Source organism: Tasmannia lanceolata, unplaced genomic scaffold, assembly GCF_043159265.1.
Source record: "Tasmannia lanceolata isolate RefF3 unplaced genomic scaffold, GAP_Taslan_0.1 ptg000003l, whole genome shotgun sequence".
Taxonomy (NCBI): domain Eukaryota; kingdom Viridiplantae; phylum Streptophyta; class Magnoliopsida; order Canellales; family Winteraceae; genus Tasmannia; species Tasmannia lanceolata.
Window position 1 is genome coordinate 56,020,616 of NW_027518680.1, and position 71,787 is coordinate 56,092,402.

At 39.1% G+C, this 71,787-nt stretch overlaps 2 protein-coding genes and 1 pseudogene across 3 annotated transcripts; all 3 read right to left on the reverse strand.

Moving 5' to 3' along the window:
- Window positions 1-8,970: 8,970 nt before the first annotated feature.
- LOC143856210 (agamous-like MADS-box protein MADS2) lies at window positions 8,971-32,376 on the reverse strand (annotated as a pseudogene). The gene is made up of 10 exons (XR_013238131.1): window positions 31,994-32,376; window positions 26,329-26,407; window positions 21,805-21,866; window positions 21,577-21,676; window positions 14,767-14,808; window positions 14,640-14,681; window positions 13,128-13,169; window positions 13,001-13,042; window positions 9,473-9,609; window positions 8,971-9,388 (listed from the first exon to the last, which is right to left on the reverse strand). The product of XR_013238131.1 is annotated as an agamous-like MADS-box protein MADS2 (transcript).
- A 6,138-nt stretch (window positions 32,377-38,514) lies between these two features.
- LOC143856217 (putative receptor protein kinase ZmPK1) lies at window positions 38,515-41,475 on the reverse strand. The gene has a single exon (XM_077366366.1). The coding sequence runs from the start codon at window positions 41,310-41,312 to the stop codon at window positions 38,817-38,819; it is 2,496 nt and encodes an 831-aa protein (XP_077222481.1). The 5' UTR covers window positions 41,313-41,475; the 3' UTR covers window positions 38,515-38,816.
- Window positions 41,476-45,959: 4,484 nt separating this feature from the next.
- On the reverse strand, window positions 45,960-46,490 carry LOC143869955 (secreted RxLR effector protein 161-like). The gene has a single exon (XM_077376495.1). The coding sequence runs from the start codon at window positions 46,488-46,490 to the stop codon at window positions 45,960-45,962; it is 531 nt and encodes a 176-aa protein (XP_077232610.1).
- Between the last annotated feature and the right edge of the window lie 25,297 nt (window positions 46,491-71,787).

Genomic DNA, 71,787 nt, shown 5'->3' on the forward strand with positions numbered 1-71,787 from the left:
CTATTTTGTTTTGTTTTAAATCGGAATGCCAGGCCACATCAATCCTGAGGCGTTGTGGTGATCCTTTGCGTGGGTACCTTGTATCTCTTCAACCCTGGTTTTTCGCTCTCAATACTGGTGCAAGGACTATTAGACTTAGAGTCTACGATATCCCTCTTCATGCCTGGTCAGTCTTCACTGTGGAGGCCTTGGGTATGCATTTTGGTTAGGTCCTGAAGACCCAGCTCTCTAGCAACCATGGTGGTCATTGTTTGGTTTTTGCATCCGCCAAGGTCCTCACATCGATGTGAAAATCTTTGCCCCCATTTATCAATCGTAAGGTAGATTCCAATATCTATCTTGTGGGAGTTAAGGCGGTAGCTGAGGAGTTTATTGATAATGTGGACTTGTCGGTGGTAGGGGATTCCAGTGCCACGAATAATTCAATTTCGCATGAGGGGCTTGAAATTCATGTCTTCGATGAAAAGTTGCCAGGGAAATATATTTCCCTGGAAAAGATAGGAAATCCACTTGAATCCTGAGGGCAAAATTCTCAATGCCATGGAACCATTAGAGGGGCCCTCCAAGTTTTTTGAATCGTCTTTTGCTTTGGATGTTGATAATCCGTCAGGGAAATCAGATAGAAAGAAATCATCATTGCGAGGGATGATAGATAGACATGGAAAAGGAGCGAAACAGAAATCCTTAAATTCTGAGACTAGTGGTTTCATAGGGAAGGCCATCGCTGACAATTTCAATCTGCAGATGGTGGTAAATGAAAAGGCTGTCAGATTAAAAAATAGATTCTTTACGGGGAACAAAAAGAATAAAGGAGAGGTCGAAATCTAATAAATGTCAGGACCATGGGCTCCATGTCAATCTTACTCGGATAAGGAAGCGTCCCCGTGTTGGAAAGGATGGTCACGTGTGTCGAGGCTCGCGCGTTGAGACGCATCTATTGGCCACTAAAGGCGGTCTTTCTCTATTTAAAAGGAAGCTTCAAGGCCATCTTATAAAAGAAGACAATAGTAAGAAAGTTTTTGTCTCTAAAGTAAACCATTTCTTGAAAGACTTTGACAAACCATCCTCTCCCACCATGTCCGAAGAGGAAGGACCCCATATCAGGAAAAGGAAGGGTAACTAGGAATGTTCTTTCAAAGTTGGGGATCTTGAGGTACTAAAGGAGTTGGAGTATGACGAGCAAATGGCTTTGGAGGAGTTTCCCACTCCGAGGGAAATATCAATGGGGCTTTTAAAAAGGCAGTGGAAACAATTCAAAAAAGATGCAAGGGATAAAGTGGAAGAGTTTTTTAGTTTAACTGGGAAAATAAATGTCAAGAATTCATGCATTCCTGTTTATAAGCTCCCACATTTCAAGGACACTTTAGATGAGGAAAGAAAGATCCGTCATTAGCGCTAGGAGGGGGAGAAGGCGGCAGAGATAGAAAGGCTGGAAAAACTAGTGGTAAGTCCGGTAGTGGAATCTAAGGAGTTTCATGATTCGTTGGATATGGAAGTAAGCCAAGAAGTTTGAAACCGCTTAGAAAAGGGAGAAGAAGTTAAAGATAAGGGAAAAATGATCGAGGAAAGTTTAGGGGGTGCAGAGGAAAGCGGTTATTTCTCGGATGAATTTGACGAAATGATGGCAATAGGAGATGTATTTGGGATAGGCTATGACGATGACTTCGAGGCTACAAAAAAGATGTTTGTCGATATGGCGATAAGGGATTTGAAGGAAAAAAAAGGAAAATCAGAATGATAAGGATACCACGAAGCGGGTTGAGGAAAGGGGGGCCGAGGGTCGAGAACCCTGAAGAAACTGTTGTCTGGCCCTCTCTTGTAAATAGTTAGTTTTTAGATTGTTTGTGTGACTGTATTAGGTTTTTTTTTTTGTTTTGTGTTCTCCAGAATAGGTAGGTTTTGGCATGCTTGGATACAGATAGTTTGCGAAGTGGCTGAGGCCGAGGTGTTAAGACTTTATTACTATTGGTGATTAGAGGTTCGTTCTCAGATCAAGTGGGGTAGTAGTTGTGGAAGTGCTATCTTTTTGTATGAAGGTTAGCTTCAATAGATGGTTGTATCTTTAGGGTGTTTTTTGTGAGGAGGACGTGATGGTTGTAGTTGGTGAGAGGGTGGTTGCTTAATTTACAGGGTGTTTCGTTTCTTAAGAGGATGGATTTCATTACTCTTGAGGAAGTACGTGAGCGAATAAAAAGATGAAGATCTTCACCATGCTTCAATATCTTTGGCCTTTTTTTAAGCTCTGATCTCTCCTTGGAAGCTGTGATGCATACGCTTGGAAGTTGATTCCCTTTAGCTTCATAGAATTTTTGGTCATTCGCTTCGGGTGATATACTTCCTTGGAGCCTGTACTTGTCCTCAGGAAGATTGGGCGTTGAGAAAAATCTATTGTTGGATTCGAAAGTTGGCTGGGTTATAGATCCGTGTGTTCAAAATTGTTGTGTTAGATCTGGCTGGATGAACTAGTGCTCCTTATCATGTTGTAATTAAGAGTAGTTTCTATTTTGTTTCACTTTTATGATCAGGAGTATGCTCTTGACCAATGCTATGTAAATGCAAGTTGGGACCTCTGGTCCCCAATGTAATTCTCATAGTATAAATATACATATTTTGTCAACATTTAAAAAAAAAAAAAAAAAAAAACAGGAACACGACCAGGTTAAAAGGGAGTTGACTCAGGGATTCCACGATAGCACGGGGGACTTTTGAAACTATGGTCCTAAAAATATATTTCCTCAAATACATGGGGACACGGGACTAGTCTACCTCTGATAAAATGACTATACAAACTATCGATCAAGGGATGCATCCATGCTCAATAGCAAGCCATCATGTGATGACTAAGGCAAAATACAACTAATGGAAGAAAAAATCTGATTTCTAAATACCATAGAAATAAAAGAAAAATGTGTATCTCTCTTTCTAACTTCTCTCATTCATGCAAGTAACATGGTATCAGAGCAAGTAATATGAACTGGTCTTATTTTTTCTATTTTCTCTTATCCTTCCTTTTTTTCTCTTTTTCTTTTCTTTTTCTTTTTCCAAATCATCGCAAGTTGAGATCTACATGAAACCCTAATCAAAGTTGTACAGATGGGATGGGTTGCGTGTTACGCACCCAAATCGGTTCGCAATGTAATTAATCTTCTTAGCAGGAAGATCAGCCTCTTGACCCACTTCGAGTGAAGGGTCAGTCCTCCTTTGTGTGCAAAAACACTGCATTAATTTGAAAAGACTTCTTACATGTTATTTAGAAAACCCACTTGACCACTTCCTCTAAAACTCCTACCCTAGCGAATCTAGAAACCCTATCCCTTATCTCTAAGGATCCTACTTAAACCAAACAACTAAGAAAGCAAATCTTACAACCACCTTGAAATCAACCTTGTCCTCAAGGTTGGAGATTAAGTGTTGGCCAATTGGTGAAAAATGAGATCTTGTGAAAAATTGTCATCATTTTGCTTGTCGCCATAAAGGGTCCCAGCAACTCCTTCAAACGGATCTCATCGTGACGTTCATCGAAGCTCCTTCGTTGTGTCCTTTAGGAATGATTAAGAAGTTGATGAACGAATGGTTGTGGGCAACGATCTTCTTGATGGCGTTGGATAGGTTGAGAGGAAGGTGGATTTTTCGGTGACGACCTTGTCTAACTTGACAACACTAAAAATCATCGATGTCTTTTTTTTTCTGTGGCCTTTTCTCTTACTCACCTGTCTGATTTCTTTCGCTCTTCTTTTCTCCCCTTTTTCAGTTTCTGTTTTTCCTTTTTCGTCATATAAGTCTTCACAACAGTTCTCTCGTTGAACTTTTCATTCAGCTTCTTCAAGGATGGGGGTCTTCTATCCTCACGCCAAGCGACTGTGCCATCTTGTTAAACATAGCATTCATAGAAGCTAAATGCCTTTTTATCTCCCTCATTGTCTCATCCCACGGATCCATTGGTTCTTCGATTTTCTTCTATCCGAGGTCGAAGGATTGTGCTGCTCCTTATCCCAATTGTTGTGAACCCAAATCGGTTGGCTCCGTGATTGATCTTCATAGAGGGAAGATCAGCTTCTTAACTGACTTCGAGGGATGGGCCAGGAGGTGCAAAAACACAATTTCTAGGATAAATTTCTTCATTAATTTGAGAAAGACAACTTACATGTTATTTATAGAGAAGTCACTTGACCTCTTCCTCTAAAACTCCAACCCTAACGAATCTAGAAACTCTAACCCTCATCTCTAAGAATCCTACTCATACCAAACAACTAAGAAAGCAAATCTCACAAACTACAAAATCTAATCTAATTTATTCCACTAAAAGAGGGACCAATCTAGGCATGTAACAACAATGGAGTAAAAACCATGGTAGATCAGTTATTGTCTATCAATGTGATTTTTCTTGGGAATCAGATGACTTCTATCAAGTTAAAAGAATCCAACTGCCTACAATGGTCCAAATTTTGTCCAAATCTTTCATATGTGTAACAACTGGAAAATTTTGGGTTTTTATTTTAAACATTTTTACCCTAAAAGTTTAAGATTCGGAGTGTATTAAATTAACCTAGTTAATATGTTTCATAAAAAGGGTTTCAAGGGGTATTTTGGCTCTTTATAAATTAAAAAAAAAATAATATATATATATATATATATATATATAGAATAAAAAAAGTTTTCAATGGTTTTGGTAGCGACCTCGGGCAATGGAAGCCGGGTCGTTACAATATGGCAAAGGAAAAACTAAAAGTATCTAACTGAAGTTATCCATTCCTCACTTTTGGTAGTATTCTACTTTTATGGACAGAAATGCAGAGCTGTTCTCTACTGATTGAAATCAATCTCATTGCCAGAGTTTTTTAATTGAAAATCTAGATTCATATAATGCCCTCATATTTTTACACATTTTATCATTTCATCTCAATAAAATTCATACTATCAATTATGAAAACAAAAGATTAATGCTTATAGAGGACGGGAATCTCTCATGTATCCCTCTTTATTATGAAATGAAATCTGATACCTTTAAAAAAATAGAGGATGGGAATCAAAATCCTCCCCCCACCCAACACACACACACACACACGGACTAATGTTTCCTATCAGAAGCAGCTTTCCATAACTTCAGCCACAATCAAGGCAGCCACGATCCTTGCCACAAGTATATCCATTTGGCCAAGCATCAGAAGTATTGGGGTGCCAAAAGTGCTATCACTGGGCAGCACAGCTCTCTTCTATGATAAATTTGGGTACCCATCCCTTTCCCTCCAAAAGTAAGTACACAGAGGACATCTCTAGAGACACAGAAAAGTAGCCCCTTCTTTTGGACAAAGGAAGACCCTTCCCTCTCTCGGAAAAAAAGGAGGAAGTGGACAAACTAGATGAAAGGGAAGAGATATGAGTGAGTGGAAAGGAAAAACTTATAAGAGGAATTCCCTTGAGACTTCTAATCAACCGACATTCTCACATCAACTTCAACCTCTTGGTTTAAACAATCCAAACTTTTTTTTTAAAGTTGACAAATTTCATTAATATTTGAAACACAATCAGGACCAGTGGTCCCAGCCTGCTAGTACAAATATTAGTACTACACCGGACATATCCAGTGTTTCACAAAAGATAGATAGCATCCTTCCAAAGGAAAGGATAGTGCTATCCCTGCGTAATGAAGTACGCTCGTTACAAATATGAAACTATTTCAAACTACTCCCGTTCTGCTCCCGCTTTGGCCAGAGTATCAGCCATCTCATTTGCCGATCGCCTTCGATGTTCAAGCCTCGAATTGAGTACTCGCATGAGATCCAGTATTTCTGCTACAATATCCTGCAGTCTCCAAGGACCCTTTGATGCTTCCGAAGCCCAGGCCACTACATTTGAGGAATCCCCTTCCACTATAATAGGACATTGGTCATGTTCTAACGCCCAACGGAGCCCAATGAGTAATGCTCTAACCTCAGGCTCGTTAGAGTCGCATATTCCACAAGGTCCCGAATATGACATAACCACTGATCCAGAAGAGTTCCCAATGACTCCTCCGACTCCTGCTCATCCTGGGTTACCCTTAGAGCTGCCATCGAAGTTCAATTTCAACCACCCCGTGGGTGGACGTGACCATTTTGGTTTAGGCTTAGAACAAATAGTTCTGTCCCATATTATTGACCACTAGTTCCTGATGAGGTCTCCCATACCATAAGGAGTTTTTTTTTTTTTTTTGGCCCTTGTCTAGGAAAGCATTTCAATTTTGATATCCGAGGCAACGCGAGTCACGGTTCTACTTTTTTCCTGGAAGATGCGTCTATTGCGATCTTTCCAGACATTCCATACTGTGGCATATGGAACTTTTTCCCAGAGATATTTACCCATTTCTCCAAAAGGTCATGTATGCCACCCAGAGAGAAGGGAGCTGATAGGCTGGAGATCCCAAATGCTCCGATTGCTTTAGTCCATATGTGATAAGCAAAAGGGCAATGCAGCATTAGATGATCCATAGTTTCTTCATTTTGATGACAAAGAACACACATACTTGCCATACTGAAGTGTCTTCCCTGTAGTCGATCACATGTGTTAATCCTCCTGTGTATCAGTGTCCATCCAAAAGCTACTACCCTTGGTGGAGCCAAGGATTTCCAAATGCGCCTCATCTGAGAAACGTGACCTTCATTTAACAACACGAAAAAAGACATGGCAGAGAATTCCCCAGTAGAGGACGGGATCCAGACTCTTTCATCCTCCTTATATTGCAAGCAATATGCCGGTTCGAGGGAAAGACGTAATCTCTTGAACTCTTGAATTTCATCATCTTTGAGGTCTCAACGCAAGCGAACATCTCAAAATCCTCTGCCCCCTTGGCCCACTCTCACAAAGTAATTATCAACAGTTGCTTTAGGGTTCGAGGCAATTATAAAGAGCACTAGAAATTCGAGGCACAATTTAGATTCACCGCACCAGAGATCCAGCCAGAATCTTACCTTGGTACCCTTTCCTACTTTTTAGCGGATTGAGCAATCGAACTCCTCTTTAACAGAACAAATGGATTTCCATGCACCTGAGCCCTTTCGTCCCGTGGGTTTTTTGAGATTCCATTCCCCCCATTCAGAGCCATATTTTAGCCCTGTTATCCAATGCCATAAGGCAGATTTCTCCTTACCGTATCTCCACAGCCATTTGCCAAGCAAGGATTTGTTACGTAGTCGGATCCTACCAATGCCCAGACCCCCGTTCGCCTTTGACTGTGTGACTTTGTCCTAGCTAATTAGGTGCCTTACCTTCTTCAATGTCCCATCTCCATCCCATAAGAAATTTCTTTGCAATCTGTCGATTCTCAAGGCCACCTTAACTAGGATTTTGTACAAGGACATGAAATATACAGGTAAGTTGGAGAGAGCTGTTCTGATTAGAGTGATCCTCCTCCCGAGGGAGATATACTTTTTCTTCCAGGTGGCCAGTTTCTTTTCAATTCTTTCAAATACCGGATCCCATTGGGACGCCGATGGAATACCGAATCCTAAGGGCAATCCCAAATAGGAAATCGGAAAAGACTCTACAGAGCACCCAATATACACTGCCAATGTTTGGACCTCTAGGTGATCCAAATTTATGACCAGGAGCATGCTTTTACCGAAATTAATTTTAAGGCCAGATGCGACCTCAAACCACTTGAGGATTGCCATGACATTGGAGATAGCCTGAGGGGTATACTGGATAAAGACGAGTGTATCATCTGCAAATTCGAGATGGGTTATCTCTTCAGCTAGCCGTCCTGCTCGAAATCCCCCAATCAACCCCATTCTATTTGCTTTTGTCAACAACAAACTAAGTGCCTCCACTGCCATGATAAACGAATAAGGTGCCAATGGGTCCCCTTGTCGGATCCCCCTTGATGCTTTAAAGAAACCTTTTGCCTAGCCATTAATGATTACTGAGAAAGAGTTGGCTGATATCAGTGCTCTAACCCAATTCCTCTAGGATCGTCCAAAACCCATTCTTTCTTGAATGAACTCAAGGACTTCCCAATCAACATGATCATAGGCCTTTTCTATATCAATTTTGAAAATAAGGCCCGAACGCCCACTTCTCTTTTCTAAATCAATAAGTTCATTAGCTATTAAGACACCATCAGGAATTTGCCATGAGTCAACAAAGGCTCCTTGGAATTTTGATATGATATCCCCCATGTAGCTTTTCACTCTTCGGGCTACTATCTTGGCAACGATTTTGGGGATACTGTTCATGACTAATTGGGCGGAAGTCTCTTATCCTAATAACACCTTCCTTTTTTGGAATTAATGCAATGAAGGTCGCTTTCGCTACTTCGCTAATGATTCCTCTCTGGGCGAATTCCACAAAGAAAGCCATAATGTCATTTATCAAGATCCTCCAAAAGGACTGGAAGAAAGCCATAGGATAACCATCCGGACCTGGGGCTTTGTCCCCAGCCATTGAGAAGATAGCTTGTTCAACCTTCTCTGTGAAATTGGGATCGAGGTTAGCTCTCTGATCAGATAACAAGTATCTTATCAGAGAACCAAACTTTTTAGAAAAAAATCTATTGGTACACACTGATCAGATAACAAGTATCTTGTTTGCCACAACAACCGGGAAAAAAAAAATCAACAGATCATGTGTCAAAAAACTCACAACCACCCAACAATACGGATATAAAGGGATTTGACACAAACTTTTAAGAGGTTCTTTCCAAACTAAAACTGAGAAGAAAACAGTTTTTTTCTTGAATTCAGCAACCTTCCATATTGATTCCAAACCATCACCTTCGTTCAGATTGCCTTATAAGAACATCTTCATAAGGAAACGACAGGAAGAAGCTTCGGTCATCCACAGTTATATAAAGAAAACATAATCTGAAACGGGTTCCTTAGTTCTTTGGTCCATCAAATAAATTACACAGGCCTTTGGGCTAACCGCATTACAAGATGAGAGCTACTAAAATTTCAATGAAGCAGGTATGGAATATAACAGTTTTGGACACAAAAATCATTCCAAATGGTCAGAGTGATCTTTATATAGAAGTAATCAAGGATCTCAACATGCATCATTATTTGATTACATATGATTACATGTCCTCTATCTCTTGTTATATGTTCGGTTTCCCTCTCAGAATTCAAAGGATTTCCCTCACAGAATTCGAAGGTTACTTGGTACTTTTCTTGTCAGTATATATTGCAGGAACTAATATCATCACTTTTATTGATTTTTATTTTCATTGATAGGTACAAGGTGGAAAAACCGTGATAAAATAAACATCAAATAAGTCATTTACAAGGTAAAATTTTTACATGCACCGACAGAGAGCTTCGTAAGGTCAAAATCATGCCATCCACCCAGGAATGAACCCTTTGACATTTTGCGCTGGGGTGCAATGGTTATCGCATCTGTAATGACTGGACGGTATCTGGGGTTAAAAAACGAAGCATTAGCTAAGATGAAAAACTAACATTTGAATACAAGTAGTTGATTTTTGGACAGTAAATTTTACCCAATTTGCAATGTGGGGCTGCATTCTAAGGGTTGAAAGAATTCCTCTGAATGAACGGGTTGACGGCTGTAGGCGATGTTCTGTCCAGCAGTTTCCCATGACAGATGACGGGGATTTGCTGTACCACTTTCATCCAACTGTGACAAATGGAAGACACGGGGTTATCAATGATTCAAACTCCTAAAGCAAGCCCTCCAAAGTATGGTCAAGGGATACTGAAACTTTGAAAAAAAAAAAAGACAATTACGAAAAGCTCATGCGCGAAAAGTCCATGCAAGGTAACATGTGGAAAAAAAAATGCTAAAGAGGATATTTTAAACATTTAGTACCACATAGAATGGAAGGAAGAAGTAAATAAAAAAAAGTTAATTAAAGGTGAACTGGTGGAAATTTCATTTACGTGAATCAACCAGGTATCACAAAGTTTCACCCTTGTGGAGGGAGTTTATTACAAGGATAGGGGATTTCACTTCCAGTTGCTACGAAACAACTGCTATAGTTTATATCCTATTCGGAACACCGTCGTTTATCCACCAAAAACTTTTGTCTAGGAATGTGCTCTAAGCCATGCCTAGGCTTGATCGATGTGTCAAGAACACAAGATTTGTATGGTGAAGAGATTATAAAAATTGATAAATGAGTTAGACCACTTGCAGTTTTTGTGAAAGGCAATAATTAGCTTCGGAATGACATTATCAGATTTTTGAAAGGTAAAAGGAAGTTCATCTGATCACCAACTTTTGAATGGGTTCAACCCACATATATTGGAGACTTGGAGCTCACTAGGGAGTGTTATTTATATTCAAGATAATGAAATGTGACATGGAAGTCAATCCGAGTGTCATCAATCCAATGGATCAAATTGGAGTAGATACTCTTATAATTAGAACTAATTGAAAACCCTTAACTAAGGGTATTCTGGTTTGTGAATAGTTATCAGTTTGTACCAGTTTTGTGGCAAATGGAATGGAATTTTACCTCCTACAACAGCTCCATATTCTCTCTTCTTCACTTTCAATCACATTATCAAATCTAATATGGTATTTACATGGTACCACAATCATTCGATCAAGAGGCATGGGCAAGGATTCGCTCTTCAAGACAACGTACTTCACCCCGTTCTTTCTCCATCTCATATTCTCCTTTTCTCTTATTCATAGATCCTCTTCCTCAAAACCTAAATCTTTATTATTTCCCATTGAGGAAGGAGCTCACGACAGGTACGAGGGTAGCCCACTGAAGAACTGCTAAGGCCCTATGTTTGAACACTCACTGGATTTGGGGAGGAGCCTTAAGACTTTGAGAGTGTGGACTCTCGGTAGTGGATGATGAACCATGTAGGTAGTGGAGTGGCCACACATAAAGTTTATAGACTCTAGACCATTCGATAGGAGCAGTCCCATGGATGCTGGCACGTGGAGAGTGTATGCATTCAATGTAATATGTTGGCCTCCTCGTAGTTCTACGGCAGTGTGAACTCTTTACATAGATTCTCTTCGGGACAGATTTATCCCTGTCTACTCGAATTCAACTGTGAAAGTCCTCATTAGGCAATCATCTTGCATAGGAATTCAGACTATGGTGATGAAATTTCAAACAATGACCAATTGACCTTCTATTTGCAGAATTTAGGGGCTATGCTAATATCGGTAAATACCCAGGGAGAAATTTTTGCTGTGTCATCACAGGATTACATGGAGCAATATATTGACTGGAACTAACTATAACAGGAAATCCACATAATCAGTGGGTGTTATCCAATGCGTTGAGGGAGAAATCACTCTTTCTGTCAGTAATTGTTGGGCATGAACCGCAATCAGTAGAAACTCTCCACTGCATGATGGGCAGCACAAACAAATGCACTAAACACATCGAGCAAAGAAATAACATTCACACCATAAACCTCAAAATTTCAAACTGAACACAACAATCAAAATCTAATTAGATTTCCAAATTGACATACAGATGATCCAATGCACTCAAGCCACCATTGTATTCTTTCACATGGCTAGTTAGATATATTAAGGGCATTTGGGACATAAGCAGGTGAATGCAATGATAAAGAATCCTCCCAAGTTTTAGGATATTTTCACTGTTACTGTTACATGCATAGATGGGTCCACTGCATGATGGGCAGCACAAACAAATGCACTAAACACATCGAGCAAAGAAATAACATTCACACCATAAACCTCAAAATTTCAAACTGAACACAACAATCAAAATCTAATTAGATTTCCAAATTGACATACAGATGATCCAATGCACTCAAGCCACCATTGTATTCTTTCACATGGCTAGTTAGATATATTAAGGGCATTTGGGACATAAGCAGGTGAATGCAATGATAAAGAATCCTCCCAAGTTTTAGGATATTTTCACTGTTACTGTTACATGCATAGATGGGTCCACGTAGGAAGAATAAATTAATTTATATTTGATGTTATTTAATCTCTAGTTGGTTGGTATGGATAAGAGTATTAGAGATCTAGGTTGGATAAGAATCTTAGAGATTAGGGTTATCTACATTGGATAGAAGTTTTAGAGGATGTGGTCTGTAGTTTTTCCATAAATAACATGTACATGGCATTTTTCAAAGGAGTGAAGAAAATTATTCCAGGGAACTGTGTCTTGTGCACAAAGGAGGAGGACCCTTCCCTCGAAGCGGGTCAAGAGGCTGATCTTCCCTCTAAGAAGATCAAATCAGTTGAGAACCGATTCCACTTACATGTTGTTTATGGAAAAACTACAGACCACATCCTCTAAAACTTCTACCCAATTTAGATAACCCATGATGCAGGTGCAATTCCCGCTACAGGCTTCTGGACAGTTTTTCAGCCACGTTTTTGGGCTATTAAATGACAGAATTATGGGAAATGCTAAACTGCAAAGTTTTAGGTAGTTTTGAGATATTTCCAACAATTATTCATAGTCAAAATTTGGAGCAGTGGTTAAAAAGTTATAGCGGTTTTAGTAGACTGTGTCTGTTTGTCCTAGGCTAGTTAATGCATTTGTGAGTTACTAAGTTATTTATGAGTTTGCAAGTTCCTAAACTAGTTATTGGACTAGCTTGAACGTTTTTACTCTTGTATTCATCTATTTAAAGTGTAGCAAAGATATGTAATAGGAGTTTAGTTGAACAAGAAAAGCTTTTCTAAGCATTTTGCAAGAATTTCACTTCTTGTTTCCCTCCACAACTCAAAGGATTGCATTTCACTGATCCGAACGGTATCAACCCTAGTCTCTAAGATTCCTATCCAATCTAGATCTTTAAGACTCTTATCCATAGCAACGAATTAGAGATTAAATAACATCAAATATTGCATGAGGAAACCTCACAACTATTGAGCTATTTTCACCATTGACTCAATTTCAAGTTTCAGGTGTGGTTTTGTAGAAGAAGTGTTTCCAAGAATTTTCTCTAATTTCAAAATACACATTAAGCTAAAATAAACTGTACGTTTTCTATTTCGAAAAAAAAAAGTATGAGCAGGAGTATATTGATAAGCAATAAGTTGTTCTCCTTACCTTTCTTTTTAATGCTCGGTTGGCCTCTATTAGCATTTGTTCCTACAATAACATCGCTACTGGTTCATCAGAAACATAGAAAATGAAAAGAAGGAAAGCATAAAATTTTAAGCGAAGCTTTCATTACCTTCCTTTTAAGATCAAAAAGCTGATCGAGCATAAATTGGGTCTGCAAAAAATGTTGAGACAGCAAACTCAGAAACATTTCCACATTCATTCTGAGAATACTATAGTTTAGTGTTCTTCCTAATAATGTGCTCAGTAGGGAAGCCACCCATTTGTTTCAAAACTGGGTTACAACATTCAAACAACACATCTCACGATCCACTGCATCAAAGTATCCTTCCGAATATCTTTCTTTTCTTTTTTTGGGAAGAACCCGGACGTTTGGACAAACCTCAAGTTGATATCTATAAGGATGAGTGATATTCAAAAGGGTGAGCAAAAGAAAGCTATGGGCAAGAAATTCGCCTATGAAATAGTAGAATTACCGAAAGGTAGGAAAAGACCATAAAATAAAGGGGTCTTCCGAACGAAGAATGAAGATGGCAGGAGACAAGTGAAACAGGGTTAGGCTTTTGGTCAGAAAAAGGGTTGATGAGTTTGATGAGAATTGTTTCACACGCGTATTAGATGAATTTGTCACATATTAGGTCATGTTTCTACTTTGAACCGGTGCTGGAAAACTAGAACCACGACAATAGTCACACAATATAACTCAGACCAATCAATTTTTTGTCGAATCCGGCAAGTGTCAGAATCTAGTTTCCTCAGGGGCTAAATGCCCTGAAATAAGGTTTACCCACTTATATCAGTTGGTCGAGCTCAGCCAAAGTAGACAGAGACACTGGTCGGCAATACCTGCATGTAATTTTATAGTGAAGGAATGCATTTTTATCATTTTGCATAATATAAGGTTGTAAATATCCTTTTTTCAGTCATTTCTCTCCCCCAAATGAAGATTTAACTGTTAAATTTACAGTGTATTTTTTGCGTAGCTTTATTTTATTTTTATTTTGGGAGATGTAGTGAGGACAAAATTGTATCCCTTACTTGGAACTCCAAACCCACCACTTCCCTAAGCATTAAAGACTCCACTTTCCCATACCCATACCCACTACCACTTACCTAAGCTATTTTTCTTTCTACTTTCCTTAGACCAAGCCTATTCTCATTTACTTCATTTTTGTAGAGATTCTCCACTATCTTTTGAAGACCTCCATGGTAAACCTCCATTGAAGCTCTCTTGTGTGAAAGCTAGTGTTTGAAGAAAAGACCAACTTTTCCATAATTTCTCTAAGTTTTGAAGCTTTCTTTTCTCTTTTGTTCTTGTCTTGTATGTTGTGTTCTTCTCTCATATATAATGAAGCTCATCTTTTAGGTGATTGCTCTTCTTCTACTTTGGTTGTTAATCTTGGGCTAATGTAACTCTGGTTTCACTATTTGAGAAGAGGATTTTCTGGTGTTGCGAAGGCCGTCTTTCTCTATATTAACTGGGTGGTTTTGTAGAAGAAGTGTTTCCAAGAATTTTCTAATTTCAAAATACACATTAAGCTAAAAAAAACTGTACCTTTTCTATTTCGAAAAAAAAAAAGTATGTCCAGCAGTATATTGATAAGCAATAAGTTGTTCTCCTTACCTTTCTTTTTAATGCTCGGTTGGCCTCTATTAGCATTTGTTCCTACAATAACATCGTTACTGGTTCATCAGAAACATAGAAAATGAAAAGAAGGAAAGCATAAAATTTTAAGTGAAGCTTTCATTACCTTCCTTTTAAGATCAAAAAGCTGATCGAGCATAAATTGGGTCTGCAAAAAATGTTGAGACAGCAAACTCAGAAACATTTCCACATTCATTCTGAGAATACTATAGTTTAGCGTTCTTCCTAATAATGTGCTCAGTAGGGAAGCCACCCATTTGTTTCAAAACTGGGTTACAACATTCAAACAACACATCTCACGATCCACTGCATCAAAGTATCCTTCCGAATATCTTTTCTTTCTTTTTTTTGGGAAGAACCCGGACGTTTGGACAAACCTCAAGTTGAAGTCTATAAGGATGAGTGATATTCAAAAGGGTGAGCAAAAGAAAGCTATGGGCAAGAAATTCGCCTATGAAATAGTAGAATTACCGAAAGGTAGGAAAAGACCATAAAATAAAGGGGTCTTCCGAATGAAGAATGAAGATGGCAGGAAACAAGTGAAACAGGGTTAGGCTTTTGGTCAGAAAAAGGGTTGATGAGTTTGATGAGAATTGTTTCACACGCTATTAGATGAATTTGTCACATATTAGGTCATGTTTCTACTTTGAACCGGTGCTGGAAAACTAGAACCACGACAATAGTCACACAATATAACTCAGACCAATCAATTTTTTGTCGAATCCGGCAAGTGTCAGAATCTAGTTTCCTCTTAAGAAACATAAAGATGCTTTCACAGGGGCTAAATGCCCTGAAATAAGGTTGACTCACTTATATCAGTTGGTCGAGCTCAGCCAAGATAGACAGAGACATTGGTCGGCAATACCTGCATGTAATTCTATAGTGAAGGAAGGGCATTTTTATCATTTTGCATAATATAAGGTTGTAAATATCCTTTTTTCAGTCATTTCTCTCCCCCAAACGAAGATTTAACTGTTAAATTTAAAGTGTATTTTTTGCAGCTTTATTTTATTTTTGTTTTGAGAGATGTAGTGAGGACAAAATTGTATCCCTTACTTGGAACCCCAAACCCACCACTTCCCTAAGCATTAAAGACTCCACTTTCCCATACCCATACCCACTACCACTTACCTAAGCTATTTTTCTCTCTACTTTCCTTATAGACCAAGCCTATTCTCATTTACTTCATTTTTGTAGAGATTCTCCACTATCTTTTGAAGACCTCCATTGTAAACCTCCATTGAAGCTCTCTTGTGTGAAAGCTAGTGTTTGAAGAAAATACCAACTTTTCCATATTTTCTCTAAGTTTTGAAGCTTCCTTGTTGAAGCTTTCTTTTCTCTTTTGTTCTTGTCTTGTATGTTGTGTTCTTCTCTCATATATAATGAAGCACATCTTTTTGGTGATTGCTTTTCTTCTACTTTGGTTGTTAATCTTGGGCTTGTGTAACTCTGGTTTCACTATTTGAGAAGAGGATTTTCTAGTGTTGCGAAGGCCGTCTTTCTCTATATTAACTGGAAGAAAGGAGAGAGAACTTGCCGGAGAATGCTTTGACAAGTTAGCTGGAGGTAAGGAATTCGATGAAAATTATTTGTTTTCCATTGATTACATTTTGAACCCGATAGACTTGTGATTAGCGTTTGAGATAAATAGTAGGTACATTTTCAGTATTTAGTAACCTCAAACTTACCGTGGCAATTTATAAAATTTGTGAAACTTGTTTTTGAGAAAAGTATTTGGTTGTTCATGAAATTCTGGAAAATTTTGCTAGCTTTATACTATGTCCTTCTCATTGAAATTGGATCTAGCATGTTTTGTCGAGAATTTATCGCTCGTTGTTTAATATATGTCTTGAGCATGAGTTTTCTAATCTGATGCATTATCAGGATTTCTGAAGCACCATCTTTGGAATCTTGCCATGATGTTTATGAGAGATTCCAAGAATATTTCAAATACTTGAAAGATCTTATATGCGAATTGGATGGGCTATTATTATGCCTTGCTAGGCATGCATTTTCTGTTAAGATCTAGGAAGCCATTGTGTCTGAATTTTATGGGGTATCTCCTAATGATTGTGATCTCCTCGTGCAAATGCGAAGTGAAACGTTGGCACCCTAGTTTTGCAAGGGGTTATAAGTACTTGGCCCTCTGCCAATGGAAAGTAGTACGTTGGCCATGTTGACATGTATCCTGAGAAACCGATTGTGATCTGTGCTAACTGTGCAGTGGCGTTTGTTTCTGATGAGATCCTCCAGTCTACCCACATGAGATTTTGAGCTTCTAATATGTTGCACACATTATGTTCTGGTTTTACCCTTTTTGTTGCCATTGAAAGATTACTGATATCATGCTTTATGCCATCCCATCTCCTGATTATGTATTGTTTAATCGTGTTCGATGTGACCTAATCTCCATGGAAGAAAGAGAATGAAGAGAAGCGAAAGAGAGAGGGAGAAAGTGAGAGTCTGTTAAGTCGACTTCTCACATTATATATATATATATATATATATATATATATATATATATATATATAGAGAGAGAGAGAGAGAGAGAGAGAGGAAAGTGTTGGTGAGCTTAAGCTCACCAAACTTATGGTGAGCTTAAGCGCCCAATCACATTGGGGCCTACTTTGTTAGGATGATCCAAAGAATTCATTTGAAAGGCCCTTACATAGATGGGGTGTGTACCAAAACTCAGCTCCATAGGATCATCCTAACCCATCCATTTGTGGAGGTCAAAATGGACAGACATTATTTGCCCACAAATCTGCCCATTTTTGTCCTCCACAAATGGAGGGGTTAGGATGATCCTATGGAGCTGATTTTTGGTACACACCCTATCTATGATAGGGCCGTGCAAATGAATGGTTTGGATCACTACAGAAAATGTGGGACCCATGTGATTGGGGCGCTTAAACTCACCATAAGTTTGGTTAAGCTCACCAACACTTTCCTCATATATATATATATATATATATATATATATATATATATATATATATATATATATATATATGAGAAAACGGTTCCTACACATATGTGTAGATAAGTTATCTACACACTAGCTTAAAATACAGTGGGGGTCACATTATTTGGGTGATCCAAACCATTCATTTTTAAGGCCCTCACATAGATAGGGTGTTCACAAAAAATCAGATCCATAGGATCATCATAACCATTCGAACTGTGGAGACAAAAAATGGACTAATTTGTGAAGGTTTAAAGACATCCATTTTACCTCCACAAATCGTAGGGTTGGGATGATCCTATGGATCTGATTTTTTGTAGACACCCTATCTATGTGAGGGCCTTTAAAATGGATGGCTGGGATCACCCAAACAATGTGGGCCCCCACTGTATTTTAAGCTAGTGTGTAGAGAACTCTCTACACATATGTGTAGGAACCATTCTCTCTCTCTCTCTCTCTCTCTCTCTCTCTCTCTCTCTCTCTCTCTCTCTCTCCACACACACACACACACGCACGCACGCACGCACGCACACACACATAGGGTAGGAGGCCCAGTGCAGGAGGCTCCCGCCATTACGGGGTCTGGGGAGGGCTAGATGTACGTTGCCTTATCCCTGCTTTGCAGAGAGGCTGTTTCTATGACGTACAAGGGTTACATACAAACACTAAAATACCCTTCTAACACTCCACCTCAACCTGAAGTGTATTTGTCATACAACCCTAGCTTGTTGCAAATATCTGTCAATTTGGACTTCCCCAATGGTTTAGTAAATACATCGGCCAGCTGATCTCCAGATCGAGTGAAGATAGTGCTAATCTCTTCTCTTTGGAGCTTCTCACGAAGGAAGTGACAATCTACTTCAACATGCTTCCTCCTCTCATGGAATACTGGATTTGAACCTATATGAAGTGCTGCTCTGTTGTCACAATACAATGATGCTTGAGATGAATAAAGAATACCAACCTAAGAAAGAAGAGACCTCAACGAGGTCAACTCTGTTGCCATAGATCGATACATTGCCTTTGCACTCGATCACGCCACGACATTTTGCTTCTTATTTCGATATGACACTAGATTCCCTCCAACAAGGGTGAAGTATCCTGTAGTCGACCTCCTAATTGCTGCAAATCCTGCCCAATCTGCATCTATGAACCCTTCCAATCTCACATGATTGTGCTTCCTGTGGATAAGCCTTTTTCAAGGAGCATTTTTCAAGTATTTAACTATTTGTAGGGCTGATCACCAATGTGAAGTACGAGAGGAACTCGTAAATTGACTAACCACTCCTACTACATAAGATATATTAGGACGAGTCATAGTCAAATAAATCAGCTTACCAACAAGCTTCCTATATCTGACAGGGTCTTCCAACAACTCCCCTGATTTGGAGAAAGCTTCAGATTAGGGTCCACTCTCCACTATACATATCCAAAGATTCCATGGCCAAAACCAATTTCCCTCATTCACTTTCCAAGTTAAAAGAAATTAGCAATTAAGACCAATTATAAAATCTTCTCCAAATTTCCCATTGGTTAATTTCAAGGAAAAAGAATACTCCAACTGGGCTACAATTATAGAAACTTATTTTCAAATTTTTCAATATACACTTGGAGCCATTATTGGTAACAAGACTCCACCATATGCTTAATTAGCTACAAGCCAGAAACATCGTACTCCCGTTTGATAAATACACCCCTTCCAAGTTTCTAAAAAAACTTAAGCTGTATTTAATAATGGGAACCCCAACAACCTCAAGAATATCAAGCCCAACTTTTTATAATAACACCCATTGTAAAAAAAATTAACTACCTAGCTTGGGGCCGCGTATTAACCCAAACCTCATAAAATTTGTGTATGCATCCCGTAGTTTGTTCCTTTTTATTTGCCCCGATCAGTTCCGTTTTTGCTCGTCCCATTTTTCTACATGTCGATTAGCTTAGTTGATTGGGTCATTTTGGTTGTAAATGACAAAGAATAAAGCTAGGTTTTTTAATACTCCTCAATTCAAATAAAGTGTTTTCCCATTGGACTATGATTTTTGAAGATATTTTTGAAACCTTAGGGTTTATTTGTACGAATAGATTGCGCGCATCAAGAAACTTTAATCATCAAGAAACTTTAATCCTTAAGTCTACATTAGGGTTTATAAGAATAGATTGCATCAAGAAAAGTTGATCCTTTCTGTCTCCAATTTACTGAGAGGAACAATCTCACAGCATCTCACTCTCATCATTGGAACACAACGTCGGGGATTCGACGAGGTCAAGAAGAAACCAAATGAGGTGTTTACAGTGCCACTCACCGTCTTGGTTGTGGAAAGGAAGAGATAATGATCGATTGAAGGACAATACATAGAACAATTAGAGGGTTTGCCTTGCCATTGTCCTACCAATAGCAACAGCCGCCATTTCAATTTCTCATTCCATTTCCTATGAGTGGGTTGAGCTTTTGATAAAAAAAATGAAAAGGAATCAACCTGAACCTGACCCGATTTTAAGGTAAAACCTCAACCTGAATTCCCAAAAATCAACCTGAGTTGCACCCAATGAAGCACGGATACGGGTACGGGGTGCGGGTACGACACGATACGGGTATGTGGATACATGATTTAAAAAAAAATAGGATACGGGTACGTTGGGGGTACGCTAAATATAATATATTTTTATATTTTATTAAATATTTATAAAAGTAAAAAATAAATATTTTGTTAAAGAATTCAAACAATTTAATTGGAGAACAATCAAATAACAGTAACATCACCAAAATCTAATATTACTTCACCAAAATCTAATATTACTTCTAAGTTGTTAGGTTTTTAATTACGGGATATATATATATATATATATATATATATATATATATATATATATATATATAGAGAGAGAGAGAGAGAGAGAGAGAGAGAGAGGAAAGTGTTGGTGAGGTTAAGCTCACCAAACTTATGGTGAGCTTAAGCGCCCCAATCACATGGGTCCCACATTTTCTGTGGTGATCCAAACCATTCATTTGCAAGGCTCTATCATAGATAGGGTGTGTACCAAAAATCAGCTCCATAGGATCATCCTAACCCCTCCATTTGTGGAAGACAAAAATGGGCAGATTTGTGGACAAATAATGTCTGTCCATTTTGACCTCCACAAATGGATGAGTTAGGATGATCCTATGGAGCTGATTTTTAGTACACACCCCATCTATGTAAGGGCATTTCAAATGAATGCTTTGGATCATCCTAACAAAGGAGGGCCCAATGTGATTGGGCGCTTAAGCTCACCATAAGTTTGGTGAGCTTAAGCTCACCAACATTTTCCTCATATATATATATATATATTTTGATATATTCAACCCCTTTTTTTGTTAATTGGGACAGCCCCTACATTGTTAATCTGTAATTTTCGATTTAATTTGAACCGGGTGCGTACTGGGTACACACCCAAAGAGCACCCGCACACGATACGCACCCGACACAGGTACGTGGGCCTCCGGAGAGTACCCGTGCTGCTTAGGTTGCACCCCTAAGAGAAAGTTTGTGTGCGAGCGCGCGCGTGTTGGGGAGTTGTTCTCTTTTTTTCAAATAAAAGAGTAGGTTTTCATTGCATATTATGGTTCTTTAGTTTCCCTACCGATTTTGAAAACCCTGTACTTATTTGCTGGCAGTCTCAAAGTATATAACCCAGCAGCATCAACCAAACTCAACAACCCATGGACCCTTAGTACTGAAGAATGAAGAGCATTGAAACTATGTTCTAACTGAAAAACATTCTGGAAGTCTTAATGACCACTCCTACTCACTTTTGACAACAATGCTAAATAACCATCCAAATGAAGACCTCTAACATAGTCTAACGATGATCTTTATACAATATAACTACCCTTTGTAATTAAAGAGTTAAACCAACAATGGAAGTAAATGAAATGAAAAGCTCTTTTTTTTCATTTCTAATTTGGATTACCTTTGTCGATCTGATTTGCTTCAAGGCCCCTTCAAGTTGATTCTCAAGTTGCCCAAGCTCCTTTGTACTCAACGGGCCCAAGTCTTCACCAAGAAGATTTCTACAGTTTACAGTGAAAGAGACCGTGAATGCATTTTTTTACAAAATTAAATAAGGATTTATTGTTACTGTGAATGATTCAACAAATTCAATAAAGCCACCATTTCATGTGTCAGCCATGAAGATTACCTCTGAGAACGTTGTAAAATCTCAACTGTTGATTTCAACTTCAAATAGTCCTGATAGCCGCTCTGTTTGAAAAAACAAAATTTTAGAAATTATTAAATCATGGATGTGTTCTACTTAATATAGAAAATTTTAGAAAATTCGGATCGATAGATATAAGAGAAAAGGGTTGCTGCGCTCGAGCACACAAACAGGGGGGTGGGGCCATTGGGGTGGTGATCCTAACCATTCATTTGGAAGGCCTCATCATGGATGGGGGGCCTACCAAAAATCAGCTCCATTGGATCACCAATGGGTGTCCACTTGTGGGGCCAAAAATGGACAGATACTGTTTGTCCACAAATCTGTCCATTTTTTGCCCCACAAATGGACACCGTAAGGTGATCTAATGGAGCTGATTTTTGGTGGACACCCTACCCATGAAAAGGCCCATCAAATGAATGCTTTGGATCCCACCCAAAATGTGGCCCCCACCCTGTTTCTGTGCTCGAGCGCAGCTAAGCTTAGCTGCACTCAAGCGCAGCAACTCTATCCTCTAGATATAAAGAGGTTAGGCTTTTAGCATCAAACTTAGTTAATATTTTACAATAGTTGATTTCTACATGAAAGATAAAGTTCATAGACTTCAAATATAAAGCACATTAATGTCTATAACTCGATATATGGGCGATGATATTTTCACCCCCTGCAATACGCATGCGCCCCCCTTTCTAAACCGATTTGATGTCAAAAAGCATTAAAGTTGCCCACCATTCACGTCAAATCACGTTATTACCATCCAAATGTTTGCATCTTAAAGATGAAATTCGTCTTGACGTTCAAATGTTTTGACTTATTGCCCCCACTTAGGCCATTTGTGTAAATACCATAAATTATCCCCCTTTTCCAAATTCGTTCTCCTCTATTAATGAGGGGCGTTTTTGCCTATTAGAGTTAGTGAGATTAGAGCTTTCTAAGCAAGCCTATAAATAGTCTCTTAAAGAGAATTTTACAGCCATTAAGAAAGCCTAAACCATTTTGCATCCCTTAGAGAAGATCTACGTGGAGAAAGAGAGGAAGAGCGCGATTTGAAAGGAGAGAACGTGAATCAGGGTAACACTTATGATCTTTGTTGGTTAGAGGAATAATAAGAACCCTTAGATTAATGATTATTGTGAAAAGAGATGTGATTAGAGCCTTGATTTCAATCTTTAGCGAACTCCGTGTTAGATCTTGGATTCCTAGGGATTTGTTTCATGTTGAATCATCAAAGAACTCAAGATCAATTGATTTTGTTCATATAAATCCCAATATTGGAGGTGTTGACCTAGAATTAGAATTATCTACCAATAATTAATCATAGTGATTCGGAGTGTGAAATCGGATCTATTGGATACCTCTTGTCGACACGAGTCCAATGGATCTGACCACGCGCAAATCGGAGTTCGGATGAAAAAGATATGATTTATCAAAAGTTATGAGAAATCAGCTAAAATCTGAAAATCCTGCGACTCGAAAGAAAACCCAGCCTCAATATTCAGACACCCGAAATTGGGTTCTCGGGTGCCCGAAGGTGGTGTTCAGACGTCCGATCCAAACGCCCGAATGCATGGGTTTTGGAACCCGAGAGTTGGTTTCCCCCAAAATTTAAAAGACGCCCGAAAGGGGTTCGGACGTCCGAAGGGTTAGGTTCGGGCGTCCGAAGGGTTAGGTTCGGGCGTCCGAACGGCCAGTAAATTGTAAATTTGTTTTAGAATTCCAAATTCAGTTCATAGGCTTTGCCTAAACCACTTAGACCTTTATGTGATGTAAATGAACTATTGGTACTAGGTGATTGACCGTCAAGGAAAGGAATAAAGAAAGAAGTTCGAAATTGAGGTACGTAATTTCGTACTACTTGAGTGTTGTGATTGACCATTCGATATCACATCTTTTGATCAAAGTTGCCTAACATCTTTTCAACATGTGAACTTCTGAATAGAATCCCAGATCTTTATTTGGGTCTTGCATGCATCCTTTTTTTTTGTTAATGAACTCTAATGAATCTTGTTATTTGGTACACATCATAGATGTATTACTTTGAAATTGTGAAACCTCTTTCAGTTTTCTTAACTATATGAAATTATGAATCTTTGGAATATTAAACACTCTCTACTATATGAAACCAATGTGGAACTCATGTGAAACACTCACTTCGAACTTTGAACATCCCCCTTTGGACTTTGTGTATTTTGGACACCTTTTGAAATGCTAAAGTATTTATGTGAACTTTTGGGCCCGCACCAATGAGGATAGTATGTTGGCTTATATGGGGTTTGTCAGTGAGCCTACACACTGACCCTGTCGACAAGTATGTGAACGTAGGAACTGTGGGTGGGCTGTGTAAGCAATAGCACGCCTTTTGGACTAAGCCGATGATCTTGGGGTGGTACCGTACTTATATGAATTCCCTTCAGTGACCTTCAGAACCTATGACTTCCTTTGTTGTGGCATTATGAGACATCTTTTACAGACATTACTTTTAGCTATTGCTCTTGTGATTAGCTATGCATTGTGCAGCTTTGCACCTATTTTGGTCATATATTGATTTTCCTTATTGAAGCATGGTTGACCCCACTTTTGCAGTGTGTTATTATGTATTGGGCTTCGACCGACTATGGTAACATTTTTCAGATTTTGACCTTCGTGGAGCCAACGAGGGAGCGGCATGGTTTTAAATTTCGGCCGAAACGTTTCGTTTCGGCCGAAATATTTCGGTTTCGGTGGAAACCGAAACGAAATTCACTATGAGTCGGAAAAGTACCAAACTTCGCCGAAACGTTTCGGAAATTTCGGCCGAAACGAATTTCGGAAATTTCGGTGAAACGTTTCGGAAATTTCGGTGAAGTACAAAATTTCGGTGAAATTTCGGAAATTTCGGTGAAACGTTTCGGAAATTTCGGTGAAATTTTTACAAGATTTCGCCCGAAATTTCGTACCGAAACCGAGATTTGAAACCTTGGGGAGCGGAAGTGTGATTTTCTGATTTATTATATTTACCCAGTACTTTACATTCTTTAGACAGTGAGTATTGTTTAGGATTTATTGAGACTATGTCATTTGATTACGTTACTTTGATTATTATGGGATTATGGTTAGATGAAAGACTTGGAGAGAATTTGAGATTTTAATAATGGATTGATTTAAGACATTTATATTCAGATTATTTAGATTATTGCAGAGGGTTTTTGATATTGCTTTGCTAGCCTTGTATGCTTGTGAAGCTTGCTTTACAGGTATACGGCATCGTCACACCCTTAAGCCCTGTGTTGGTGATATGTGTGAATGTGTGCTTGGGGGCGTGACAATTTGCCTAGCCAAGCTTCAAGAAGAGAAGGTGACAATACAAATCTTAATTCAACTACCACAACCAAGAAGCTTTCTATTAAGTCCATCAAGCGCCTTACACAAGCCGAGGCAAAGGATCGAAAAGATTGCCAGTTATGTTAGAACGAGATGAAAAATATCACCCTGATCACTGATGCATGTCTCAATCATTATTTTAGGCAGAAGATGTTGAACTTTACGTTGGGGAGGAAGAATCTGGCAGAGATGATAAAGAGAGGCAATCGGTCATCGGAGGAGCGTTGCCCAAGGTTCCTTGAGGACAATGCCATTGAAAGTAAGTGGTTTGATAAACGTGTTTGAGTTTCTTAGGAGTCTAGGTTGTGGTGTGGGGTATCACAGTTATTAACTGTCTTTGGGTATGTTAGGTGATAAGTCTTTCGATCGGTTAGGGGCTTGGTGGGATAGTTGTAGGTCTCTCTTTAGATCCTCATCTAGTAGGAGGTTGTTTCCAAATAGGAGTCTAGGAGTCTAGGTGTTAATTCCTAATAGGAGTCTAGGAGCTAGGAGTTCTCTATGTATTTGAAAATCCGTCATGCAATGAAAGTTTGATGTCTTGCTACTATCTTTTTTGTTCTTCCAGAACTAGGAGAGTGTAGTCTCGTCTCTAACGGAGCCTAAGCCATTTTCTTCCCACTTCTTCAAAATTGCCAGAACAAAAGGGAAGGCCCGAGAAATTCCCATCACTTTGGATGCAGCCATATCAATAATATGAGATCATGCCAAAGGAATGTTTCTTACTTCTCTAAATTATAAATTATTTGCATGTTAGAAATCCAAAAAGAAAAAGGGAGCTCGGTAGCAACAGGAACTGGCAAATTTTCTCAATCATATACAAAACATACACATCTTTTCTCCATTACGCCCTACATCATTTGTGCATTATAAATTGGAAGAAGTTAGCAATAAAATGTTTCCAGACAGAACATTTTTAAGACTTTTGAATATAATTAATTAAACACAAATATTTATCATATGATAACATTGCATTGTAAGTGCAAAAGTCACAGTAATGAACTCTGGGAATGGTCAAGAGGCATGCAGCAAAAGATAATAATATAACTCAATTTCATTAAACAACTAAAACAAAAATAAGCGTGGCAGAAACAATACAAAAACTAGAAAAACATGGAATTGGATGTAGAACTGAATAGAGTTGCGTACTTGTACTTCCATTGTTGGTACTCTAGCTTCCAATGCACCATAGCTACATTTTTTATACTTCTCAAGCGTCCTGGGCATGCTGTGGAAAAGACAGAAAATGAAACAAAATTGTCAGGATGCAAAAGTTCTATGTTGAAAGGGCTAGGTGGCAAGACAAACATGAAGTTCGGGAAGTAATCCATGAAGAATATTAAACATGACATACTTTGAGATGATATTATTATGAATAAAGAGTTCAAAAGTAAAGGGAACAAGAAAAAAGGTGATGCAACTACGGTAATTGTTGAAGTGGACCCAAATGATATATTGATAAATGTTCAAGAGCAATGATTTTTTTCTTATAGATAATGAGATGAAAGTAAAATGTATGATACTAGATGTGCTAGATGAAGGCCATGTCTTCCTTGTTTAGAATATTTTCTTGCAAAAATTGGGCATGTATTTAGTTCTTTGGATGAAGAGAGAAGAAAGAGTGGAAGGGATAGTCTAAAATGATTGGAAGTGAATTAGCAACGCATAAGAGAAGCTTAGGCAGGGAGGGTCACTTAGGTTAAGGTTATGAGTGAGTTAAGGTGGACTTCATAGTTGATTAGGGTAATGAGTTCTTCTAGATTTATATTTTTTTGAAAATTGACAATTTCATTGATACTAGAACAACATTGGGGACCAGGAGTCCCGTCCTGCAATACAACATATCAATGATACTGGACCAGGCATACCCGGAACCAGAATGGGTAGGCATAACCAAAAGACCTTTAGTACCAAAGTTTCCTTCACTATACATTCAGACACTCCTATGATTCAAAAATACTAGTTCATTTCTCTAGGAACCAAAGCCAGAAGTTCTTAACAGCAAAGACAAGAGCACCCCAAAAGCTCCTACTAGAACTATAAGATCAATCAGAGACGTAACAGCGTTTTCCTTACCCAGAGCTCTTCTCCAATTCTTCCAGAATGATGTTGAATACATCATGAACCGATTCCTCTTCTAGAGCTTGGTCGTCTTCATTCAGGTTCAATTTTTCCGAAGACTCTGCTCTTAGAATCCATTCCTCCAGCCTACAATTCCATCCTTTTTCTTTGCTTCCCAATCCAATCTCCTTTCTTTTCTCTCATCCATCAAAAACTTAACAAAGAAGGGATGCTTGTGCAGGCGCTTATGAGTTCTTCTAGATATTTATAATTTTACAATTTTGATTTTTCTTTAATTATTTAATTATTCTGACATTACTCTTAAGAGCTTGGATATGTTTGCAATGAAAATTTTATTTGAAACTTAAAAAGGGGGATTGTGATTTTTTTTTTTTTATAGGTAAGCTGGGGTTTGGCAAGGACCCATACCGGTTTATTAAATGAAAATAAAGACGATACAAATAAGAATGAAAACCATCAGCCCTATCCTTGAGACACACTAGATGGGAGGAGACTATACTCTTCTAACCCAGATTCCTATTTCTGTGGCTCTTCCTTATCTTTTGATGGTGTGTTCTCAGAGTGGGTGTGGCCATCTTCCTTTGACGAGGGGTGAGCTTTGATTGTGCCTACACCTGGTATAATCCCTGTTGAGAGTGGTCATATTACACAACCTCCTTAGTGGAGGGGTATTTCTTTCCTTTCATGTAACCCTATTCTCAAAAAAAAAAAAAACACGCGCGCACACACACACACACACACACACACACACACACACACACACACATATATATATATATATATATATATATATATTAGTGTGGGAGAGAGGATGATTTTCTCCTCTCACTGTATTCTCCATCTCTTTATCTCTTTCATCTCTTCCACTAAATGTAACATGGTACCATTAAATGTAACATGGTATTAGAGCAAAAGGTCATGAGTTCAAAATTCCTTGATAGGAAAAATCCACATGCAATGGCCAAACCCATAAGAAGGGCCATATGTGCAACGTGTAGACCAACCCTAGAAAGAGGGGTCACATGTGAGGAGGAGCGTTTAAGTATAAAAGATTAAATAACGCCTTCTCCAACAGCTTAAGCTTTTGGAGTAACTGGTTGTTTCACACATTGTTATCTTCCCAGCTAGTTTGCTTCTCAGGAAAGGGTTCAGTTCTGATGGTTCTACATGGGCGATTTCTTCTCTTTCGCTTCGCCAACGTTTCAAGTTACTTTCACGGATGTCACTGATATTATATAGCATGAGAAGCTCCGACAGATTATGACTCCTACCTCTAGAGTGGATCATTTACATATTTGATCCAGGCAGACTACCATGATGTTGGGATTAGTGAAGAACTCGAGGGAGAGTTCTTTTCAAGAAGGGGATTAAAGGAGAATGATAAGGATCATAGGCGTGTGGGACCCAATATGTGGCATATTTGCCCAACAAGACGTTTATTTCCATGTTATTTTATTTCTATGCTATTTAGTCTTGGGGATTTTATTTTCCATCGTATTTTTATTTTCATGAGCCTATATACAGGATGATGAATGGGACTTTCAATAGCTTTTTGGAATAATATTGATTATAGATTCTTCCCTCTTATTTCTCTTTCTTCTTCCCTTTCCCCTTCTTCCTTCTTCTTTATTCTTCCCTCTTTCTTCTCTTTCTCTTCGCATGGCCCGCACCACACTGTCTTTGTGATTGAATTATACAACTTGTATACTTTTAAACATTAATTGTTAGCAATAATACATTTTTAAAATTTAACATCTAATTTGCTTCTTTCTTCCTACAAACCAGAACAGGAAACACTACCAAAAAATCTCAAGTGTGTAGTCCAATATTTATGAACACCCCAAGCTTCTTGAGTTGTCATACCATGAACAACTCTTGAGTCAAAATTTAAAAGCTAGATGGCATAAGCTACAACTTTTATCTAAAATATATTAGGTTTTCACTATGTCTTTCAACATGTATCTAGCAAATTCTCTAATTACTCTATTATCCTTTTTCAAAATCTTTTTTTTTTTTTCAAAATCTTATTTTGTTGAGGTGTATCCTGACTAGTAAGTTTGCTGCCCGTTGTTTTTCTCTTTCAAAAAAGATTCTCAAACTCATGAGATACATATTCATCATCGCAATCAAAATGCAAAGTTTTGAGCATGAAATATCTTTTCTTGTCAACAAGGTCTTGAAAGCTTTTTAGCATCCAACGACTTTTGATCTTTTTGTAAAACTCAGACGTCCCTAATCTTATCTGATCACATGCAAAGAAATAATAAAATAATAAGCAAATGATAACAAAAGTATTTTACATGGTTTGGCAATGTTGCTTATGTCATGAGTGATCCTCCAATCATTTTGTTACGAGAGATTAAACCCAAATTTTACAACTCATAATCCTCTCCTCTCTCTTTTTAAAGATGTCACTTATGATGCCCATAAGGCGTTAGCATATATTTAACATGGTTCCTGTCCGGCAGGAGTGGGAGGCATTTGTCACAATGATAAGGGGCTGTTGTGTGGGCATACTACGGTTCTATTGGTGTGTCTGATTCCTCAAAAGCGGAAGTGAGGGCGGCACATTTTGGCATACATTTTGGCATTTTGAATATTGATAGAAGGTTGATGAATCAGACAATTGTTGAGGGAGATTCGTTAAATGTGATTCGTTAGCTAAAAGGTGGGATGGCTCCTCCGTGGAGATTTCTTTCCATTTTTTATGAGATTGAGGACTTAACTTGGGGGTCCGCTATCGGCTTTCAGCATGTTAGAAGATCGGCAAATGATAAGGCAGATGCGCTAGCTAAGCGTGGTGTTTCCGGTGGTTCTATTATGTGGTTCGACCACATTCCTCGAGGGGTTTTCTCTGCATTTTGTTTTTTCTTCGTTCCTGTTTCTTTCTTGCTTCCTATTGTACATATGGGTGGTCAATCTCGACCTCCTAAATTTGCTATGATGTATAATTATTGCCATTTTAAAAAAAAATCCAGGATTGTAAAATCTTAGATTGTACAAGCTAAAACCTTAGATTTATAAGCTAAAATTTGGATTTTATAAGCTAAAACTACGATTTTATAATCCAGGATTGTAAAATCCAGGTTCTAGCTTAAAAAATCAAGGTTCTAGCTTTAAAAATCAAGGTTTTAGCTTGTACAATCCAGAAATTTCCTGTCCTAGATTATAAAATCCATGTGTATCAAAACGGTTTTTTCACGGAGATGGCAAAAACCTCAAGCTATTGAAACATGAGGGAGATTTGTTTACAGTTTTCCGATTTGTGTTCTACATGAGAGAGAGAGAGAGAGAGAGAGAGAGAGAGAGAGAGAGAGAGAGAGAGATCTATAGGAACAATTAGAGAAAAAAAAGAAGAAGAAAAGAACATATAGCAAGAAATATTGAGAAATAGGGAGATTAGTTTATTGTTTCTAGATTTTTGTTCTACATGAGAGAAAAAGAGAGATTTGCACAAAAATCCAAATGTTATATACTTGATTGATTGAGTAAGAACCGACAACCAAGGTTTAAAATTTCGGTTTCGGTACTTGAAATTTCAAAATTTCGGTCGAAATTTGGTACAAAACACGAAACGAATATTTTATTTAATATTAAATTTCGGCCGAAATTACCGAAATTTCGGTAAAATATTAAATTAATATTAAAAAAACAGTATTTTTGGGTCAAATTTCGGAAAAACCGAAATTTCGACCAAAATTCCGAAATTTTGGCCGAAATAAATGACCGTTTCGGTTTTGGTCAATTTCGGTGTCGGTCTCTACCGAAATCCGAAATTTCGATCGAAATTTAAAACCACACCGATAACAAGAGATGTTAAGAAAAAAGGTAGATTCGTGAAATCCAGAATTGTAAAATCTTGGATTGTACAATCCTAGATTATAAACTAGGATTTTATAATCTAGGCTTGCAAAATCCAGGTTCTAGCTAATTAAATCAAAGTTTTAGCTTATACAATCCAGATCAATTTTACAATCCTAGACTATAAATCCATTAATCCACATTTTCAAACAATAAAAAAAATTTAAAAAAAATATGAATCCAAACCGTTTGTTCACGGAGATCTCAGAAACCTCAACCTATAGGAACAATTAAAAGAAAAAAAAGAAGAGAACATATAGCAAGAAATACTGAGAATAATGAAGATTTGCTTTATTGTTTCCAGATCTATGTTCTAGCTCCGATAAAGATAAAGATAAAGATTTGCACTGAAATCCAGGATTGTTAAATCCAGGTTTTAGCTTACAAAATCCAGGTTCTAGCTTATAAAATCAACGTTTTAGCTTGTACAATCCAGGATTGTAAAATCCATGTTTCCAAACGGCCTGTTCATGTTCACGGAGATCTCAAAAACCTCAAGCAAGCTATAGGAATAATGAGAGAGAGAGAGAGCCTAGAGCAAGAAATAGTGAGAAAGTGAAAGATTAGTATTTTTTTCCTGATTTGTTTTCTATCTGCGAGAAAGAGAGAGAGATCTATAGTAACAATAAAACAAAACAAGAGAAACATATAGCAAAAAATACTGAGAAAAAGGGAGATTTGTTTATTGTTTCTAGATCTATGTTCTACATCAGAGAAAGATAGAGATTTGCACAGAAATCCAGACTAATATCCACTACTTATATACTTAATCGATTCAGTAATAACAAGAGATGTTAAGAACAAAAAAAAAAAATGTAGATTCATTTTTAGGTTTTGAGATTTGTTTTCTACTTTGTGAGAATCACAATACCTTGAGCTACTGCAAAACTCATAGAGCTTCCCTCTGTTAGAGAAAATAATTAGGGCAACCTCAGCATCACAAAGCACAGAAAGCTCAAAAGCTTTCTTCAGTATCCCACTCCTCCTCTTTGCAAAAGTCACTTGCCTGTTTATCTTGTTCTCTATCCTTTCTAACACTACTCTCCCTCTCCCCATTTTTTTTTCTCTCTCTCATTCTCTCTGATTTCTTTTTTCTCTTAAAACCAACTCTTCTATTTTGTCAGCTTCTGTGAGAAGATTCTATGATTCTAAGACTTTTCCTTTTGGATCATGAGAAATTCGCACCCTGTGTAGGATAATTCGCACGCATGTACAGTCAAATAGTGTTAAAGTCTGCCACATATCCTCCTTACAACGGTGCGAATTATCCTCCAGTTGGTGCGAATTTATCATCGTCCTTCCTCTTTCTTCTCTTCTCCTCTCCCTTTGGAACCCAACGAATTTTACACCAGAATAAAAAATATGCGGGTTGCTGTGCGTGTTTTTCTGCAATACTTTGATAATGGCACTACTCTCTTTGTGTTTAAGACTTTTTTATTAGCTTTTCAACGGGGGAGATATTTTTTCGCCCCCACTTCAAGATAATGCGCCCCGCTGTGAAAGTGAATTGTGGCAGACTTCAAAGCTTTTCACGTTAAAGGGGGTGAATTATCCTACAGCGGGGGCGAAAAAAACATCGCCCTTTCACTGCTGTTAAGAGTACAAAATATCCTGTCAAACTTACCAAGATCCAAATCTGATATTATAAAACAAAGTTAGTTGGGCCATTATCAAAATATAATAGTGGGAACGCGTCTCTTTTTTTTTCATTCTTTTTTTCCATTTGTTTTCTCTGCCGAACCACCTGGAATTTTTTAAATAACAAGAATTCCCTTGTTCAGTTTTGAAGGAGAAACTTCTCACTCTCTTGTCTTAATAATGGCACTCCTCATTTTAATTAGCAGTTTTTAATGAGAGAGAGAGAGAGCGGGGCTGCCGCTACCAAGACAAGGGTACAAGGATTGAAAACAACTACACAAAGGCTTCATGAGAAGGTAATAAATTATGGGCAATGATAAATTCGCATCTAATTCGCACCCCTTTGATGTGAATTATGTGAGCGACATTAATAGGGGTGAAACTTGGGTCGGGCTCAACCTGAACCGGACGGATTGAATCCAATTTTGGCTTGGGTTGGATTAGGTTAAGGTTGGACAAAGCCAACCCGATTTAATTCTAGGTTGGGTTAGGGTTGAGGCCTTGGCAACCCGACCGACCCGGACCTACCACTAATTTTTCTCATTATTTTCTAGAATTATACTCTTTATTCTTGTATTTTTCTATTTGGCCCTAGATGAACCCAAACCCCACCCGACTCAACCTGAACCCAACCGTCCCGATTTGGAGGCGAGTTGGATTAGGGTTGACCATCCTCAACCCGAGGCTCGAGTTGGGTCGGGTTAGGGTTGAGTGAATGCTATCTTGGATTGGGTTAGGGTTGGCCTCAACCCGACCCAACCCACCCGAGTTGCACCCGTAGATGTTAATGTCTTTTTTAACACTTATAGGGGTGCGAATTATCCTACAGAGGGAGTATCAGTGACGTGTCGATTTCTTATTGGAGAGAATATGACACTTTACAGCTAGATTACCGGCGAGCCTTTCCGTAGGCGCTCAAAACGGCGCCATTTGCACGACTGAGGGTCGACTGGACACGTGTCGGTATGAGGACATGAGAATTATGAAGCTTTTTCAGCTTCGTCACCTCGACGGGACTGTTGTACGAGATACGAGATATGACTAAATCGCTTCAAAGTACGAAAATACCCTTGTAACGTGTCCACCGCTCGTAATCTCACTATTTTGGGCCCACCCATGCCACTTGTACGTGATGGATCCATTGTTCCCAACCACAACCACATGTCATCCGCCCAAAATACTGTCGTGAACACCTTGATGATTCTTGGCCTCGTTGAGGATTCCGCCCAGAAAATCTAAATTGTCGCACCCCAGTAGGATAATTCGCACCCTTGTAATCGTGAACCGTAGGGAAAAAAAGGGATATGATATCCTTCCCCTTTACTGTTTCTGTGAGAATGGTTCACTGCTTGAGGATAAATTCACCCCCTTTAATGTTTTTCTTTGCCTTTAAAACTTAACGAATAGTGTTAACCGGAGGATTTTATCTCCACACACCTCCTGTGAAGGGGAGCGAATTATCCTACAGGGGGTGCGCATTTATAATCAATCCGAGGATAGCATTCCCTCAAGCCTAACCCCACGCAACCCAAGCCTCAACCAGGGTCAAGGATGGTCACCCTTAACTCAACCTGCCTCTAAATCTTTCAAACCTAATATAACCCGTCTAACTTTCTTTTTCCAAATCGAGTCGGGTTGGGATCAAGTTAGCCTAGGGCCAAACAAAAAAAAAAAAAAAAAACGTAACTCCAATCTTGGCATCTTTTTGTATTTTTGGAAAGCACCACCTGTAGTTGGCAATTTTGTAACTCTGAGTATTTGTTGATAACAGAAAACTTCCTCTTTTCTTTCTTCACAATTTCAGCAACTTGGTACTCCCTTTTGGTAATTTTGAGCAACTTTTGTTGACTTTTCTTCCTCCTCTTACGTAAGAATGAGTTTTGGCAACTTTCTTTCTTCCTTTGTGGGTCCCACCTATATTATAATGGAATCAAGTAAATTAGTAACCACATGTTTATAAAACAAGTATGCATATAATGACAAAAAAATAAATGAGAGAATAGCAAGTGGGTCCCACACGTATTGTTTCTATATATCAACTCTTTCTAAAATCAGTAAGTGGGTGCAAAATGTTGGCAAGATACCACTTCTCATAGTCGGTGCAAAACTTTCCAAAACCCCTTGTCGGTCTCACATAATTGCATGTATATGCATCATGGACGGTTTTAGGAAGATTGTAAAAACAGTAGTCTTGCTTTCTTTTTAATCGTTGGATGGCAACAATTACAATTGCTCAAAAATATATTCATACGGTAGCTGCTGCCATGTTGGGGAATTTAAGAAGTAGTTGTTTCTACCTTTGGTAAGGACACTTCTTGATAGGAATAGTAATGGGAATTGGGAATGGAAAGGTTCACTACATTGTATTGTATTTGAGAAGGCAACTACTAATTTTAAATTAACCTTACATGAGCTCCCTTGTTTTGACCGACACCATCTACTTATGCACATTGGCGGGCCCACTTTTGTTTGCCACGTCTCCAAGTTATGCAATTCCTCTACTAAAGTCAAAGTAGAATGATCTAAACCACTCATTTGCAGGGCCATGCCTAAACTCACTGTAATAAATGAGGTGGAGAAAGGTGAGAGAGAGGATGGGTTACATGTGTCCTCATGACCTCATGGCTTTAAGATTTAAAATAGAGAGCCCCAAACAAATTATTATGGGTGGGTCCCCTCAATGATGACCGATGGATTTTCCACCCTTCTCTATAGAGAACCCTCAAATGGGTCCCACTTGTTGAACATATGTTGATCAGCACAGGAATAAGCTCCATCTGAAAATCACCTCCTTGGAACAATCCAGACCATCCATTTGTTAACTCACTATGTAAATTTAGTGCACCCATAACCCATTCCAATAATATAATCTGGTCCATCCAAATTGTGGATCTTGAGATGACTTAGTCGAGGCCCCGATCATTTCCATTGGCTGATTTGAACCAACCAATTGATGGGCAAAATTGTGGATTGGTCATAGTCCCTAAATCATTTTCATGGGCTGATCTTAACCATCCGTTAGATTGGGCCACAATATAAATGAGCCACCCCAAATTATTTCTATGTGGTGATCTGAACCATTCAGATGGTAGGCTGCAATCTAAATTGGATTGTCCCTCTAATCTATTCCCCATAAATTGATCCGAGCCGTACAAATGATGATCCACAGTTGTATTTGACTCATAGTTGTTCTCACTTCAATTTTCCTTTGAAATGTCATCTTTTTAGCTCCATTTTCTATGAAAATCCAAAAATAACCCTGAAACACCAAAAAAATGAGAAAATACCTTAGTAGCACTACTTTAAATGACAAAATATGCATGTTTTCTATCACTGCCATTCACACATAAATGTGTTCATCACCCCCCCTCTTGGGTTGCCCTATTGGGATTTCAGTGCACTACCTCGACCAATCTCGGATCATAACCCTGTGATGATATTAATGTCTAACTTTAGTGGGGGCCCAAGACCATTTAGGTTTGACATGGGATTGTGAAATGTGGAGGAACTCAACTCAAATATTCAAGGATGGTGGAATGCAGAGTCGGTTGAGGAAAGCTCTAAAACTCAAGATTAAAGACTGGGCGAGACAAGCAAAACTGGCGAACGAATTCAGAAAGGAGGAGGTGTTGTCGAGTTTGGGCCGGCTGGAAAATAGAGAATCTGAGTCCGAAAACAATTTGGGGGAGGCGGATCTGCAACTAAGGGATGAGCTGCTCGTGGAGTATGAGGACATTATACGGAAAGAGGAGATTAGTTGGCGACAAAAATCCCGTATTACATGGCTAAAGGAGGGGGACATGAATACCAGGTTTTTCCATCGAATGGCATCTTCTCGAAGGTGTGTCAATGTGATTAATAGTCTTCTGGTGGACTGGAGGCTAATGGAAGAAAGGGAAGAGATCCGCAATCACATTGTCAGTTACTATCAGAATCTATATTCCTCACAATACAATTGGCGCCCAAAACTTCATGGTCTGAACTTTAAAAGCATACCTGAGAATCAGACAAAATGGCTTGAGAGATCGTTTACCTTGGAGGAGATTGAAGTAGCTCTCAAATCCCTACCGAAAGATAAGGCTCCGGGACCAGACGGCTTTCCAATGGCATTTTACGAACAACACTGGGAGATTCTCAGAGCTGATATTTTCGCGTTCTTTCTCGAGTTCCATGACAAGGGCATCCTTAGTAAAGCCACTAACACAACCTTCATCACTTTGATCCCCAAAGTTAGTGGTGTGGTTGATATTAAAGATTTCAGGCCGATTAGCCTCGTCCATGGTGTTTACAAATTATTATCAAAAGTTCTGGCCGGTAGACTCAAAGCGGTGATGCGCAAGATAATATCCAAATTTCAGGAGGCCTTCGTCAATAATAGACAAATCCTTGATGGGGTTCTGATAGCTAATGAATTCCTTGATTCGGTCAAGTGTGATGGGGGCAGTGGTATCATTATAAAGGTGGATATCGAAAAGGCATATGACCACTCTGATTGGCATGTCCTTGATTACATAATGGATTGCATGGGTTCTGGAATTAAATGGAGAGGGTGGATGATGGCTTGCGTCTCCTCGGCTTCTTTGTCCATCCTCACCAACAGGACTCCTGAAGTTTTTTTTTTTATCCACTCGCGGAATTCGTCAAGGTGATCCCCTATCTCCGTACTTGATCCCCTATCTCCGTACTTATTCGTCATGGTTGCGGAAGCCTTAAGCAGTTTGTTTAGCAAGGCAGAGGAATTGGGATACATCGAGGGGCTCAAAGTTGTCTGAAGATTCCACGGCGGTCACTCTCTTTTGATTTAATAAAATACCGTTAATTTTCAAAAAAAAGAAAGAACAATGATAACTCAGGAGACACAGAGAACTCCCATGTGAAATACGGTAGTTTAGAGGCTGGGCTTCGGATCTTTAGACAGATGTGTAAAAGGGATGTTGTTTAGTTGAATTTCATGATTGCAGGATATGGGAATCATGGCTTTGGTGCTGACAAAATTTGGGAATTTGAAGTGATGATTGACGCTGTGATTTCACCAAATCGGATGCGGAAGAGACTTTTTGAACCTATGGTTAGCAAATACGGCATTATTTGTCATGCTGAACACTATGCTTGTATAGTTGATCTTTTAGGCTGTGCTAGGCAATTAGATGAACTGACTAAGAACATAGAGATAATGGGAATTGCCTCCACCACTTCAGGGATGGAGGGTGGGTTAACGTGTTGATTAGGGGTGACATCACTAATTGTCTGTGTGGCCATGTTTGAGATAATGGCAATTGCCATCACTTCAGGGATGGGGTGTGGGTTCACATGTTGATTGGTGGTGACATCACTAATTGTCTGTAAGGCCATGTTTGAAAACCATGATTTTTTTTCATAGAATATTAGCTTACCAAGCGTTAAGAGAAGGATACGGAGAGTGGGAGAGGGAGAGAATTGAGAGGGCATGAGTGAAGAGTGTAAAGGAATGTAAAACTCTATTTTCAGTAGAGCTAATCTTTTTGCCTATTTTTCAGCCACTTCTCATAGTCTCATGCCCTCTCAATTCTCTTCGTCTCCCACCATTTGATAAACCAACATTCCATTGAGAAAAACTTCCATGGCGGCCAAACATGGCCTAAAAGAATCATACTTGATCATCTTGGTCATGAAAGCATTCACTACCACTTGGTTAAACAAACTTCTCCGATTGAAAATTCTTTTCAGAACATTGAGATGTTAAGCAGGTGTATAGTATTCTCTATACCAACTTCAAATAGAAGTTCACAGTTAAAATTCAAAGACCAGGAAGTGGTGACTCAGCAGTTGCTTGCAAAAACTACATGGGCTATACACTGGAAGAACATACAGAGTACATAAGGTAGATCATTAGTTGGGTAGGGAGAAATGTTTCTAACATGCATTCGTATGGAATGGAAAGCAACTAGCATATGTGTGTGGTTTAACTCTGACCTACTTGTAATAAAAATTATCTACAAGACTTCAAAAAAAGAGAGCTTCTGGCTTGCTACATGATAATCATATGGTGTATGGAGCGATTGCCTGTCAAATACAGTTTATGGAGAATGGAATTCGCTCTTCAGGAATGCGGTTTCTTGGTTTGGTTCATGCTCAATACTATCAGAATATGGACTTGTAGTATTTTGTATCTCTCCAAACAGGAGTCCTTCCTCTTCACAAGCTAGGAGAGTTTGGACTATCATTTCCATGTTTGGTCTTTTGTTTCTCTCGTCCTCCACACAGGCTATGCCTATCTCTACAATTCTCAGTGCCTGCTTCCGGTTGAACTGCCCATTCAATCTGAAGTCAACAAAACCATCAAGCCATGACTCTTCTCCACTCATTAGCTTTTCCTTTGCCATCCTAGCAAATCTTCTCAACTCCACCTCCTCGTCCCCATCCACCAACAAATTCGAAAACCTACTCCCCTTCACAATCTCTAAAACTACAACCCCATAGCTGTAAACATCAACCATGGCACTGATAGGAAGATTCAAAGCCCATTCTGGAGCCATATAACCTTTTGTTCCTCGGATGCGTGAAAAATTAGCGCCAGACCCACCTCTCTGAGACAATTTTGCCAGTCCAAAATCTGCGATCTTTGCCTCAAAATCACCATCAAGAAGTATATTTTCAGGCTTCACATCACAGTGAATAACCCACTCAAGACACTCATGGTGAAGATAGGCCAACCCCTTTGCTGCCCCTATCGCAATTTTGAATCTCTGGTTCCATCCGAGTAAACTAGCGGGACCATTTATGCTGTTACCATCAATGAAGAGATACTTGTCCAACGACCCGTTTTCCACATACTCGTAGACCAGGAGCCTGTGCAAGCTCTCCGAACAATACCCCCACATTCTCACTAAATTCATATGGTTAATTTTCCCTATCGTGCTCACCTCTGCCCAGAACTCTTCTTCTCCTTGAATCACATCACCCAATTTCTTCACAGCCACCACTCTATTATCAGCCAAAATTCCCTTATAAACAGCCCCAGAACCTCCTCTCCCTAGCTCTTCCTTAAACTTCTTAGTTGCTTTTTTCAGCTCTGTGTATGTAAACCTCCTGAATTGATTGGATATTGCTCTGTATCCTTCCTCCACCAAGATTGGCATCTCATGCTTTCTGAATAGGTACCACCAACCAGACGCAATAAAGAGAATCTCAATTAGCCCGGCCGCAGAAGCAAACCAATACAGATGAACATAAGTAGGTCGACTATTAAACATATTGGAATAGTCTACCATAACTTCAGCTTGACTAGATTTGCAGATGAGCCCAGACACTTGGAATATGGCGTAATCTGAGGTTTCTACATTTTTGGGCATTTTTATATATGTGCTGCCGGGGAAGTTTGGAGATCTGTAACCATTAAACAACGCAGTTTTGGGGTAACAGACACCTGTGCCTGTTAATCTATACCCAAAAGCTTCACAAGAGCAATCCTCTAAGCATATCTTCCTGCAAGTTTCAAATGATATTTGGTCAGTGTAATTGAGATCAAAACCATAGAAATCTGTTTGTGGAAGCTTTATGAAATTTAGCAGCTGAGTGTTGCAGGTTTGGTTGAACTTCGGTACGCATCCTTGTGTCCAATCACTTGGGTCTTTCCTTTCATATCCTGGAGGACATGAACACTTCGGTGTTGGTGTATAAACACAAATCCCATTTCTTCCACACTGCCCATGTACTTTACACTGCTCTGCTAGAGCAGCCCATGAAATACCCCATAATCCAGACGACTCGTTCAAGCTATACAGTCGAAGATTACCATCATAATCCAAAGTCAATCTCCTTTTTATCCCAAAACCCATATCAGAAGCGTTAAACTCCAGTTTATCACTAGACTGAAACCTACCCATTTCATCAAGCACACCGTATCTGCTACTGTTATACTTTGTTCTACCATTTCCCGATTCATTATTATCAGGATCAGGCCAATACAGGCTACTTATTACAGGCCCATCATACATTAGTTTCAAGACATTATCACTATCAAAGTTGAAATGATAATATCCTGAAGAAAGAACTCCTCTCTCTTTTGCAGAGATCAGTGATTTACCTTTGGTAATGGGTTGTGATGGGAGAAAAGTGTCTGTGGGATAATCAAAGCTCTGCCATAGAATGTTTTCCTGTGGATCTTTTATAACAAGATTTCCGCTGTTCAGAATCTCCAGTCTTTCGACGTTGGTTCCACTAGTTTTCGTGTTCCAAATGGTCGAGCCATCGACATCAGTTAGCACCATGTTGCCATCTCGGAGCAATGAAATTCTCGAGTTTTGCCCGTTGACGGGCCGGTCTCTGTTTGCCGTCCAGATGATAGTTCTATTGGATGAGTTTGTAAACCAAATTGAGAAACAGTAGGCATTTATGCCTACACTGTAAAACCCACATGTGAATGATCTATCTGAAGAGATTAGTACTTGTGACTCTTCAACTAAGAGGGAAGATCCTCTGTTCAAAGAGGACAGAACAAAATAGAGAGGGGATAGGAAGAAGGAAAGAATAAGAGAGGGAACTATTGAAGAGGCAGGTGTTGGGTTTCTCATGTTTGCCAATTCAAAGAAGTTTGGAGTCTGAAAGTCTGAGAAACAGCAATTTACTACCTGCTTTATAGAATCAATAGACGAAACTGATGGTGCTTGGCTAGAGTACTAAATTACTTGCTCTGCAGGGAATCCATTGCTTAGGTCAGGTGATTGGTAAGCCGATTACTAAGAGCTATAGTTTATAGTTCTAGACACACGGAGAATAGTAGACCATCAACCAGTCAAGCCGCTGGATAAGTTTATGAATTATGACGCACAAGGTCTCAATTGATGAACGTTTTACATTACGCCAGCGCTACCCTAATAATGTGATTTGACTTGAAAAGTGGGCAACTTTAACGCATTTTGACGTGCGCTCCCCTAACAATGTGATTTGACTTGACAAGCGGGCAACTTTAACGCTTTTCGACGTTCATGCGTGATGAGGGGAGTGAAAATATCATCGCTCTATTGCTTAGCATCGCGTTTGTATTTTGAAGGTTCAGGATGAAGGTTATTAATAGGGAGATTTTATATGGTGTATGCCCTTACAGTACCTTATTTTTCGAAAAGTTCTGTACGGAGTCTACGGACCACATCATAAGAGATCCAACACAATGTAAATAGGTTGTTCGCCAAAACTCATTTCCATAGGATGATCCCAACCCTCCGACCTATAAAGAACTGCATATTATGGAAACCTCTACAGATCGGAGGTCTAGGATCAGAATGGTTTTTGGCGAACAACCTATTTACGTTTTGTTCCATCTTATGGACGGTTTGGATCATCCTATGATGTGTTCCGTACACTACTTTTTGGAAAATAAAGGACTATAAGAGGTTACAAGGTGTAAAATCTCCTTAATAGGCACTACAAAGACCCCTGAATGAAGAATGAAGGATCCCAACTTGAAGAAAATTGTTTCGTGTTCCCATTGGAAGAAGAAGAGGTGATGGAACCTAGCTGGGAGTTTAATTTCTACCTAACCTTCTTAATATCGGACTCACAAATTTAATAGATAACTCCCTCCTTATCAACAATTTCAAGGACGTAATGGTTTAGCCTTTCTTCCGGTCAACAATTAGCATAACGACGCAATCGCGTATTACAAAGACCCCGATTGAAGACTGATGGATCCCACGTTGATTGAAAGTTGTTTCTTTGTTCACATTGCTAGAAGGCAATGATGGAACCTATCCGGGTGTTAAATTTATACCTCTATTAAACCCACCAATTTTAAATTAAGTCTCTGCCTTTGAGCAATTTCAAAGACGTACGGGCTTTGTCGGTTTTTATGCTTTGTTTCTGTGGAAATATATACACCGAGAAGAAGACTTACATGGCCTTTGTCGTCCGGGTACCTCACTCATAAATATCTTGGTGATATCATCTCCGGTTGACGCGATAGTTCGTCTCTTCTCCGTTTTGCATCGGTGGGAGTAATGTGACCCATCCAATTTCCTATTGACTATGCCGGCTTGGGCCCTTGGAATGCGATTTGCTTTATTTGAGCAGACAAGATCATCACTTCTTTAATTCCTGACATCGACTGATATCTAGGATTAAACTAAAGGGTTTTCACACAGCACCTTAGAGAGCTATTATGTATAATTGATTAAGAAACTGTGTTATATTTCTGAAATTACTCGTGAATGGTGTCGTTAGTTAAAAAGAACAAAATGACATCTTTTTTTTTGAAAAGGAACAAAATGACATCTTCCCTCTTCTTCTTTTTTAATTTTTCATGAATTTTCATCTCCATCACCACTGAGGACCATCACTACTGTTGGGGTGAAATCTGGCCCTATCACGTACTAACATGTGGCTTTGGGGCCCCAAGCATCCCTTGTCGAATGCTGCCATGCAGTGTGATAGAACTAATCCTTTGCTCCATGCCCCAGCCAACACAACATGCCAGCAAGCATGACACACTAAAACCCACGTGCTGCCATATGGCTCCCAATGAGTTACCTCCGCTTGTTCTGCACTCTAAATGTTTAGGGAAAATTTTATATCACATACTCTATCCGCACTCAAGGGTTTTGTGAAAATATCTGCAAGCTGATCCTCCGTATTCATATATTATAATGAAACGTTCCTCTAGAGGGCATGGATAAGTATAAAGGCCAACGGCGCTAGGATAAGTATCATCTGTGTCACGCCCCAAACCCCACTCTGGGCGTAGGACAGTTATTTCAAAGGTTCAAAAGTAACGTTAGGTGAAACAAAATAGTATGCTAAACTCAAAGTTAATTCAGAGGTTCTGATTTCCAAAGTCCGTAATGAAACCAAATGAAGAGTTTACAAATACCCAAAGTAGTACGTTATTATGTACCTCAAAGATGTCCGATTCCTTTCTTAATTCTGATTATGATTCAATATCCTGATCTGAACAGAACATAGGTAACAAATAAGGGCCCAAAAAGGTAACCCAGAAGCCAAAGGATCGAAATCCAGAACTCAAAACATATTCCCAACTTCAGATTGATTTCAAACATCAAAGGCGCTCCAGTCGACTGGTCCTTCACTACTGTTTTGATCTCAAAACACAGTTTTGGCGCGCCGGTCGACTAGTCCGACCAGTCGATTGCCCGTCCACTACTGTTTCAAATTTTAAAACACAGTTCTGGGGTACCAGTCGACTACCCCTCAACTACTGTTTTGGTGTAAAACACAGTTTTTGGACGAGCCAGTCGACTGGTCGAACCAGTCGACTGCCCTGGGTAAAACTGGTTTTACTCGATTCGCACAAACTTTGACTCATCGTATCTTTTTCGTTCGGACTCCAAATTGCTCAAGGTCGGATCCGATGGACTCGTATCGATGAGAGGAATCCATTAAATCCGATTTCACGTTCCGAATTTGAACATACGATTTGAGAAAAATCACTAAAGATTATACGTCGAATCTCCAAAACTCTAATTTTTTACTTCGGATTCTTATCAATCGATTTTGAGTTCGTTGGAGCCGTAAAATAATATTAGGTTTAAGAACTCAAGATCAATCCAAAGATTTCTTATTTCTAATCCATATTAATCACAATTCTTCTTTCTTTTTACTTATCAAACCCTTGTTTTAGGGTTTCTAATATTCCAAATCGTTCATAGTTCATAAATCTTACCTTGGTTCGCAGCTTCGACTTCAAAATCACGATCTCCTCGGTCTTCTTCTTCTCTTTCTCTGATTTCTGTCTCTAAGGCTGAAAAAAACGTTTAGGGTTTGTTTAGCCGTGCAACGATATATTTATAGGCTTTCTTAAGAAGCCCTAATCTTAATCAAATACAAACGGACAAAAACGGCCCTTTTATTCAAGGGGGACAAAAATTTAAGTGGGGGTATTTTTGGGTGTTTAATATCTACCAAAATGATCGGGGGGAAATCAGCACCTCCCATTGATGAATGACACATGGCACTTTATATGATTAGAAACCGAGTAAACGATCATATGAGAAAAGATCTTGAACGATCCTTCTTCACATCCAGGAACATCAATGTTTCCAGAAAGGAAACTGCCCCCAAGGAGGGATCCTTGAGGGAGGCGAAAAGTTTCTTCTTAATTGAAACTCCATTGAGGAAGTTGGTTTATGGAGGGAAACGTGGTACTTGTGTTAGACTTTATTGAACCAAATTAAAGCGGAACTTACCTCCGGCCCTGGCGATTAGGATCGAAGATCATAACTCCCTCGAACCTCTTCGAACCACGAACACGATCTCTGCTGAGCACACAAACAAGAGAAGAGAGATCTTCTAATCTTAAGAAGACCTTAAGGCTTGATCGATGGAATCGCAAGTACACTTCTTCTCTCAGATTAGAGACCCTCTCTTTAGATGGAACTTTAGCTATAAACGTATGAGTGTGCTACCATCAAGCAAAACCCATATTCATAGATATTGGATACACATTTTTCTGTATCCTACCACATGACTAACTCTTTGGTTTTTCAAAGTTTCAAAAGACTTGGGATTTATCTTAAAGACTCTATTGTAAACACAACTCTAGTGGATAAGTCCTCTAGAAGAATCCAAACGTTTTTCCCTTTGTGTGGGTCCCAATGTGGGCCACACCAATCAAATGCCAACATTCTCCCACTAGGTCCACATTGCTATATCCAAAAAGTAATTTAGCATCTTGAGAAAATTAAAATTTTTGAAAACTTTATGGCCATAGTTGGAAAAATATCAATCCCAAGTATCTTTAACTTTATCTTTATTGTACATCCTTATAGTATGTCTCAAATGTACAAATCATAGCTGCATACACCTCCAACCGAAAATATTACCTTCTATGTATAACATACTCTGATTCACACTAATGTACATTTTATGTGTGGTTTAAAACTTTATTGAATAGGCCCGCAAATGCCCATTCGGGTCAACTTTATCTGTCTTCATAGACAGTCCGTCTTATCAAACTTCAATGTGTATACACTTTATATAAGACAGAATATATGTAAAAACATATAAATAGAATCATCATCTTTATGTTGCAACTAAAAGTGACAAATGTAACTAAGAACCAAATACAATAAGACCCATACGATCCACATGTTCTTTATACAATTTGGGTGGAAGCCCCTTAGTTATGGGATCTGCTAACATCTGCATGGTAGAAATGTGCTTAATAGCCACTCGATGATTTACGAAATTTTCTCTAACCTTGACGTACTCTATGTCAATGTGCTTGTTCGACTACCACTCTTGTTGTTGTTAGAGAAAAACACCGCAGCAGAATTATCACAGTAAATAACTAATGGCTTGGAAATGGAATCCACAATCCTAAGCCCTGTGACAAAATTCTGCAACCATAACGCCTGCATTGTCGCCTCATAGCACGCAATGAACTCCGCCTCCATAGTTGAAGAAGCTATTAACCTTTGCTTTACATTTTTCCACGAAATGGCACCTCCAGGAAGTAGGAAGACATACCCTGATGTCGACTTCCTAGTATCAAGGCACCCGGCAAAATCCAAATTCGAATTTTCGATCACTTCCAAGCGATCTGATCGTCTGTATGTAAGCATGTAATCCTTCGTACCTTGAAGGTACCGTAGAACCTTCTTTGCAGCTGTCCAATGACCCATTCCTGGATTACTTTGGTATCTCCCTAACATCCCAACAACATATGCAATGTCTGGTCTAGTACAGACCTGTGCATACATTAAACTGCCAACCGCAGAAGCATAGGGAATATTCTTCATCTATTCTCTTTCCAAATCATTATTAGGGGATTGAGCCTCACTGAGTTTATCACCTTTAAGGATAGGTGCTATACTTGGTGAAACGTTATGCATCCTAAACCTTTCCAAAACTTTGTTAATGTAGGCCTTTTGAGATAGTCCCAAGATACCTTGAGATCTATTTCTTTGAATCTCAATGCCAATGACATATGAGGCTTCACCCATATCCTTCATATCAAATTTTTGAGTTAGGAACTGTTTCACCTCATTTAGCATTCCCAAATTATTAGTAACCAACAAAATATCATCTACATATAGGACTAGAAATATAAACTTACTCCCACTGACTTTAAGATATATGCATTGGTCCCCAATGTTCTCAGTGAATCTAAAAGAAGATATCACGTCATGAAACTTAAGGTACCACTGACTGGAGGCCTGCTTTAGTCCATATATAGATCTCTTTAGTTTGCAAACTTCATGACTACTACTTTCCAACGAAAAGCCTTCAGGTTGATTCATATATACCTCTTCCTCCAAACTACCATTGAGGAAAGCTATTTACAGATCCATTTGATGTAACTCTAAATCAAAATGAGCTACAAGGGCCATTATAATCCTTAATGAGTCATTTTTAGAAACTGGCGAAAAAGTCTCATGATAATCTATGCCCTCTTTTTGAGTGAATCCTTTAGCTACAAGTCTCGCTTTATATCTTTCGATATTGCCGGCAGAGTCTCTTTTAATCTTATAGACCCACTTACAACCAATGGTTTTAGCCCCTTTAGGCAATTCGACAAGATCCCATACTTGGTTCTTAGCCATAGACTCTAATTCATCCTTCATACCTTCATGCCATAAATTAGAATCCCTACCACTCATAGCTTGTGAAAACGTCAAAGGGTCTCCATCATTCGCACACTCTTGGTCAACTTCCTGAAGATACACAATATAATATGAAGATATAGCCGGTCTCCTCATTCTTGAAGATCTTCTTGGTGCCAATACATCCTCCATTATTTGTGACTTCTGGTTGGAATTTTTAATGACAACATCCTCTTGGGATGGCAAACTATCTATTGGTCCATCTTCCATAACCACATCATGTGGAGGATCATGAATTTTGATCAATTGATCTTGAGGTGCAAAAATAGAAACTGGAATTCGTACTTCCTCGAAAACTAAGTCTCGAGGTGCTTCGCTCCCACTGTTGTCACCGTCCTCAAGAAAGACAGCATTCCTCCCTTCAACGAATTTAGTTGTATGATTAGGAAAGTAAAACGTATAACCTTTATACCCTTCAGTGTAGCCAATAAAATAGTCACTAACGGTCTTTAGGTCCAATTTCCTCTCATGTGGATTAAATACTTTAACCTCCGCTGGACAACCCCATATTCTTAAGTGTTTTAAACTGGGTTTCCAACCAGTCCACAACTTGAATGGAGTTTTAGGAACTGCCTTACTAGGAACCCTATTTAAAACACTTCTCAAAAATGAATTTAACTCAAATTTAAACCCCAAACGACCGTTTCCACACGGCACCTGCCTTTTACAACAACCAAAAAGCTTGTTTGCACACGGCACTCACCTAAATTTAAATTTGAGTCAAACATGTGCAAAATTACGTACACCATTTCAAAAGGTGTAACTAGGTTTATTGAATTCTCCTCGTCGTGAGGAGTCCAACAGATCTGACCACGCGCGATTTGGGGTCCAAACAAAGAAGTTATCATCTTTCAAAGTTCCCAAAAACTCCCGAAAACCCTAGAAACCTGATTTTGGGCTCACCGAAATTACCCACACCACTCCAAAACATGAAGGTTCAAAGGATTCTCCTTGCCTCAAGGAGTCCAACGGATCTGACCATACGCAATTCGGAGTCCAAACGAAGGAGTTATAGCTTGCCGAAACTCTCGAAAATACCCAAAATACCCCAGCTGGCCTACAGGTGGCCCCCAAATCGAGGGTTGCGATTACCGAATCGAAGTTGCTATTCAAAATCGCAATTTGCGATTTGAAAATCGCACCTTACGATTTGGGATCCAAGTAAGTGTAAAAATCAGATTTTAATCAACTTAGATCAAATTTTAACTAGATCAGAAATAGATTTTCAGTAGAAAACCTCTGTTTCTCTGTTTTTCCGTTATTTTTTGAGAAAATACCGTCCGAAAACCCTAGTTTCTTTATCCGAGAGAGAGAGAGAGAGAGAGAGAGAGAGTAGAGAAATACCTAGGGAGCTCATACTGGGCGTTCGCATTTTACTGAATTTTCCGAGGACTTGGAGTAACACCACTCGATTAGTGCCTTTGTTCTGCCAAATTTTTCGGAGGACCCGAAGCTCCATCGTCTGATTAGCACCGTTGTTCTGCGGAATTTTCAGAGAACCTGAAGCTTCATCGCCCGATTAGTGCCGTTGTTGAAGCTCCATCATCCGATTACCGTCGTTGTTCTACCGAATTTTCGGAGAACCCGAAGCTCCATCGTCCGATTAACACCTTTGTTCTACCTAATCTTTCAGAGAACCTGAAGCTCCATCATCAGATTAGCACCGTTGTTCTGCCGAATTTATGGAGAACTCGAGGCTACACCATCAATCAGTGTCGTTACGCCACCGACTTTCCGAAAGACGTCCTCGCTCCATTGGTAAAATTACATTTATTTCCTAGATTTTCGTACTTGCATTATTAAACCTGGTATAGGGTAGTTATAAGGTCTAGAGTTGCTCTTGCCCCGGATCCTATAACGTAAATCCCGTACTTCTCTTTGTAAATAGGGCTACATTCCCTTTCCTTATCTCGCCACTCTGACTCTGGTCCTACCATAGACAAAAGAGATAGAGAAGAGAGTCCTCACGCTCCGACGGTGTTGGACAAACAAAGGGAACCGAAAGCGACCTTTCTTTCCTTTTTGTCTTTTCTTCCCTCATTTCCTTTATTATCTCAATTAGTACATAGGCTACATGATTAGGGAGTAATCCCTCAGGACCCAGATCACGAAGTAAATACCCCTACGTGGGATAGTATTAAATCAATTTTTCTTGTAAATCCACGTATTTTTCCGATTAGGCGCTAAGCTTAAATGCGATAAAGGACAAAACATTAATGTTTTTCTGATAAAGTTCTTTAAAGATGCCAAATAAAGTCAAGTTACTGGGTTTACCCGGGCATGAGGGGTGCCTAACACCTACCCCGAATGTAACCATATCCCTTACTCAGATTTCTGTATAGACCATACCTTAAAAACAAAGTAAAATCATGGGTTCTAGGCCTACACCTAGAGAACAACTTTTGTTACTGCTCTTCCAATGAAATTCAGATCTTTATCCCTACTTCATCAGAAAAGTAGACACAAGTTCTAGGCCCTAACCTAGGTGGTGACTCTGAGAGACCCTCTTTTGCGTGGAATTCGGATCCTGGTCCGAAGTTCAAGAAAAACACAGACCAGACAAAACACTCAAGCGAAACAAACGACCGCGTGCCGGAATGTGGAGCCCACGAGAAAAACGATGCCCACAGCTCTCCCTTTCTCACTGGTTTTTTTTTCTGGCAACCTCACTTATCACCCTCTGGTTTTTTATTCCCAACAGCAGCTCTCCCTTACCCTCTCCCTATCTGTCTCACTCTCTCACACTCTCAACAGTTATCTCTGTCTTTCCTTCTCCATTTCAAACGAAAAACAGAGCATCGGTTTCTGTTGTTTTGTTTCGAAAGAAAATATAAAACCAAGAAAACAGAGTGCCGGGTATCTGTATCTCTCACCTCTCGATCCTTCAAACCTTTGGTTCCTCACTCAGCATTTCTCATTCCTCCTCCTCCCATCCTCTGCTTTTTTAAGTTTTCACTATCCCCCTATCTCCCTTGGTGCATCCATATCCCTCTCTCCCTCTGTGTTCCCCTCTCATCACTCCATCTCTCTGCCTCTCCCACTCACCATCTAAAAAAAAAAAAGAAAAAAACGTGGAAAAACAGAGTGTGGTATACTCTGTTTTTCACGTTTCTCTCTCTCTCTCTCTCTCTCTCTCTCTCTCTTCCTCTCTTTCCCTCCATCTCTCTCTCTCTTCATCTAACTCTCTCAACTCTCTCTCGGTCGTCTCTCACTCTATCTGCAACTCTCTCTATCTCACTGCATCTTTCTCGAGATCTCTCTCACTCTCTCTTGGTTTCTCTCCCTCAGCTTTTCTCTCCCTCTGCTTTTGTTGGTCATTCCCACTCTCCCTTTGTTACCCCCATTAACCCCTCTGCTCTCCCTCTGTTACTCTCAACCTCTCAATCTTTGTCTCTCTATTATTCCTACATTCTCTCTATTTTTTATCTATCTGTTTGTATCTTTTTCTATCTTTTATCTATCTTTTCTCTATCTCTCTCAAACCTCTCTATTTTCTCATTCTATCTCTCTCGTTCCCTCTATATCTCCCTCAATCTCTCTCTCTCTCTCTCTCTCTCAATCACTCTCGCTCTCACATTCAACAGAGGAACGGTAGCAAAGAAAACCCAAAAAAGAAGAAGAAAGAAAGCGGAGCGGATCGAGTGTCGGCGGATTTTTCAGAGTTTTCGGCATTTGGATGCGGCGAGGAACTCTATCACAGGTCAGTACCCTATTCTCGGATTTTTCCCGAATCATCTGGTATTTTTTATGAATTTTGCATGATTTTTAAGTATTTAATTGAATTTAATTCAATATTATATGTGTGCGCTAAAAATCATAATCTGCATGAGTTTTTCAAATCCGTTTCGTCCCGAAATTTAATACGATGTTCTACTTAAATAGAGTAAAATAACTATCGGATCGGATCGGACATTAGGTCAAAGGTTTTCAAAAATTTGAGTGAAGAGTGGTATTTTATTTAAAATAATGGCTGAGTAATTACGAAATTCGAAAAAATAGCCATCTCAGGATGATCTATTTTTTGGAATTTTAAAATTTTCTTATGTTCATCATATCAGAACAATCTTAAAGGATGTTTTCCAGAGTCGTAATTTTCTCGAAAATTGTGTTTTAAAAATAGAAAACTCTTCAAAAATATCTTATCGATGAAGAAAAATAAAATATATACTAAACAAATTCCAAAATTAATGAAATTTCGTGGAAATATAATATGATACTGAGAAATTCTACCATGAATTTTTGAGAATTTATTGAATCTTTTTGTTATATTATTTTATGCTTTCTTTGAAAATTATCAGATTTTGGGAGACTTTTTACTGATATCAGATCACAGATTAAATTTCCAAAATTTTTACAGTAGTCTTATATTCAATACTTCTAGTTTCTGTAAAAGTTTTAAGTCCTTTGGTTCTTGTTTCATATGAGATGTAGTGTTAATTCATAATCTAGGCTGAAAATTGAAAAATCCGGAATTGATAGTAAATAGTTTCTAAAATTCATGAAAATCTTACAGTATGTTATATTTACTCATATATTATTTCTGTAGAAATTTCATTCAATTTAGAATTCTATTTCTAGTGGTTTCTGTGTTATTTTGGCAATCTGATCAATTAATTGTTAAATCAAAATTAAATATGAGCTTAATGTAAAAATCTGTAAAAGTCTTTCAGCAAGCTACATTTCATCATATCTTACTGCTGTAGAAGTTTCAACTCATTTTGAATTCGTTTGCAACAGTTTCACTTGTAAAATCACTCATATGTTTAAAATTGATAAAATTCATTGAAAATTCGAAATCAATCGAAAATCATCTTTAATCTCTAAAGAACCTTAAATCTCTGTCACATATCAATTCCTCAATCCATCGAAACAGAAATTTTAGGATTTTTAGATTTCCCTAGAAAAATGGCCAGTGCATCCATAATCGTATCCCAATTGCACTCGATCTTTGACAATTTGAATATTTAAGCTATAGCTCGTTGTTGGCTCCGAGGTTACTGTCCACTGAAATCCTGAGATATGCCAGGCAATAAGGTGCTATAACCTAAGTATTAAATTGCACAAGGAAAGAGCGCACGATTCCCTCCCTTGGATGCTATTCTGGGCCGAAATTGGTGAACCTTAGAGCCTTTGGTATTCCTTAAATGTCCTGAAACTGAAAATCCTTAAAATCTGAAATTCATTAACTTCAAGAACTGAAATTGATTCATCTCGTGTCTTTCGGAACCGTTGGATCACGGTTTCCGTTGTAAGAACCATTAGAGCCCAATTTAGGAACACTGGTGTCAGGTCGTGTCCTAGGTTTTAGGGAGTCTTAGGTTTTAGGGAGTCGTAGAGTTAGGAGTCCAGCCTCATCACGGACGTTTGCTATGTATAGCAACCGTGCCATAGGTCTCCCTACACTAGTCACCTCACTTTTCCTTAGACAAGCCTAGTAACCTAGGATGTAGGTTAACCTGCATTAGTCTAAGGAACAACTTGCATTAAGTTAAGAATCATATAGCATCTTAGATGAAATCCTAGGATAATAAAATTCTCAACTTGAATTAAATAACTCCTCTTAAAACTGTTGAAATAGTCAAATCCAGTCTAGATCGGTGTCTTAGTTGAGTTAGGCATAAGTAGCTTAGCTTAGGTGCACCGAACTACGTCAACTCTGATCCCAGTGAGGCTTGGGTACGTAGGCAGCTTGGATGTCTGATGACATACTAACCGTGAGTCGGCTCTACAACAAATTGTGGGGTTTTGTATATTAATTTTATTGTAAATTCTTAATTAAATCACTTAGGATTTTCCATGAAATTAGAATTTTAGGAGAACTTTCACCTAGATTGAATCCAGACAAATTAAGAAATCAAGATACGCATTTAGGATTCACACTGAAATTAGATCATAGGATGCATGTCATATAGTTCGCACATTAACAGAGAGTTGAATGAGCCATTTAAAATAAATTAAAAGAGTTAGCTTTTGGAATCGAAGACCGATTATCAGGCAGGAATGGTGCATGTGGTGGACAACTCCCCATACCTTCCATTCTCGTAACCAGGTAGCGAGTCTAGATTTCTGGTTAATTATGTGTCCTAGATCCCACATCTAGGTGGCGACTCTGTCAGTCTCTTTTGTGTGGAATTCGGATTGCCTAAGTGATCCCAAGTTCATATAAAAGATGAATTAAAATCAATACTAAAAAGGCACACGCCAATCGCGTAGGTACGAGAGACTAAGAGAGATCGTGGCGGCTCGCCACCCACCACCCCTCTCGCGGGATCGGGTCCCACAGTTTGGAGATTCTGCTGGGGACCACCTAACTTCATTAAAATTTCAAAAGATAACTCATTTGAATTTAATTTAACTGGCTCATAAAAACTCTATCCTTTCTATGCTTATTAGATTAGTTTGTATGCTATATTTTCTCATCACATTTTACTCAAACTTAATCTAACAAAACCTGAAGGCATCATAGATTGTGCAAACATATTGCACACACTTACATCACTTGCATTTAAACCCTTGCATCTCACGTGCACACACGTCCTATTTTAGGAACCCGGAGTGTTATCTAGCATGGTTGACTGGGATTTCATCACCTGGTGCCTCTGTGCTAGAGAAGCATTACATCCTTAGCCTAGTACCTTTATGGTACATAAACAGATCTCTTGTTCACGTACTGATACGCTGGACACTGATACAGTATATCAAACATGGATTCGTGCTAAGGGAACTCTTAGCCTACCCCTAGATTAACCCACACATGCATGTAGTATACGAACACATGTGCATCACGTGTGTGAGCCTAGTTTAGGATATCCTACCCATTTGTGTCTAGATTAGGCCGTAGTCCATGTTCCAATGGCTACGATCGGTTCTTAGATACACGAACAAAGTCATGAGTCGAGATCCTCTCTCCACTCCGCTAGATTAGGATTAGGGTTGATGCCTTCAGCTAACACTGTTAAAATTTGTGAGATTAAAAAATTTTCCTTTGGGGTTAGGATATAAATCCCATCATTTCCAAAGATCTCATAGGATTAGTTATTCTTGATCTACCCGTTGAAAGTAATCTTATGCAATCTAATCTTTTGATTATGTGTCTATCATTCGCCTCTTGTGTGATTCGATTATATCTTCATCCCCTTTCACAATTGGCAAGAATTGTGTCTCGATCATTTGATTGTGCGATCTTGATGATCTGATCGTACTTGTACCCTTAGTCTTTTCTTACTCTAAGGGTGCCCTAGTTCAAGAATATTTTGCTAAGTCCTTCGGAGTTTACTCTCATAATCCTTGAACTAGGGGCATTCCCCTATGCGAATCAGTCATCATTGTCATGTCTTGGTCCTCTAGGATTCATTCTATTGTCCCAACTACTTGCTTAAATGTGTAATCTTTGTTTCAGTCATTGAGAATGAACACTCCTTGAATGTCAAGCTCATATACCGTTCTTATTGTTTCCATGTCAGGACTGTTCACAGCTGAAAATCCAGGAAAGCTTCTTGGGTTTGCATCTATTCGTGGTCAGTAAGGAAGCTAATTCCCCATTTTCTTTGGAAGCGTCTCCAATCCTCTTTTTCCTACCTATGGCGGATTCTATGAAAAATTTCCAACTCTTTCATGTCGAAGAAACCTTGGCCCAGCTCGTCCAACAGGTGAAGGAATTGAAGGAAGAAAATCAATTCATCAAAGCTCAACTTACTGAGAAATTTGGTCCAACCACTGTTGTTTCTAAGGGCAAAAACCCGAGCCTCTCCATGGTTATGGGTTCGGAAGATCTAATTATTAATCTCTCTAGACAAATGGCTGCGCTAACAGAAGAAGTTCATCAGATGAAGCAACAAATGCAAACCGGGTATTGTCAGTCCCAAGGTTTTGAACATTTCGCTGACAAAAATACCAAAGTCCAAGATGTTGTTACCGGAAACTCTGTCTCTCAGCACCAGCAAGATTCTGTTGGGCCCTTAGTTCTTGAATATGACCAAGAGCCACCATCTGAAACTCCTAAAAGAGAATTCACTGATTTACATATCCCACGATCTGGTATCCTGAAAGGGTTTAGGGAAAGGGAAAAGGGGATTAACTGGTCACAGGAGCCTATGGTAATCGAATATGATCAACCAAGACCTATACCTCAGCAAAAGCTAGGTAGGCAATTCGCCCCCCTCCCGCTTCCACCATCTGTTATATTGCAACAAGGGTTGGCTTCAGGCGATGTCTATTTACCTCGCATTAGGGATCCTCCCAATCCACTCCCCAGGACGTGGAAGGCAGATGAACACTGCGACTTTCACCAAGGATCAGGGCACACCACCGATCGGTGTATAACTTTGAGGCGTGTGATCCAAAAATTGATTGACGAGCGCAAGCTATCATTCCAGCAAACGCCAAAGGTTGTGTGGAACCATGCCGCACCATCGCCAGATAAGGCTTAGGCGCATCGAAGTTTGAGAAGCTCAGGTCTAGTTGCAGTAGAACAGGAAGAATCCAAAATTGAAAGTATCAGCCATAATGATGATTCAGAACGAACCAGCCTTCGCCGAGCCTTCAACGCCAAACAGTTGCAGCAGTTAAAGTTTTAGTCACTAACTATTTTATGTTAAGTCAGTCATCACGGTCAGTATAATTGTTGAGTCCGGTCTTACAGTTCGAGGTTAATGCCTAGTCCAGGCAAGTTATCTTATGCTTTTCTCTTTATTCAGAGTTGTGAATCCTGAGCATGTTCAGGATAGGTCGTCAGATGTAATAGCTTTTTCTTTAAATAAAAATTTCAGTTCCAATAGTTCACTTGTGTCTGTTTCTTAAGTATGCTTCTGATCTTAAAATAAAACTCCCTCCTCAAATGAGGACAAAAATGACGAAACTCCACTTGTACTTGAACAAGAGGAGGAGCGTCAGTCCCAGCCTTTCAAAGATGAAATTGAAGTAGTAAACATTGGCACTGAAACTTTGATTCAGTGAATGCCGATTAAAAGTACATTACCCTCTGAAGAGTGTGAAGAATTGATAAACTTATTTCAAGAATAAAAAGATTGTCTAGAAAAGCTACAATCGATACTAGGGGCAAGACATAGATAGGAAGCTCAAGAGAATGAAGAAAGTGAGAGACATATGCTATACAAGAGGCATAGAGCGGAAACAACTTTCATATTTTCAATCCATGACCTTGGTTCTCAAATTCATAACATGAAGCCAACAAATTCAAGATAAGAAGTTCAAGAGCAAGCATTGAAAAGTGATCATCAAATATTAAGAGTTACAAATCCATAGATGGAGGATGTCAAAGAGCAAGTTTCGCTCTATGAAAGTTGAAAGCACGTATTAGAATCTTGAAAGAAGATGATCCATTATCTCTAACCGGGAAATGCCGTCAAACTCCGTGAATATATATATATATATATATATAATAATCAATACCAGAGGGACTCTAGTAACCTAGATCGATTCTCAATCTGAACATCGGAAGGCCTCCTTTGGCTGAATAAATCCCAAAATCAGAACCCAATGTCAAAAGAATACCGGTTTGCAAACCCTTCGAGCCTGGATAAAATTTTCTTGAAAACCCATCAAACTAGGGGCATTCCCCCGAACTACGCGAAACCTGATCCCTACACTGGGGTACGTAGGCAGCTCGGTTAAACCGAGTTCGGTCAATTCAAAAAAAAAGAAATTCAATCGTTCCAAAAAAAGAGAGAGGGGACAAGTTCCAATAGAAGAGAAGTTAATTATTCCAGAAAGAAAAGAAAAAAGAAAAAATCAATTAACTTTCAAACAATTTATCTTCAAACTAGGGGCATTCGCCCTGAACTACACACGACCTGATTCCTATCTTGGGATATGTAGGCAACCTGTTCATAGGTTCGGTCGAAATCTTTGTTGAGCCTTAAGTCCTTCTTTGAAAAGCCCTATCCTACCATAAAGTCCTTCTGGTGTTCAGAACTAATGTTCTAGGTCCCGAGACACAACAAGTAATAAAAAAAATGATGAAGAAAAAAAAGAAAAAAGAACGGAGTTTGAAGATCTGCTAGACTGAAAAACCTGAAAGGGCGGTCTAGGCAAAATTTAAGATCATTCCCCTGCTAAGTTGAAAACCCGAAAAGGCGGCTTAGGCAAAAGCTGAGGGGATAGCCTGCTGGATCGAAAACACAGAAAGGCGGTTCAGGCAAAAGTTAAGGCTAGCACGGTCCGCCAAGTTAAAAACCCCGAAGAGGTGACTTGGTCACGGTAAGAGAACCATTATAAGAAGGCTACAGCCAGTATCAAGACTGAAGATCAATTGAAGTTCAAGCAAATTCAAGTGACATCGTCAAAACTGGGGGCATTGAAGCTAAGCAATCTTAGGGGTCGTAATTAAATCTTTGAGGCATTACTATTTTAAGGAAGAAGTCCAGTATTTACCAATTGAAAAAAAAACATTCCTCGAAAGGATAGAGTTACCAAATAAAACGTTAAATAAGTCAGAAGCATTACTGTGTATGTCAGTGTAGTTAGTCAATCTTTGTCATTCTATGTTCACTCCTTCAGAGCTGCTCAATCCTTTGAGTAGTGCCTTTTATCTAAGTTTTCTCTTTAGAAAGAGTCAATCGTCGTTCTTATGTCCAAATGATGCAACTGTCTTGATGAAGGAGGCCCGGCCTCGGCAGCTCCCTGCGATAGTATGAAAGAGCTCGGTAATCTAGTCAAGCAGCTTCATTTCAAAGAAGATCAACTCAGAATAATTCAGAAGTAGAAACATCAGAAAGCCCAGCTTTCGTAAAAAGATCATACCCCAGGAAGGCACCTTAAGCTTCAGGTGCAATGGTGGTTGAGCCAATTTCTCATAAAGATGAACCATTAAAATTCAGAATTTCCTTCCAGTTAGTTAAATACTATCCTGGTCAAGAGATGTTTATCTAAACACCTGTCAAGAAGCAGATCCCGCTTTTCCATGTTAATATCCAAGAGAGCTGTTGTTCTAAATTACCAATTTCAAGTATCTTGTTCAAGGTTTCAGTTATCAAAATCCCCAGAAGACAAGACCAGCTGTCTCTTTGAGAAAAATCTGGTTGAAGTTTCATAAAAGTGTTCCTAATCCATTCCTGTTAGTAATGGTTCTTCGTTCCTAAGGTTTGCCGTTTCTTCATTCGTCAAAGTCCTAATTTCCAATATCTTTGTCGGGCACGATCTATAATGTCCCCGATTTCATTAAGTTCAAAAAAAATTAAAAAATTCATCAAATCCAATCCCCAATTCAAAAAATCCAATCCTACGTCAAATTTAAGTTCATGAAAAATCTCTAAATTCTTCGAGCCCGTTGGTGAACGGTGCCTCTTTTCTCGAGGCCATTTGTGAATAGTCTCGTGTCCTCTTTGAGCCCGTTTGTGGACGGTGCCTCATTTCCCAAAAATAAAAAATTCATCAAATCCAATCCCCAATTCAAAAAAATCCAATCCTACATTAAATTCAAGTTCATGAAAAATCTCTAAACTTTTCGAGCCCGTTTGTGAATGGTGCCTCTTTTCTCGAGGCCATTTGTGAATGATCTCGTCTTCTCCTTGAGCCCGTTTGTGGACGGTGCCTCATTTCCAAAAATAAAAAATTCATCAAATCCAATCCCCGATTCAGAAAAATCCAATCCTACGTCAAATTCAAGCTCATGAAAAATCTCTAAATTCTTCGAGCCCGTTTGTGAACGATGCCTTTTTTTCTCGAGGCCATTTGTGAATGGTCTCATCTTCTCCTTGAGCCCGTTTGTGGACGGTGCCTCATTTCCCAAAAATAAAAAAAAATTTCATCAAATCCAATCTCCGATTAAAAAAAAATCCAATCCTACGTCAAATTCAAGCTCATGAAAAATCTCTAAATTCTTCGAGCCCGTTTGTGAACGGTGCCTCTTTTCTCGAGGCCATTTGTGAATGGTCTCGTCTTCTCCTTGAGCCCGTTTGTGGACGGTGCCTCATTTCCCAAAAATAAAAAGGAATTCATCAAATACAATCCCCGATTCAAAAAAATCCAATCCTACGTCAAATTCAAGTTCATGAAAAATCTCTAAATTCTTCGAGCCCGTTTGTGAACGGTGCCTCATTTCTCGAGTCCATTTGTGAATGGTCTCGTCTTCTCCTTGAGCCCGTTTGAGAACGGTGCCTCTTTTCTTCGATTCCATACAACTATGGCCTCTTATCCCCTTTGAACATCATACAACTATGATGTCTCATTTCCTTGGAATCCGTACAAATACGGTATTTCATTCTCTTTGAGTCCATACAACTATGGTCTCTTATTCTCTTTGAACATCATACAACTATGATGTATCATTTCCTTGGAATCCGTACAAATACGGTATTTCATTCTCTTCGAGTCCATACCACTATGGTCTCTTATTCTCTTTGAGCATCACACAAATGTGATATCTCATTTCCTTGGAATCCGTACAAATACGGTATTTCATTCTCTTCGAATCCATACAACTATGGTCTCTTATCCCCTTTGAACATCATACAACTATGATGGTCTCATTTCCTTGGAAGCCGCATAAATACGGTATTTCATTCTCTTCAAGTCCATACAACTATGGTCTTTTATTCCCTTTGAACATCATACAACTATGATGTCTCATTTCCTTGAAAGCCGCATAAATACGGTATTTCATTCTCTTCAAGTCCATACAACTATGGTCTTTTATTCCCTTTGAACATCATACAACTATGATGTCTCATTTCCTTGGAATCCGTACAAATACAGTATTTCATTCTCTCCGAGTCCATACGACTATGGTCTCTTATTCCTTTTGAGCATCACACAAATGTGATGTCTCATTTCCTTGGAATCCGTATAAATACGGTATTTCATCTTGCCCAAGCCCATTCAAAAATGATGCTGTGTTTTCATTAAAAATCTTTTGAAAGTCATCCATTATTCTCTCTGAGACCATTTGAAAATGACTTCTCATTTCCTCTGAAGCCGTTCAAAAGCGATATTCCTTTCCCTCCGAAAATCCATTTGAAAATGGTATCCCATTTCTTCATTGCCCGTTTGTGAGCGGCACCGCAGCGGGATTTTTTATTGCATTCCAATTCTAGGACTTCGTTTAGGGTCTTACATTAGGTAGTAAATGTTTGCGTCTAGGTTCCGTTTTGTGTAGAGTCTTTTGTCGATTAAAGCTACGCAAAATGGTTCTGTCATTTTGACTTTGGTATTTGATGACTACGTCATCTCTACCAAATAGGGGCATCTGTAGACACCCCATTTTGCTCCGCTTTAATCAACAAAGAGGTTAGTGTTTCGTTATTCATTTTTCAGTGTTTCCAATTCCCGTGTCCGTCCCTTATGCTTTCTCAATCTTTCCGATCATTTCCGCAATGTTCTGCATTTTTCTGCTAAGCGTTGAGAGGGGTTGTTCGCAAGAATTGAAGCAAGAGAGAATTTGGACCCGTCGGTAGGCCCGCATTGAACATTTGTTTAAATTCGGATCAACCAGGGGGGCCCGCGCATTGTTTTAGCGAAAAACGAGTTTCAAGTCTACTTCGATCTAATGCATAAAGATGTCCATCAAGGGAGCGGTCATGATCTCAGAGATGTCGTTTTGACAACCAATTTTGTTGCGACCATCAGGTTGAGCTATTCAGATAATAGCTTTGAGGCATAGCTTTATAAATTATTGGCTCGGATCATCCCATGAAAAATGATTTGAAAGCCCAACCCATTTGTATTGCAGCCCACTAATTGGGCGGATTGGATCATCCAATGGCTTATTTGTAGGGTATGATTATTCATGTGGGGATCCATTAATTAAGTAGTTCGGATCATCCTATGAAAATAGTTGGCGGGGCATAGCTAATTCACACTGCAACCTACCAATTGGGCGGTTTAGATCGTCCATGGGAATGTTTTTTTCAAGCACAACCTATCCCGGCAAGTGGACGGTCTTGATCGCCCAATGAAGTAGGCATACAAGTACTTTTAAAAATACAAGATTGAGCAACCTACACCATAGAATGATCCGAACCATCTAGTTATGTCCCCATCTTTTAATCATTAAACAAGGTGGGACCCCACCCATATTTGCCAAAAAACTGTATAACTGGCACCGTTGGATGATCCTAACCATCCATTTGATGGGAAAAGGTCCCAACCGACCCTCTCTCCTCCTACCCAGCGGATTCTCTATTTTTGGAATTTTCTCTTATTTCTATAAAACAGCTCATGGTGGAAACTCTCGGATTCTCTAAAAAAAAAGAAAGGAAAGCTTGATTGCTATTCTTCTTTGGTTCCACATGAATTTAGGAAAGCTTTTTCTTTCTTCTTGGTAAGAGATAAGGAGGATCTTGATTTTTTAGAAAAACAGAGCAGCTATTGCTACTATTATTGGATTTAAACAAGGAAGGTTAAAGGCGTGTAGGAGAGGTATAAAAGAAGAAAAAAGAAAAAAAAAAGGAGGGGAGGGAGCCTCGGTTTGCAAGCTCTGTTTTCTGGTTTTTATCTCCCACTCGGTTCCTCCTCGTTCGGACGGACGTTGAATAGTTCTTTCGCTCTCCCTTTCTCACTGGTTTTTTTTTCTGGCAACCTCACTTATCACCCTCTGGTTTTTTATTCCCAACAGCAGCTCTCCCTTACCCTCTCCCTATCTGTCTCACTCTCTCACACTCTCAACAGTTATCTCTGTCTTTCCTTCTCCATTTCAAACGAAAAACAGAGCATCGGTTTCTGTTGTTTTGTTTCGAAAGAAAATATAAAACCAAGAAAACAGAGTGCCGAGTATCTGTATCTCTCACCTCTCGATCCTTCAAACCTTTGGTTCCTCACTCAGCATTTCTCATTCCTCCTCCTCCCATCCTCTGTTTTTTTAAGTTTTCACTATCCCCCTATCTCCCTTGGTGCATCCATATCCCTCTCTCCCTCTGTGTTCCCCTCTCATCACTCCATCTCTCTGCCTCTCCCACTCACCATCTAAAAAATAAAAATAAAAAAACGTGGAAAAACAGAGTGTGGTATACTCTGTTTTTCACGTTTCTCTCTCTCTCTCTCTCTCTCTCTCTCTCTCTCTCTCTTCCTCTCTTTCCCTCCATCTCTCTCTCTCTTCATCTAACTCTCTCAACTCTCTCTCGGTCGTCTCTCACTCTATCTGCAACTCTCTCTCGGTCGTCTCTCACTCTATCTGCAACTCTCTCTATCTCACTGCATCTTTCTCGAGATCTCTCTCACTCTCTCTTGGTTTCTCTCCCTCAGCTTTTCTCTCCCTCTGCTTTTGTTGGTCATTCTCACTCTCCCTTTGTTACCCCCATTAACCCCTCTGCTCTCCCTCTGTTACTCTCAACCTCTCAATCTTTGTCTCTCTATTATTCCTACATTCTCTCTATTTTTTTATCTGTCTGTCTGTGTCTTTTTCTATCTTTTATCTATCTTTTCTCTATCTCTCTCAAACCTCTCTGTTTTCTCGTTCTATCTCTCTCGTTCCCTCTATATCTCCCTCAATCTCTCTCTCTCAATCACTCTCGCTCTCACATTCAACAGAGGAACGGTGGCAAAGAAAACCCAAAAGAAAAGAAAAGAAGAAAGCGGAGCGGATCGAGTGTCGGCGGATTTTTCAGAGTTTTCGGCATTTGGATGCGGCGAGGAACTCTATCAGAGGTCAGTACCCTATTCTCGGATTTTTCCCGAATCATCTGGTATTTTTTATGAATTTTGCATGATTTTTAAGTATTTAATTGAATTTAATTCAATATTATATGTGTGCGCTAAAAATCATAATCTGCATGAGTTTTTCAAATCTGTTTCGTCCCGAAATTTAATACGATGTTCTAATTAAATAGAGTAAAATAACTATCGGATCGGATCGGACATTAGGTCAAAGGTTTTCAAAAATTTGAGTGAAGAGTGGTATTTTATTTAAAATAATGGCTGAGTAATTACGAAATTCGAAAAAAATAGCCATCTCAGGATGATCTATTTTTTGGAATTTTAAAATTTTCTTGTGTTCATCATATCAGAACAAGTTTAAAGGATGTTTTCCGGAGTCGTAATTTTCTCGAAAATTGTGTTTTAAAAATAGAAAACTCTTCAAAAATATCTTATCGATGAAGAAAAATAAAATATATACTAAATGAATTCCAAAATTAATGAAATTTCGTGGGAAAATAATATGATACTGATAAATTCTACCATGAATTTTTGAGAATTTATTGAATCTTTTTCGTATATTATTTTATGCTTTCTTTAAAATTTATCATATTTTGGGAGAATTGTTACTGATATCAGATCAGAGATAAAATTTCCAAAATTTTTACAGTAGTCTTATATTCAATACTTCTAGTTTCTGTAAAAGTTTTAAGTCCTTTGGTTCTTGTTTCATATGAGATGTAGGGTTAATTCATAATCTAGGCTGAAAATTGAAAAATCCAAAATTGATAGTAAATAGTTTCTAAAATTCATGAAAGTCTCACAGCATGCTATATTTACTCATATATTATTTCTGTAGAAATTTTATTGAATTTAGATTTCTATTTCTAGTGGTTTCTGTGTTATTTTGCCAATCTGATCAATTAATTGTTAAATCAAAATTAAATATGAGCTTAATGTAAAAATCTGTAAAATTCTTTCAACAAATTACATTTCATCATATCTTGCTGCTGTAGAAGTTTCAACGCATTTTGAATTCATTTGCAACAGTTTCACTTGTAAAATCACTCATATGTTTAAAATTGATAAAATTCATTGAAAATCCGAAATCAATCGAAAATCATCTGAAATCTCTAAAGAACCTTAAATCTCTGTCACATATCAATTCCTCAATCCATCGAAACAGAAATTTTAGGATTTTTAGATTTCCCTGGAAAAATGGCCAGTGCATCCATAATTGTATCCCAATTGCACTCGATCTTTGACAATTTGAATATTTAAGCTATAGCACGTTGTTGGCTCCGAGTTTACTGTCCACGGAAATCCTGAGATATGCCAGGCAATAAGGTGCTATAACCTAAGTATTAAATTGCACAAGGAAAGAGCGCACGATTCCCTCCCTTGAATGCTATTCTGGGCCGAAATTGGTGAACCCTAGAGCCTTTGGTATTCCTTAAATGTCGTGAAACTGAAAATCCTTAAAATCTGAAATTCATTAACTTCAAGAACTGAAATTGATTCATCTCGTGTCTTTCGGAACCGTTGGATCACAGTTTCTGTCGTAAGAACCATTAGAGCCTAATTTAGGAACACTGGTGTCAGGTCGTGTCCTAGGTTTTAGGGAGTCTTAAGTTTTAGGGAGTCCTAGAGTTAGGAGTCCAGCCTCATCACGGACGTTTGCTATGTATAGCAACCGTGCCATAGGTCTAGCTACACTAGTCACCTCACTTTTTCTTAGACAAGCCTAGTAACTTAGGATGTAAGTTAACCTGCATTAGTCTAAGGAACAACTTGCATTAAGTTAAGAATCATATAGCATCTTAGATGAAATCCTAGGATAATAAAATCTTCAACTTGAATTAAATAACTCCTCTTAAAACTGTTGAAACAGTCAAATCCCGTCTAGATCGGTGTCTTAGTTGAGTTAGGCATAAGTAGCTTAGCTTAGGTGCACCGAACTACGTCGACTCTGATCCCAGTGAGGCTTGAGTACGTAGGCAGCTTGGATGCCTGATGGCATACTAACCGCAAGTCGGCTCCACAACAAATTGTGGGGTTTTGTATATTAATTTTATTGTAAATTCTTAATTAAATCACTTAGGATTTTCCATGAAATTAGAATTTTAGGAGAACTTTCACCTAGATTGAATCCAGACAAATTAAGAAATCAAGATACGCATTTAGGATCCACACTGAAATTAGATCATAGGATGCATGTCACATAGTTCGCACATTAACAGAGAGTTGAATGAGCCATTTAAAATAAATTTAAAAGAGTTAGCTTTTGGAATCGAAGACCGATTATCAGGCAGGAATGGTGCATGTGGTGGACAACTCCCCATACCTTCCATTCTCGTAACCAGGTAGCGAGTCTAGATTTCTGGTTAATTATGTGTCCTAGATCCCACATCTAGGTGGCAACTCTGTCAGTCTCTTTTGTGTGGAATTCGGATTGCCTAAGTGATCCCAAGTTCATATAAAAGATGAATTAAAATCAATACTAAAAAGGCACACGCCAATCGCGTGGGTACGAGAGACCAAGAGAGATCGTGGTGGCTCGCGCCCCACCACCCCTCTCGCGGGATCGGGTCCCACACAATGCATAAACCCAAAATTTTCACGTAGTTGTATACCATGCCCACATAGGGTATGTTGACCTTAGAGTTAGGATAAGCCAAAACATGTTACTATGAAGAGATGTGAGCATGTTCACGAATAAGGATACACTAAACCTCTGGACCACATAGGGCATGTCCATTGAGTCGAGAAAGGTGTCCCCGGGTTGCCTCAATTCTTGCTATGGATTTCACTACCCTAGCCCGATGCGATCAGTTGTAGCTAATTTTTTACCCAAAATTGGGGGTTATTTAAAAAACCTTGCATTTTGTCCAGTGTCATGTTTTCAAACACATACAATCACTTTCCTTGGTTTTAAAATCATGGACCCTGGAGGAATGTCCGTCTTATGGTTAAGACACCTAAACTAAAGACCGAAGTTCTGGTCCCATCTTTTCAAAATTAAATTTCAAAATGTCATTGTTTCTTCTCGAAACCTTGACCCCTCGTTTATTTTCCATCTTCTTTTGACCATCATTATGGCAAAGCGTCTGAGCTTTGCTCAAATAAACCATTCTTCTCAACTAAGGTTAGACATGTTTCTAACCATTGTTATGGTCAAAACATGTCGGAGCTCTGCCCAACAATCATCCTATTCTTGCCAGAAAGGGTTAGATCATTTTCTAAAACCCTGATCAAATTCATTATTTTCAAAGGGTATTACCCCGTATTCATTAAAAGTATTGGACGATCGGGGAAAACTTCGCTCTCGACCCCTCACCTGTCCAAGTTCTATCCAAATCTGTAAAAAATCATAAAATACAAAACAAACAAATGTTATATCGCATTTTTTTATTCACTATCTCTTGTGTAGGCAGATCATGGACCTGGGTATGCTAACTGATTAGATCCATAACTTTTCTTCTGTTGAGATCCTAAAGTTCAACCAGTGGTTTACTAGCTCAACTAAGCAATTCTTTCTGTTGCTACCTTCCATCGAGATTGACTAGAATCTCCTCAGGGGAGCTACACAGTTTTGGGATTAGCGTAATCATGTCTTCGGGTTCGGCTCAGAAGAAATCTGTCCCACATGCGAGGAATTCTGCATCTTGCTTGGAGTACCATGCGAAGGTCCTACGGTTAGACCCATTATCAGGCCAGGCTACATACGAAGAGTCAAGCGCTTGTTCTGCTTATGATAGCAGGATCCTTCCATGTTCATGATTATGTGCCGCATCCTGACAAATTGGCTCATTAGTACTTTCTCCCATGTACAAGATATAGAGGATGTCTCCTATCAGATGGTCCGACATAGAGCCTTCATGTTCAACATATACGCCAAGTACCTAACAAGGCAGGGTTCTGATGAAGCCTCTTTCGGCATTCTCAGTATACTAGATCAGATCCCTGATGGAACCAACCTTGTTCCAGTCATCTTAGCAGAGACTCAGAACGGACCGGATAAAATCCGTGATAGCCCTGGGCTTCCTTTCGTCGGATGTCCAGTTCTACTCTACATATGGCCTTTTTTAAAGCTTTATATTGCCACCCCGAGTTCACGAGTAGACATTTCTATCTACAACTACAACACTTTGCATCATTTCAAACACCTTGAGACTGTACCCGAATGGGTAGTATGGTTGACTAGTCTTAAATCTGATAATATCTTTTGGAGATTGCGTGGGTACAACTCCGTAGTCATGTGTGGCCCCCGATCTCGAATGCGGGGATAAATCCCCTCATCATCGATCTCCACATCAAATGGAGAGCTCCGTTAACGCTCTCTCAAAGCAATGCCCTCACACCATGAGTCATGGCGGATGTGATACCTCTTGATTCGGAGTATTACTCGGAACCAAGACGTACCTAAATATAAAGAAGAGTTGTCATCCATGGTTAAGGCCCTGGAACCCATAAAATGCTCTGTGCAATGGATAACCAGAGAAGAATAGGTTCGTGCCTGGTTACAAGTGGGGAAGGTGTTAGGTACCCCATTCGCCCGAGCGAACTCGGTCTCTTATGCCATTTTTATAAATTTTGAAGAATTCTGAGCAAAAATCATGTGATGGGAACCGACATCCCTGAGAAAAAGACGACCTAGCTACGCACGCGGGACCCGGGGATGGGCAAAGAAAGAAGAAAACATCCATATCCTACGGAGGGTTGATAACAGCATCACCTGACATTGAAATGAACACTAGAATCTGTCATCTCTCAAGGAGGTGGAAAAGACTAGAGCTAATCCATTATCAGATGGCCCTGATACCTGTCTCCACTAATCCTAACTCATCACATCTAATCCTAACTTATCACATCTAGGAAAGTAGTAAACATCCACATGCACAGCTATAGCTAAGCAAATAATAGTAGATATAATGAGGAAATATAATGAGATAAGACAAGCAGATATCCTGTACAGATAAGCAAGAGATAATGAATAAACAAGCAGTAAAGAGCTACAGCTAAGCATGCGAATAAGATAGAATAAACAAGCAAATGCTAAAGCTAAGCATGTGAATAAGCAATAGAGAGCTACAACTAAGCATGTAAATAAAGCAAATAGACAATATGTAAGCCCAAGGGTTCCCATGGGTTCAATCATTCATCTTAACCTTCTTATTTTGATGCTAGCAAACTCAAATTGATTAGTCTTTATGGACTAATGTGTTGCTTTTTAGTGTTGTGTCTTAGACATGAACTTTACATGTCATATCGCCATTACACAACACAACTCAACACATGACTTGCGGATCCACATACACAATGAACCAAAGAGCTTGTACATACATTGAAGACATCATCCCTTGAAGATGTTCAATTCAAGAGCTCAAGCCAAAGATCCCACAACCATGCCTAGCCAGTGCTAGAAGAAGCTTGGAGATGAACCAGCATTGGTGACCACCTCATGTACCACTCAACATGATTCAAAGAATCAAGGAAGTCACATGACCCGAAGAAGTTGAAGAGTTCACTCACATGTTAGAGTTGTCCAAGAAAGTGCGGAGGAGCCAAGACAGCAAGGAGACTCAAGGTTCTATACTTTTAGATTATATTGGAGTCCTCTTGTAAAATGTATTTGAACTTTCAAAAGGTTTTCAAAATGGTTTTCATAAAAAAATTTAACATATTTGGAAACCATCTACACTCCCCAAAATATATTTGAAAACCTTGGACAAAAGCCCAAAGACCATGGCTCAAAGCCCTAGATTTTCAATGTATAAAATAAGATTTCCAAACAGGGTCGGTCGACCGGGGTTTCCCTAGCGACGCGGTAAGTGTGCTGGAACTTCAGCACCTATCGAAATATAGAGGGCCGGTCGACCCAGGCATCGGATGTCGACCATGGATGTGTTTATGAAAATCCAGAAAAAATCCAGCATGGTTGAGCTGGTTGACCGTCATAGGGCCGGGCGACCGCGAATAGGTTTCTGGACCAACATAAAATTGTCCAGAAAGCCCTCACCGGGCAATCGCAACAAGTTTGGACCACCGCGGCAGTTTGAATTTTTCAAAATAAAAAAGGAATGCCCGATAGGGTGGGCGACAGCGACACCCCGGTCGACCGACCCTGTCTGGAAAACTAGCTGTTGGGGCTTGCACGGCTTCACTTTTTCTATCCAATTTTTTACGAAAATACCCCCAAAACGGTCATATTTTTTCTTGGGCTATTTGTACCCCATCCTAGTCTAACTAAACAACCTTTCGGTAAATCTTTTCAAATCTATTGAAGCCTACGCTTTCAAATCTAAGGTTTTTAGTTTTCCTCTTCCGTGCTTTGATTTGTGAATTTACATTCATCAAGAGGATCTCCACAGGGCTTTCATTTGCTTATTCTTTTAGAGAGTTTTGTGAGCTACCATCTTTGTAATCCGCCTATCAAGAGGCTTTGAGAGTTTTTCTTTATTTGTTCTTCATTGTGCTTGAGGGTCTTCGATTCGGCCCGTTAAGAAAGGTGAATTTTGAAGTTGTAAGAGGGTCTCCAATTCGACCCGTTAAGAAAGGTGAATCTGGAGCAAAGAGGGTTTCTTCCCTCGGAGGCGGAGAAAGTATTTGTATAGCTCAGAGATTCGACGTATAGAATCTCACCATTAGTAAGTACCCAAAGAGACAAACTTGGAAAAGTGGAGTAGGTCTTGTTGATAGACCGAACCACTATAAATCTTGGTGTGCCTCTTCTTCTCTTGCTTGCCCTCTACATTTGGTGATTGGTAATCTCTAACATTTATTTGTGTTTACGCTTAAATGAACAAGGGTTAGATTTAAACTTGTAATGTTTTCAAAATTCCAATTAAACTTATAATTGCTAATTGTTAAAATTGGTTTTAACATTACACTTAATTAGGGCAAAAAAATAATTTAATTAGCCAATTCACGCCCCTCTTGGGTTGCCTCTTTGGGATTTCATTTGGTATCAGAGGGAAGGCTCTTAAAAAGGTTTTTAATTCAAAATCTACAAGAGAAAAGATCTACGGCAACCCTAATGGATTTTGAGGAAGGTCGATCCGCTCTTGTTCCACCATTTCTTGATGGAACAAATTAGGGAGCATTGAAAATACAAATGTTTGTCTATCTCAAATCCATAGATTGTGATATTTTAAATGTTATTTGTAAGCCCAATGGTTCTCATGGGTTAATCATTCACCTTACCTTCTTGTTTTGATGTTAGCAAACTAAATTGATTAGCATTTATGGACTAATGTGTTGCTTTGAGGTATTGTGTTGTATACAGGAATTTTATGTCATAATCGCCATTACACAACTCTTCATAACACATGACTTGTGGATCAAGAAGCAAAGGAACCAGGAGCTTGCACCTACATTGGAGACATCCTCATTTGAAGATGTTCAAACCACGAAGCTCATCATGAAGATTCCACAAGTTCCCAACAAGTGTCAAGAAGGAGCTTGGAGTTGAACATGCCATGGTGACACCTCATGTACCTCAACATGCATTGAAGATTAGAGGAGAAGTCACAAGAGCTGAATCAAGTTTAAGATGTTCACTCAAGCCGAAGAAGTCCATGGAAGTGCGAAGGAGCTAATACATTCCAAGAGGACTGAAGGTTATTATTTTTAGAATGTATTTGGAGTCCTTTTGATTTTATGTTAAATGCACTTTCAAAAGATTTTCAAATGGTTTTCATACTTAACTTTTTACATATTTGAAAACCATACACACACCAAAAAATGTGTTTGAAAACCTAGGACTAAAGCCCAAAGACCATGGCCAAAAGCCCCTGAATTTTAAAGGTAAAATTAGAATTTTACACAGGGCCGGTCAACCACGGGATGGTACCTGGAATTCCAGGACATCTCGAAATTTATCGAGCCGGTCGACCAGTCTAATCCGGGCGATCGCAAAAATAGTTCTGTTTGAAACAGAACAATCCGTCATGGGTTTGGGCCGGCAACCGTCGTGGGTCGGTCGACCGAGATAGGATTTTGAGATTAAATTTTGAGCAAACAGGTAGCCCTCGCCGAGCGACCGCTATGGGGCCAGTCGCCCGCGACGGTAAGAAATTTTAAAATATAAAAGGACGCCCGATAGGGGAGGGCGAACACGGTGGCTCGGTCGACCGCGACGGTCGGGCAAACTAGCTGTTGGGGCATTCACAAGTTGACTTTTTCAACCCAGTTTTTTATGGTTTTACCCCCAAACGGTCATATTTTTAAATACACTATATATACATCATTAAAACCTATCACTAAAAGCTTTTGAACATTTGAGAAAGATCAAATCCCATTTCTTTGAGCTTAAACTTTTCAAATCAAAAGCTAAAACATCTTTGAGCTTGTATTTCCACATTCTATCAAGAGGCACTCCATGGGGCTTTCATTTGTTTATTTTCTTGGAGTGATTGTGAGCTTACAATGTTGTAACTCGCCTATTAAGAGGCATTGAGTGTTATTCTTTTTCTTTGTTCTTCATTGAGGGTTTTCTCTTCGGCCCGTTAAGAATTGTGAAGATGAGGATCTTCTCTTCGGCCCGTTAAGAAAGGTGAAGACGGCATATGAGGGTTTGTCCTCACGCTGAAGGCTTCGTGCAGATGGGCTTCGCTTTGGCCCTTGAGAATAGAAAAGCTTGGTCATGTAATGGCTCATTGATCCGGCCTTGAAGGAGGATCGAGATAGTGGAACTCGCGCGTGGACGTGAAGAGTGGAGTAGGTCTTGTGAAAGACCGAACCACTATAAATCTTGTATTCATTGTCTCTCTCTCTTCCTTTCCTTCTCATGCACTGTGGTGATTGGTAATCTCTAGCCTATCTTGTGATTATATTTTAAATGGAA

Excerpts from the sequence above, each read along its gene's own strand:
- LOC143856217 (XM_077366366.1), bottom strand. The coding sequence starts at position 41,312 with ATGAGAAACCCAACACCTGCCTCTTCAATAGTTCCCTCTCTTATTCTT.
- LOC143869955 (XM_077376495.1), bottom strand. The coding sequence starts at position 46,490 with ATGAAGAATATTCCCTATGCTTCTGCGGTTGGCAGTTTAATGTATGCA.